Raw genomic sequence first — 71183 nt, forward strand, 5'->3', positions numbered from 1 at the left:
CCCAGTCTCCCATTAAGAAACCCTCAGTCCCAGTCCTAGCCCCACATTCCCAGTAGCCCATTCCCAGTCTCCCATTCCCAGTCTCCCATTAAAAGACCACCATTCCCAGTTCTAGCCCCCCATTCCCAGTAGCCCATTCCCAGTCTCCCTGCCCCCCATTCCCAGTCCTAGTCCCACATTCCCAGTAGCCCATTCCCAGTCTGCTCTGCCCCCATTCCCAGTCTCTCAGCCCCCATTCCCAGTCTCCCAGCCCCCCAGTCCCAGTCCTAGCCCCCCATTCCCAGTCTCCCATTAAAAGACACCCAGTCCTAGCCCCACATTTCCAGTAGCCCATTCCCAGTCTCCCAGTTTCCAATTAAAGACCCCCATTCCCAGTTTCCCATTCCCAGTCTCCCAGTCCCCCATTCCGAGTCCTAGCCCCACATTCCCAGTAGCCCATTCCCAGTCTGCTCTGCCCCCATTCCCAGTCCCAGCCCCACATTCCCAGTCCTAGCCCCACATTCCCAGTCTCCCATTAAAAGACACCCAGTCCTAGCCCCACATTTCCAGTAGCCCATTCCCAGTCTCCCAGTTTCCCATTAAGGACCCCCATTCCCAGTTTCCCATTCCCAGTCTCCCAGTCCCCCATTCCCAGTCTGTCTGCCCCCCATTCCCAGTAGCCCATTCCCAGTCTGCTCTGCCCCCAATTCCCAGTCCTAGCCCCACATTCCCAGTTCCAGCCCCCTATTCCCAGTCTCCCAGTCCCACACTCCCAGTCTCCCATTAAAAGACCCCCATTCCCAGTATCCCTGCCCCCCATTCCCAGTCTCCCATTAAAAGACCCCCAGTCCTAGCCCCATATTCCCAGTCCGGTCTGCCCCCCATTCCCAGTCTCCCATTAAAAGACCCCCAGTCCCAGCCCCATATTCCCAGTCCGGTCTGCCCCCCATTCCCAGTCTCCCATTAAAAGACCCCCAGTCCTAGCCCCATATTCCCAGTCCGGTCAGCCCCACACTCCCAATCTCCCATTAAAAGACCCCCAGTCCTAGCCCCATATTCCCAGTCCGGTCTGCCCTCCATTCCCAGTCTCCCATTAAAAGACCCCCACTCCTAGCCCCATATTCCCAGTCCGGTCTGCCCCACACTCCCAGTCTCCCATTAAAAGACCCCCATTCCCAGTCCTAGCCCATCATTCCCAGTCCCCCAGCCCCACATTCCCAGTGCCCCATTAAAAGACCCCCATTCCTAGCCCTCCATTCCCAGTTCCAGCCCCCCATTCCCAGTCTCCCAGCCCCACATTCCCAGTCTCCCATTAAAAGACCCCCATTCCCAGTCCTAGCCCCACATTCCCAGTCTCCCAGCCCCACATTCCCAGTCCTAGCCCCACATTCCCAGTCTCCCAGTATCCCATTCCCAGTCTCCCTGCCCCCCATTCCCAGTATCCCATTCCCAGCCCCACACTCCCAGTCTCGCATTAAAAGACCCCCAGTCCCAGCCCCACATTCCCAGTTCCGGTCCCCTATTCCCAGTTTCCCTGCCTCACATTCCCAGTCCCAGCCCCCCATTCCCAGTCTCCCATTAAAAGACCCCCATTCCCAGTCTTCTCTGCCCCACATTTCCAGTCTCCCAGCCCCCCAGCCCCACATTCCCAGTCCCTCAGTCCCAGTCTCCCAGCCCCCCAGTCCCAGCCCCACATTCCCAGCCCCACATTCCCAGTCTCCCAGCCCCCCATTCCCAGTCCTTGCCCCCCATTCCCAGTCTCCCAGTCCCAGTCTCCCAGCCCCTCATTCCCAGTCTCCCATTAAAAGACCCCCATTCCCAGTAGCCCATTCCCAGTCTGCTCTGCCCCCCATTCCCAGTCCCCCATAAAAAGGCCCCCATTCCTAGCCCCCCATTCCCAGTCTGTCTGCCCCCCAGTCCCAGTCCCAGCCCCCCATTCCCAGTCTCCCATTAAAAGGCTGCCAGTCCCAGCCCCATAATCCCAGTCCCAGCCCCATATTCCCAGTCCCAGCCCCACATTCCCAGCCCCCCATTCGCAGTCTCCCTGCCCCCCAGTCCCAGCCCCCCATTAAAAGACCCCCAGTCCCAGTCTCCCAGTCCCACACTCCCAGTCTCCCATTAGACCCCCAGTCCCAGTCTCCCAGCCCCTCATTCCCAGTCTCCCATTAAAAGACCCCCATTCCCAGTAGCCCATTCCCAGTCTGCTCTGCCCCCCATTCCCAGTCCCCCATAAAAAGGCCCCCATTCCTAGCCCCCCATTCCCAGTCTGTCTGCCCCCCAGTCCCAGTCCCAGCCCCCCATTCCCAGTCTCCCATTAAAAGACTCCCAGTCCCAGCCCCATAATCCCAGTCCCAGCCCCATATTCCCAGTCCCAGCCCCACATTCCCAGCCCCCCATTTGCAGTCTCCCTGCCCCCCAGTCCCAGCCCCCCATTAAAAGACCCCCAGTCCCAGTCTCCCAGTCCCACACTCCCAGTCTCCCATTAGACCCCCAGTCCCAGTCTCCCAGTCCCACACTCCCAGCCTCCCATTAAAGACCCCCATTCCCAGTCCGGTCTGCCCCCCATTCCCAGTCTCCCATTAAAAGACCCCCAGTCCTAGCCCCCCATTCCCAGTCCGGTCTGCCCCCCCAATCCTAGCCCCATATTCCCAATCCGGTCTGCCCCCCATTCCCAGTCTCCCATTAAAAGACCCCCAGTCCTAGCCCCCCATTCCCAGTCCGGTCTGCCCCCCCAGTCCTAGCCCCATATTCCCAGTCCGGTCTGCCCCCCATTCCCAGTCTCCCATTAAAAGACCCCCAGTCCTAGCCCCACATTCCCAGTCCGGTCAGCCCCACACTCCCAGTCCCCCATTAAAAGACCCCAATCCCAGTCTGCTCTGCCCCACATTCCCAGTCTGCTCTGCCCCCCATTCAACGACCCCCACTTTCCCAGTCCAAGTCTCCCAGTAAAGACCAGTCCGCTCTGCCCCCTTTTCTCTGACCCCTCTCTCTGCCCCACAGAGACCCGCCCCCCTCGGCCGCCATGCCGGGCTCCGATTCGCCGGCCTCCGACTCGGCCCCGCCCTCTGCCCCCCAAGTGACCGTCAAGACTGAGACCCAGTCCCCCAGCCCCACACTCCCAGTCTCCCAGCCCCACACTCCCAGCCCCCCATTCCCAGTCTCCCATTAAGAGACACTCAGTCCCAGACCTAGCCCCACATTCCCAGTCTCCCAGCCCCCCATTCCCAGTCCCCCAGCCCCACACTCCCAGTCTCCCAGCCCCACACTCCCAGCCCCCTGTTCCCAGTCTCCCATTAAAGACCCCCAGTCCCAGTCCCAGCCCCACATTCCCAGTCCTAGCCCCACATTCCCAGTCCCAGCCCCCCATTCCCAGTCTCCCTGCCCCACATTCCCAGTCCCTGCCCCCATTCCCAGTCTCCCATTAAAAGACCCCCATTCCCAGTCCCAACCCCATATTCCCAGTCCCAGCCCCCCATTCCCAGTCTCCCATTAAAAGACCCCCAGTCCCAGCCCCATATTCCCAGTCCCAGCCCCCCAGTCCCAGTCTCCCATTAAAAGAACCCCAGTCCCAGCTCCATATTCCCAGTCCCAGCCCCCCAGTCCCAGTCTCCCATTAAAAGACCGCCATTCCCAGTCCTAGCCCCACATTCCCAGTCCGGTCTGCCCCCCATTCCCAGTCTCCCATTAAAAGACCCCCAGTCCTAGCCCCACATTCCCAGTTCCAGCCCCCTATTCCCAGTTTCCCTGCCCCCCATTCCCAGCCCCCCATTCCCAGTCTCCCATTAAAAGACCCCCGTTCCCAGTAGCCCATTCCTAGTCCCCCAGCCCCCCATTCCCAGTCCTAGCCCCACATTCCCAGTCTCCCAGCCCCCCAGTCCCAGCCCCACACTCCCAGTCTCCCATTAAAAGCCCCCCATTCCCAGTCCTAGCCCCACATTCCCAGTCTCCCATTAAAACACCCCCATTCCCAGTCTGCTCTGCCCCACACTCCCAGTCCTAGCCCCACATTCCCACTCTCCCCCTTCCCAGTCCGCTCTGCCCCCTTTTTTCTGACCCCTCTCTCTGCCCCACAGAGACCCGCCCCCCTCGGCCGCCATGCCGGCCTATGATTCGCCGGCCTCCGACTCGGCCCCGCCCTCTGCCCCCCAAGTGACCGTCAAGACCGAGACCCAGTCTCCCTGCCCCACACTCCCAGTCTCCCATTAAGAGACCCGCAGTCCCAGTCCTAGCCCCCCATTCCCAGTCCTAGCCCCCCATTCCCAGTCTCCCAGTCCCACACTCCCAGTCTCCCATTCCCAGTCTCCCATTAAAAGACCCACATTCCCAGTCCCAGCCCCACACTCCCAGTCCCCCAGCCCCCCATTCCCAGTAGCCCATTCCCAGTCTCCCAGCCCCCCATTCCCAGTCTCCCATTAAAAGACCCACATTCCCAGTCCCAGCCCCACACTCCCAGTCCCCCAGCCCCCCATTCCCAGTCCCCCAGTCCCCCATTCCCAGTCTCCCAGCCCCCATTCCCAGTCTCCCAGCCCCCCATTCCCAGTCCTAGCCCCACATTCCCAGTCCCCCATTCCCAGTCTCCCAGCCCCCCATTCCCAGTCTCCCATTAAAGACCCCCATTCCCAGTCCCAGCCCCCCATTCCCAGTCTCCCATTAAAAGACCCCCATTCCCAGTCCTAGCCCCACATTCCCAGTAGCCCATTCCCAGTCTGCTCTGCCCCCCATTCCCAGTCTCCCAGCCCCCCATTCCCAGTCTCCCAGCCCCACTCTCCCAGCCCCCCATTGCCAGTCCTAGCCCCCCATTCCCAGTTCCCCATTCCCAGTCTGCTCTGCCCCCCATTCCCAGTCTCCCTGCCCCCCATTCCCAGTCCTAGCCCCACATTCCCATTCCCAGTCTGCTCTGCCCCACATTCCCAGTCTCCCTGCCCCCCATTCCCATTCCCAGTCTGCTCTGCCCCCCAGTCCCAGTCTCCCCACCCCATTCCCAGTCTCCCAGTCCCACACTCCCAATCTCCCATTAAAAGACCCCCATTCCCAGTCCCAGCCCCATATTCCCAGTCCCAGCCCCCCATTCCCAGTCTCCCATTAAAGACCCCCAGTCCTAGCCCCACATTCCCAGTTCCAGCCCCCTATTCCCAGTTTCCCTGCCCCCCATTCCCAGCCCCCCATTCCCAGTCTCCCATTAAAAGACCCCCATTCCCAGTAGCCCATTCCCAGTCCTAGCCCCACATTCCCAGTCTCCCAGCCCCCCAGTCCCAGCCCCACACTCCCAGTCTCCCATTAAAACACACCCATTCCCAGTCTGCTCTGCCCCACACTCCCAGTCCTAGCCCCACATTCCCACTCTCCCCCTTCCCAGTCCGTTCTGCCCCCTTTCTCTGACCCCTCTCTCTGCCCCACAGAGACCCGCCCCCCTCGGCCGCCATGCCGGGCTCCGATTCGCCGGCCTCCGACTCGGCCCCGCCCAGCGAGGAGGCCCCGCCCTCTGCCCCCCAAGTGACCGTCAAGACCGAGACCCCCGACGACTTTGCCTGGCCCCACGGCGGCCCCACGGCGGAGCCCCGCAAAGGGGGCCGTGGGGCAGCCCCCGCCGAGATCTGCGTCGTCCTGGGCGGGGTCCGCAGCCAGCAGACCCTGGGTAAGCTAGGTGCGACCCCTATTTTCCGTGGGGCAGAGCGGGTTGGGGGGCGGGGGAAGAGGTTGGGGGTCAGGGAAACTGGGGGGACCAGTTAGGGGTCAGGTGGCCCTATGGGTTGGGGGTCAGGGGCCCTTTTGGTTGGGCAGGGAAACGGGGGACCCTTTGGTTATGGGTCAGGAGACCCTTTCACTTAGGGGTCAAGGGACCCATTTCTTGGGGGTCAGGGAACCTAAGCTAGGTGGGTGGTGCGACCCCTATTTTGTGTGGGGCAGAGTTGGTTGGGGGTCAGGGGCCCCTTTGGTTAGGGGTCAGGGGCCCCTTTGGTTAGGGGTCAGGGGACCCATTTCTTGGGGGTCAGGAGACCCTTGGTAAGCTAGGTGGGTGGCGCGGCCCCTATTTTGTGTGGGGCAGAGTCGGTTGGGGGTCAGGGCCCCTTTTGGTTAGGGGTCAGGAGGAAAGTGGGGGGTCCGCAGCCAGCAGGCCCTGGGTAAGCTATGGGGTGGCGCGACCCCTATTTTCCGTGGGGCAGAGCGGGTTGGGGGGCAGGGAAAGGTTTGGTTAGGGGTCAGGACCCCTATTTTCCGTGGGGCGGAGCGGGTTGGGGGTCTGGGAAGAGGTTGGGGGTCGGGGAAAGGTGTGGTTGGGGGTCGGCGGGCCCTTTGGGTTGGGGGTCAGTGGGAAAGTGGGTAAGCTAGGGGTGGCGCGACCCCTATTTTCCATGGGGCAGTCAGTTGGGGGCAGGGAAAGGTTTGGTTAGGGGTCAGGGGGGCCTTTTTGTTGGGGGTCAGGGGCCCTTTGGGTTTGGGGTCAGGGGGGCCTTTTTGTTGGGTGGGTGGCGCGACCCCTTTTTTCTGTGGGGCAGAGTCAGTTGGGGGGCAGGGAAAGGTTTGGTTGGGGGTCGGCGGGCCCTTTGGGTTGGGGGTCAGGAAGAATGTGGGGGGTCCGCAGCCTGGGTAAGCTAAGGGGTGGCGCGACCCCTATTTTCTGTGGGGCAGAGCAGGTTGGGGGTCGGGGAAGAGGTTGGGGGTCGGGGAAAGGTTGGGTTGGGGGTCGGCGGGCCCTTGGGGTTGGGGGTCAGGGGGGAAGTGGGGGGTCTGCAGCCAGCAGACCCTGGGTAAGCTAAGGGGTGGTGCGACCCCTATTTTCCATGGGGCAGTCAGTTGGGGGGCAGGGAAAGGTTTGGTTAGGGGTCAGGGGGGCCTTTTTGTTGGGGGTCAGGGGCCCTTTGGGTTGGGGGTCAGGGGAGCCTTTTGGTGGGTGGGTGGCGCGCCCCCTTTTTTCTGTGGGGCAGAGGCGGTTGGGGGTCGGGGAAAGGTTGGGTTGGGGGTCGGCGGGCCCTTTGGGTTGGGGGTCAGGGGGAAAGTGGGGGATCTGCAGCCTGGGTAAGCTAGGGGGTTGTGTGACCCCTATTTTCCGTGGGGCAGAGCGGGTTGGGGGGTGGGGAAGAGGTGGGGGTCGGGGAAAGGTTTGCTTAGGGGGCAGGACCCTTTACTTGGGGGTCGGGGACCCTTTGGGTTAGGGGAGCGCTGGGTCAGCTAGGTGGGTGGTGCGACCCCCATTTTCTGTGGGGAGGAGGCGGTTGGGGGTTGGTTATGGGTCAGGGGGGCCCTTTGGGGTCGGGACCCATTGGGTTTGGGGTCAGGGAAACTCAGGGGATTCTTTTGGTGGGTGGGTGGGTGGCGCGACCCCTTTTTTCTGTGGGGCGGAGTGGGTTGGGGGTCAAGGAAAGGTTTGGTTATGGGTCAGGGGGGCCTTTTTGTTCGGGGTCACGGGCCGTTAGGGGTCAGGGGAGCCTTTTGGTGGGTGGGTGGCGCGACCCCTATTTTCCGTGGGGCGGAGGTGGTTGGGGGGCAGGGAAACGTTTGGTTATGGGTCAGGGGCCCTTTTGGTTAGGGGTCGCATGTGGGACCCTTTCAGTTGGGACACTCAGTAAGTTAGGGGGTGGCGTGACCCCTATTTTCCATGGGGCAGAGGCGGTTGGGGGGCAGGGAAACTGGGGGCCTTTGGTGGGTGGGTGGCATGACCCCTTTTTTCTGTGGGGCAGAGGCGGTTGGGGGTCGGGGAAACGTTTGGTTAGGGGTCAGGGGGGCCTTTTGGTGGGTGGCCTGACCCCTTTTTTCTGTGGGGCGGAGTGGGTTGGGGGTCAGGGAATCGTTTGGTTAGGGGTCAGGGGGGCTTTTGGTGAGTGGGTGGCCTGACCCCTTTTTCTGTGGGGCAGCATCGGTTGGGGGTCGGTTATGGGTCAGGGGGACCCTTTGGCTTGGGGGTCCGGAGAGCCTTTGGGTGGGTGGGTGGCGCGACCCCTATTTTCTGTGGGGTGGAGTGGCTTGGGGGTCAAGGAAAGGTTTGGTTATGGGTCAGGGGGGGCTTTGGTTGGGGGTCTAGGGCCCCTTTTCTTGGGGGTCAGGGAAACTGGGGGGGGGGCTTTGGGTTTGGGGTCAGGGGAGCCTTTTGGTTAGGGGTCGCACAAGGGACTCCTTTGTTGGGGGTCAGGGGACCCTTTGGGTTGGGGGTCAGGGGTCCTTTTGGTTAGGGGTCAGGGGCCCCTTTTCTTGGGGGTCAGGGAAACGGGGGGGGCTTTGGGTTATGGGTTAGGGGAGCCTTTTGGTTAGGGGTCAGGGAACCCTTTTGTTGGGGGTCAGGGGTCCTTTTGGTTAGGGGTCAGGGAACCTTTTTGGTTAGGGGTCAGGGAACCCTTTTGTTGGGGGTCAGGGGTCCTTTTGGTTAGGGGGTCGCACTTTGTTGGGGGTCAGGAGACCCTCGGTAAGCTAGGTTGGTGGCATGACCCCTATTTTCTGTGGGGCGGATTTGGTTGGGGGTCAGGGAAACTGGGGGATCCTTTGGCTTGGGGGTCGGAGGACCCTTTTGTTATGGGCCAGGGGACCCTTTTGGTTATGGGTCAGGGGAGCCTTTTGGTTAGGGGTCGCATGAGGACTCCTTTGTTGGGGGTCAGGGGACCTTTTGGGTTGGGGGTCAGGGAAACGGGGGGGACCCTTCTGGTTGGGGGTCAGGAGACCCTCAGTAAGCTAGGTTGGTGGCGTGTCCCCTATTTTCTGTGGGGCGGAGTTGGTTGGGGGTCAAGGAAACGGGGGGCCCTTCTGCTTGGGGGTCAGGGGACCCTTTTGGTTTGGGGTCAGGGAAACTGGGGGGCCCTTGGGGTTAGGGGTCAGGGGACCCTTTGGTTGGGGGTCGCACTTTGTTGGGGGTCAGGAGACCCTCGCTAAGCTAGGTTGGTGGCGTGACCCCTATTTTCTGTGGGGCGGAGTTGGTTGGAGTCAGGGGTCCTTTTGGTTAGGGGTCAGGGGACCCTTTTGTTGGGGGTCTCGCTTCTGGTTTGAATCCGGTTCAAGTCTGGGATTCCGGGTTCAAATAACCAGTTTCTAGGAGGACACTGGTTTGAATCTGGATTCGAATCCGGTTCAAGTCTGGCCTTCTGGGTTCAAATCCCTGATTCTAACAGGAGGGAACTGGAACCCGGTTTGAATCCATTTCGAATCCGGTTTGAATCTGGTTCGAATCCGGTTGAAGTCTGGGGTTCTGGGTTCAAATCCCTGATTCTAACAGGAGGGAACTGGAACCCGGTTTGAATCCGGTTCAAGTCCGGGTTCAGAACTCTGGTCTTAGCAGCAGGACGCCGGTTCTTGTCCGGGGTTCAAATCCAAAACTGGAACCCGGTTTGAATCCGGTTTCAATCCAGTTTGACTCTGGTTTGAACCCGGTTTGAATCTGGTTTGAGTCCCGCTCTGCTTCTCTTCCAGGCTCCTACGAGTGCGGGATCTGCGGCAAAAAGTACTACAACAGGAGGGAACTGGAATCCGGTTCGAATCCGGTTCCAGTCTGGGCTTCTGGGTTCAAATCCCTGATTCTAACAGGAGGGAACTGGAACCCGGTTCGAATCCGGTTTGAATCCGGTTTGAGTCTGGGGTTCTGGGTTCAAATCCCAGATTCTAACACGAGGGAACTGGAACCCAGTTCTAATCTGGTTTGAGTCTGGTTTGAGTCTGGTTTGACTCCAGTTTGAATCCGCTTCAAGTCTGGGCTTCTGGGTTCAAATCCCGGATTCTAACAGGAGGGAACTGGACCCCGGTTTGAATCCGGTTCGAATGTGGTTTGAATCCGGTTCAAATCTGGTTTGAATCCGCTTCAAGTCTGGGCTTCTGGGTTCAAATCCCGGATTCTAACAGGAGGGAACTGGACCCCGGTTTGAATCCGGTTCGAATGTGGTTTGAATCCGGTTCAAATCTGGTTTGAATCCGCTTCAAGTCTGGGCTTCTGGATTCAGATCCCGGATTCTAACAGGAGGGAACTGGAACCCAGTTCGTATCCAGTTCGAATCCGGTTTGAATCTGGTTTGACTCCGGTTTGAATCCGGTTCCAGTCTGGGCTTCTGGTTTCAAATCCCTGATTCTAACAGGAGGGAACTGGAATCCGGTTTGAATCCGGTTCGAATGTGGTTTGAATCTGGTTTGAATCCGGTTCAAATCTGGTTTGAATCCGGTTCCAGTCTGGGCTTCTGGGTTCAAATCCCGGCTTCTAACAGGAGGGAACTGGACCCCGGTTTGAATCCGGTTTGAATCTGGTTTGACTCCGGTTTGAATCTGGTATGAGTCCGGTTTGAATCCGCTTCAAGTCTGGGCTTCTGGGTTCAAATCCCTGATTCTAACAGGAGGGAACTGGAATCCGGTTTGAATCTGGTTTGACTCCGGTTCAAGTCTGGCCTTCTGGGTTCAAATCCCTGATCCTAACAGGAGGGAACTGGAACCTGGTTCGAATCCGGTTTGAATCCGGTTCAAGTCTGCGGTTCTGGGTTCAAATCCCTGATTTGAACAGGAGGGAACTGGAATCCGGTTTGAATCCGGTTCAAGTCTGGGCTTCTGGGTTCAAATCCCTGATTCTAACAGGAGGGAACTGGAATCCGGTTTGAATCCGGTTCAAGTCCGGGTTCAGAACTCTGGTCTTAGCAGCAGAACGCCGGTTCTTGTCTGGGGTTCAAATCCAAAACTGGAACCCGGTTTGAATCCGGTTTGAATCTGGTTTCAATCCAGTTCCAATCCGGTTTGAGTCCCGCTCTGCTTCTCTTCCAGGCTCCTACGAGTGCGGGATCTGCGGCAAAAAGTACTACAACAGGAGGGAACTGGAATCCGGTTCAAACCTGGTTCAAGTCTGGGCTTCTGGGTTCAAATCCCTGATTCTAACAGGGAACTGGAATCCGGTTTGAATCCGGTTCAAATCTGGTTTGAATCCGGTTCAAGTCTGGGCTTCTGGGTTCAAATCCCGGATTCTAACAGGAGGGAACTGGAACCCGGGTTGAATCCAGTTCGAATGTGGTTTGAATCTGGTTTCAATCCGGTTTGAATCCGGTTCAAGTCTGGCCTTCTGGGTTCAAATCCCTGATCCTAACAGGAGGGAACTGGAACCCGGTTTGAATCTGGTTCGAATGTGGTTTGAATCTGGTTTGAATCTGGTTCAAATCCGTTTTGAATCCGCTTCAAGTCTGGGGTTCTGGGTTCAAATCCCAGATTCTAACAGGAGGGACCTGGAACCCGGTTTGAATCCGGTTCGAATGTGGTTTGAATCCGGTTCGAATCCGGTTTGAATCTGCTTCAAGTCTGGGGTTCTGGGCTCAAATCCCTGATTCTAACAGGAGGGAACTGGAATCCGGTTTGAATCTGGTTTGAATCCTCTTCAAGTCTGGGGTTCTGGGCTCAAATCCCTGATTCTAACAGGAGGGACCTGGAACCCGGTTTGAATCCGGTTCGAATGTGGTTTGAATCCGGTTCGAATCCGGTTTGAATCTGCTTCAAGTCTGGGCTTCTGGGTTCAAATCCCAGATTCTAACAGGAGGAAACTGGAACCCAGTTCTAATCCGGTTTGAGTCTGGTTTGACTCCAGTTTGAATCCGGTTTCAATCCGGTTTGACTCCGGTTTGACTCCCGCTCCGCTTCTCTTCCAGGCTCCTACGAGTGCGGGATCTGCGGCAAGAAGTACAAGTACTACAACTGCTTCCAGACCCACGTCCGGGCGCACCGAGGTAACGGGTTCGAGTCCCGGACCCGGGTTCAAATCGAATTGGTTTTCCGTTATTATTATTATTACTAATCATTCTTATTATTATTTTATTAGGTTTTTTGTTATGGCTTTTTATTAGGTTTTTTAATTTTATTATTATGTTTTTATTTTATTTATTATTATTATTATTATTATTATTATCATCATTGTTTTTTATTAATCGCTCATCAGTTTATTATTATTGCTTTTTATTAGGTTTTTTATTTTATTATAGTATTATTAATCATTATTCTTATTATTTTATTCAGTTTTTGGTTTTGTGTTATGGCTTTTCATTAGGTTTTTTATTTTATTATTAGGTTTTTATTTTAATTATTATTATTATGTTTTTGTTTTATTTATTTATTTTTATTCTCATTATTGTTCTCATTCTGTTTTTTTATTAATCGCTCATCGGTTTAATTTTATTCCTTTTTATTAGGTTTTTTATTTTATATTATTATTATTATTATTATTATGTTTATATTTTATTTATTTATTATTATTCTCATTATTGGTCTCATTCGGTTTTTTATTAATTGCTCATCGGTTTATTCTTCTTTATTCTGTAGTTCTTCCTTTTTTCATTTTTGCTCTCGTTCATGATGATTAATATTCGTTATTCCTTTTGTCATTGATTACTATTAATATTGCTTATTGTTATATTGTTAGCAAGCATAATAATTTAATAATTTGTTTTATTATTCATGTTTCTATTCCGTTTCCATTCAATTTATTTCATTATGTGTTATTATTATTATTATCATCATTATCATTATCATATTATTATTATTATTATTATTATTATTATTATTATTATTGTGTTGTTATTACTATTGCTATCATTATTAATTATTTTTACTGTTGCCTTTTCGTCTGATACGTACGATCTACCATTCTCATTATCAATTAAAATATTGATTGTAATATTGATTATTAATTATTTATTATTATTAATTATTATTTGATTATTAATTGATTGATTATGGATTATTAAGGATATCGATTAATTGGCTCCCCCTCTTTCTAGACACGGAAGTGGCGTCGGGTGAAGGGGTTTCCCAAGGCAGTAAGTATTGATTAAGTATTGATTAAGTCTTAACCAAGTATTAATTAAGTATCGATTAAGTAATTATCAAGTATTAATTAAGTATTAATTGGGGACCCCAGGGGCTCATCTAGACAGACCCGGAATCTCGAACCCGCTACCCCTGACTCTGGGATCTCTATGAATTGGCGATTAGTGCTATTATTAGGACTATTAATTACTATTAATGAGGAATAAGAATCATGAATATTATTAATGAGGAATATTCAATGCTCCTAATGATGTGTATTACTATTGTTAATGAGGAATATGTATTCTTAATTAGGAATATTCAATACTATTAATGATGTGTATTATTAATGAGGAATATGTATTATTAATTAGGAATATTCAATACTATTAATGATGTGTATTATTAATGAAGAATATGTATTATTAATTAGGAATATTCAATACTTGATGTGTATTATTATTAATGAGGAATATGTATTATTAATTAGGAATTTTCAATACTCTTCAGGATGTGTGTTATTAATGAGGAATATGTATTAATTAGGAATATTCAATACTAACGATGTGTGTTATTATTGATGAGTTATATGTATTATTAATTAGGAATAATCAATACTCCTAATGATGTGTATTATTAATGAGGAATGTGTATTATTAATTAGGAATATTCAATACTATTAATGGTGTGTGTTATTAATGAGGAATATGTATTATTAATATTCATCAATCTTAATAAGTTTTAGTTAAATATTATTAATATTTAATAGTTAAATATTAGTTAAATATTATTAATAAATATTTAGTTGAATATTATTAATATTAGTATTGGCATTCAATTTAGTAATATTTATTATTATAAGTAACAATAAAATTATTATTATTATTATTATTATTATTACCACCACTGGATCTCTCGGAGGGGGGATCTCCTGGGAATTGTTGTTATTATTACTAATATTACTAATGACTAATATTATCTATGAGGAATATTAGTAGTAGTAGCTATGTTAGCATGATTAAGATTTCTTATTAATTAAAGAAATATTAATATTATTAATCTTAATCTTAATAAGTTTTAGCTAATTAAATCTTATTAATATTAGTATTGATTTTTGTAATATTAATTATGATTTTAAGTATAACATGCATAATTATATAATAATAATAATATTATATAATATATGTATAATTATTCTAATTAATAATTATTATTCAAAATAATTATTAATAAATATTAAATATTATTAAATATTAATAATAATAAATATTTGTAGTTTGTTACAATAATTATAAATCATGATTGTTTATAATATTTATAATTTAGAAGAAGCAGTAATAATTATTTATGATTATTATTATTATTATTACTACTACTACTACTACTACTATTATTATTACCGGATCTCTTTTGGGGGGGATCTCCTGGGAATCCGCCCAATCTCTCTCTCTCTCTCCCCTGATCCCGCCAGACAACTTCCGCTACACCTGCGACATTTGCGGGAAGAAGTACAAATACTACAGTTGCTTTCAGGAGCACCGCGATCTCCACGCGGTCGACGGTGAGTAGATCGCCAGGGATCCACCAGATCCCCAGATCCCCGCTCCGGATCCTCCCTGCCTCCTGTTTCTCTCCGGCGTTTTCCCGGAGAAGCGATCGCAGGAAATGATTTATTAGGACAGATTCGGATCCCGAGGGGATCCTGCGGAACTCCCGGGGACTGGATCCCGAGTCCAATCGCTCCCGTGATCCCTTTTCTCGGGATCGGGAAATTCAATTTTGGGGGGGGGGAGTTTCCCAGCGGCGGGGAAAACCGGGATCTGGAGGACGGGCTGGGATCCAATCGAATGGGTTGGGATCTGGAACACCGGGAGGATCTGTGCGGACGTGACGGGATCCGTTCAAATGAGTCGGTTCCGGATCACCAGGAGGATCCAGACGCGTGTTCCAGGATCCGGAGCGCTGGGAGGATCTGTTCGGACGGGCCGGGATCCGGAGCGCCGGAAGGATCTGTTTCAATGGGTCAGGATCCGGAAAGCCAGGAGGATCCGTGGAAAGGCTGGGATCCAGAACGCCAGGAGGGTCTGGGCGGACGGGTCGGGATCCGGAGCTCTGGGAGGATCCAGGCAGACGGTCCAGGATCCATTTGAACTGGTTGGGATCCGTAATGCTGGGAGGATCCAGCCATACGGTCTAGGATCCATTCGAACTGGTTGGGATCCAGAATACCAGGAGGATCCGGGATCCATTCGAACGGGTTGGGATCCGTAATGCTGGGAGGATCCAGCCATACGGGCCAGGATCCCTTTTAACGGGTTGGGATCCAGAATACGGGGAGGACCCGGCCAGACAGCCCAGGATCCGTTCGAACGGGTTGGGATCCAGAATGCCGGGAGGATCCGGGTGGACAGGCTGGGATCCGGAGCGCCGGGAGGATCCAGGCGGACGGGCCAGGATCCGTTTGAACGGGTCGGGATCCAGAATACCAGGAGGATCCGGCCAGACGGTCGGTCCAGGATCCATTCGAACGGGTTGGGATCCGCAATGCTGGGAGGATCCAGCCAGGCGGTCCAGGATCCGTTCGAACGGGTTGGGATCCGGAACGCCGGGAGGATCTGTGCCGGGATCCGTTCAAATGAGTCGGTTCCGGAAGGGCGGGAGGATCCGTGCGGACAGGCCGGGATCCGGGGGAACCTGGGAAGGGCGGCCGGCGTTCCGGAGATCCGGGGATCCCCGAGATCCGGAACGACCCTCCCTGCTCTTCTCTTCCAGATCCCTATGACCAGGCCATGGTCGCCAAAGACGAGGTCAAGGAAGAGGATCCGGAACCCTTCCAGAAGATCGGTCCAAGTACGAGGTTCCGGGGATCCACCTTGAGGGATCCGCCGGCTTTCCGGACCGGCAGGATCCCTCCGGGAATCTGTTCGAGGATAAGGGGGGACGCGGGTTCGAGGGGCGGGATCAGGGAGGGCGGGGGATCTGGAGGGCGGGACTCGATCCCGGGATCTGGCGGGGTTGTGGGAAAGGAGGGAATGGAGATCCGTCTGTGTTGGATAATAATAATAATAATAATAATAATAATAATAATAATAATAATAATAATAGATATAAAATATATAATAGAAATTAGAAATAGATGCTAATAATAATAATAATAATAGAAGATATAAAATATGTAAGAGATTAAAAATTAATAATAATAATAAGAGATATAAAATATATGAGATTAATAATAATAATAATAATAATAATAGATATTAAAAATAATGAAAATAAAATAATAGATTGTAATAAGACATATTAATAACACTATAGGAAATAATAATAAATAATAGATATAAAATATATAATAGAGATTAAAACCAATAAATAGTAAAAATAATAGTAATAAGAGATATTGAAAATAATAATGGATATAAAATAATAGATCGTAATAAGACATATTAATAATACTAAGAAATAATAATAATAATAGTAATGACGGTGATGATATTAATAATAACCGATATAAAATATATAATAGAGATTAAAAATAAGTAATAATAATAATATAGTAATAATAATAAAAGATATTAAATATATAATAGAGATTAAAAATGATAAATATTAGAAATAATAGTAATAATAGATATTAAAAATAATAATGGATATAAAATAATAGATCGTAATAAGACATTAATAACTCTATAAGAAATATTATTATTATTATTATTATTGGATAGTAATAATAAAAGAGAATAATGATAGCATGAATAGATACTAATAATTGATATTAAATATAATAATCATAGATATTTTAAAAAATCAATATTAATAACGATTGATGTTAATAATTGATATGAACAACGGTTGCTATTGAGATTAATAATGATTGATATTATTATTAACTGATGTTTTGGTGATAATTGACGGTAATAATTCATAATAATAATAATAATAATAATAATAGACGGTAATAATTGATAATTATGATGATGATAATTAATAGTAATAGTAATAGTAATAATAATAGATATAAAATATATAATAGAGATTAAAAATAAATAATAATAATAGTTGACGGTAATAATAATAATAGTAATAGTAATAAAGACTCTGATTTGGGGGATCCCTGGGGATCCGGCTGGATCTCCTTTGGGGATCCCCGAGATCTCACTCGAATCCAGAGTGAGACCCTAAGAATCCGGTTTCAAATCCGGTGCAAGACCCCAGGAATCTGGGTTCGAATGTGGGGCAAGACCCCCAGAATCCAGATTCAAATCGGGGTCAAAACCCCAGGAATCCGGTTTCAAATCTGGTGCAAAACCCCAGGAATCTGGGTTCAAATCCAGAATGAGACCCCAAGAATCCGGGTTCGAATCCCAGTCAAGACACGCATAAATCTGGGTTCGAATCTGGTGCAAAACCGCCCAGAATCCCGGTTCAAATCCAGTACAAGACCCCACAAATCCGGGTTTGAATCTGGTCCATAAACCTGGGTTTAAATCTAGGACGACACCCCAGGAATCCGGGTTCAAATCTGCTCCAAAACCCCAAGAATCCGGGTTCGAATCTGCTCCCAATCCCCATGAATCCGGGTTTGAATCCGGCAAAAGAGACCCAGTTCATCCCAGTTTGATCCAGTTTGGGAAGGGACTCGGGTTCCAGGATTCCTGGGGTTCGAATCTGCCTCAGGATCCCTGGAATCCCAGTTTGAACCCGGGGCAAGCCCCCAAGAATCCGGTTTCAAACCCAGTACAAGACCCCCATTAATCTGCGTTGGAATCCATGACATAACTTCATGACTCCGGATTCGAATTGGGTTCAAATCCGCAAGAATCCAGGTTCGAATCTGGGAAATCCGGTTCGAAGAATCCGGTTTGAAGCCAGGAAGGGTTCGGGGATTCCTGGGGGTCCGGATGAATCCGGGTTCAAATCCAGTACAAAACCCCAAGAATCCCAGTTCGAATCCCCGAGAATCCGGGTTCAAATGTGTGAAAAGAGACCCAGTTTGGGAAGGGACTCCGATTCGGGGGATCCCTGGGGATCCGGCTGGATCTCCTTTAGGGATCCTCGAGATCTCACTCGAATCCAGAGTGAGACCCTAAGAATCCCGTTTCAAATCCGATGCAAGACCCCAGGAATCCGGGTTTGAATCTAGAGCAAAAACACCAGGAATCCGTTTTCAAATCTGGTGCAAAACCCCAGGAATCCGGGTTCAAATCTGGTGCAAAACCCCAAGAATCTGGATTCCAATCTGGTGCAAAACCCCATGAATCTGGGTTCAAATCCAGTACGAAACCCCAAGAATCCTGGTTCAAATGTGCGAAAAGAGGCCCCCTTGGATCCAGTTTGGGAAGGGACTCCGATTGGGGGGATCCCTGGGGATCCGGCGGGATCTCACTCCTCTTTTCTCCCCCCAGAAACCGGCAGCTACACGTGCGAATTCTGCGGCAAGCAATACAAATACTACACGCCCTACCAGGAGCACGTCGCTCTTCACGCGCCGATCAGTGAGTAATCCGGATTCGCACCCGGGGCCGGCGGGCGGGATTTCCCCCCGGGGATCTGGGGGGCGGGATCCGAAGAATCCGGGTTCGAATCCAGATTGAATCCAGATTGAGACCCAGTGAATCTGGGAAGAGACCCCAGGAATCCAGATTGAGTCCAGATTGAGACCCAATGAATCAGTGAGTAAACCGATTTCGCACCCGGGACCGGCGGGCGGGATTCCCCCCTGGGGATCTGGGGGGCGGGATCCCAAGAATCCGGGTTCAAATCCAGATTGAATCCAGATTGAGACCCAGTGAATCTGGGTTGAAATATGGGAAGAGACCACAGTAATCCAGATTGAGTCCAGATTGAGACCCAATGAATCAATCAGTGAGTAAACCAGATTCCCCCCTGGGGGCGCGGCTGGATCCCCACTCCTCTTTCCTCGAACCCGGGGCGAGATCCCAAGGGCAAAACCTTGGGGATCCGGGTTCGAATCTGGAGTGAAACCCTGGGGTTCTGGGTTCAAATTTGGGGAGTGACCCGAAGAATCCGGGTTCGAATCCGGGGCAAAACCCTGAGGATCTGGGTTCAAACCCAGGGAATCCGGGTTCGAATCTGGAAAGAGACACCAGGAATCCAGATTGAATCCAGATTGAATCCAGATTGAGACCCGGTGAATCCGGGTTCGAATCTGGGAAGAGAGCCCAGGAATCCGGGTTTGAATCCGGGGCAAAGCCCTGGGGATCTGGGTTCAGTGAGTAGAATCCGGGTTCGAATCCAGTGCAAGACCCCAAGAATCTGGGTTGGAATCCAGTTTGAGACCCAATGAATCTGGGTTCCAATCTGGGAAAAGATCCCAGGAATCCGGGTTCAAATTTGGGGAAAGATATCAGGAATCTGGATTCGAATTCGGGGCAAGGAATCTCAGTTCGAACCCAAGGAATTCGGGTTCAAATCTGGAGCAAAGACTCCGGGATTCTGGGTTCAAATCTGGGGAGAGACACCAGGAATCCCCGTTTGGAGCCAGGGAATCCGGGTTCAAATCTGGTGCAAAACCCCAGCGCAAACCCCCAAGAATCTGGGTTCGAATCTGGCGCAAACCCCCAAGAATCTGGGTTCGAATCTGGTGCAAAAGCCCAGCGCAAAACCCCAAGAATCCGGGTTTGAATCTGGTGCAAACCCCCAAGAATCCGGGTTCGAATCTGGTGCGAAACCCCAAGAATCTGGGTTCAAATCTGGTGCAAAACCCCAAGAATCTGAGTTCAAATCCGGGTTCAAATCTGAGGCAAAAACCCCAAGAATCCGGGTTCGAATCCGGTGCCAGACCCCAAGAATCCGGGTTAAAACCCCAAGAATTCAGGTTCAAATCCAGATCAAGACCCCATGAATCCAGTTTCCAAATCTAGTACTGGACCCAAGAATCTGGATTTAAATCCAATGCAAAACCCCAAGAATCTGGGTTCAAATCTGGGAAGAGACCCCAAGAATCCGGGTTCAAATTTGGGGCAAAACCCCAAGAATCTGGGTTCAAACCTTTCGCAAAACCCCAAGAATCCAGTTTGACTCCGGATTTGAACCCGGATCCGCTCTGGTGTCTTCCAGAATATTCCCGCTCGCCGCTCCTGGTGGCCGTCAAGACCCAAGGAATCCAGGTTTAAATCTGGTGCAAAACCCCAAGAATCCGGGTTCGAATCTGGTGCAAAAACCCAGCAAAAAACCCCAAGAATCCGGGTTCAAATCTGGGGAGACACACCAGGAATCCCAGTTTGGAGCCAGGGAATCCGGGTTCAAATCCAGATTGAATCCAGATTGAGACCCAATGAATCTGAGTTCGAATCTGCTGAGAGACCCCAAGAATCCGGGTTTGAATCTGGTGCAAAACCCCAAGAATCCGGGTTCAAACCTTTCGCAAAACCCCAAGAATCCGGGTTCAAACCTTTCGCAAAACCCCAAGAATCCGGGTTCAAATCTGGAGCAAAACCCCAAGAATCCGGGTTCAAATCTGGCAAGAGACATCAGCAATCCCAGTTTGGAGCCAGGGAATCCGGGTTCAAATCTGGGTTCGAATCCAGATTGAATCCAGATTGAGACCCAATGAATCTGAGTTCGAATCTGGAAAGAGACCTCAAGAATCTGGATTTAAATCCGGTGCAGAACCCCAGGAATCCAGGTTCAAATTTGGAGCAAAACCCCAGGAATCCCGGTTCGAACCCAGAACGAAACCCCAGGAATCCGGGTTCAAATCTGGAAAGAGACCCCAAGAATCCGGTTCGACTCCGGATTTGAACCCGGATCCGGTCTGGTGTCTTCCAGAATATTCCTGCTCGCCGCTCCTGGTTGCCGTCAAGACCCCAGGAATCCGGGTTCAAATCTGGGGCAAAACCCCAAGAATCCGGGTTCGAATCTGGTGCAAAAGCCCAGCGCAAAACCCCAAGAATCCGGGTTCGAATCTGGTGCAAAAACCCCAAGAATCTGGGTTCGAATCTGGTGCAAAAACCCAGCGCAAAACCCCAAGAATCTGGGTTCGAATCTGGTGCAAAACCCCAAGAATCCGGGTTCGAATCTGGTGCAAATGCCCAGAGCAAAACCCCAAGAATCCGGGTTCGAATCTGGTGCAAAACCCCAAGAATCCGGGTTCGAATCTGGTGCAAAAACCCAGCACAAAACCCCAAGAATCTGGATTCGAATCTGGTGCAAAACCCCAAGAATCCGGGTTCGAATCTGGTGCAAAAACCCAGCGCAAAACCCCAAGAATCCGGGTTTGAATCTGGTGCAAATGCCCAGAGCAAAACCCCAAGAATCCGGGTTTGAATCTGGTGCAAACCCCCAAGAATCCGGGTTCGAATCTGGTGCAAAAACCCAGTGCAAAACGCCAAGAATCCGGGCTCAAATCTGGGGAAAGACACCAGGAATCCCCGTTTGGAGCCAGGGAATCCGGGTTCAAATCTGGTGCAAGACCCCAAGAATCTGGGTTGGAATCCAGTTTGAGACCCAATGAATCGGGGTTCCAATCTGGGAAGAGACCCCAAGAATCCGGGTTCAAATCTGGTGCAATACCACAAGAATCCAGGTTCATATCCAGGTTCGAACCCAGCACAAAACCCCAAGAATCCGGGTTCAAATCTGGAAAGAGACACCAAGAATCCGGGATCGAATCTGATGTAGGGAATCCGGGTTCAAATCTGGTGCAAACCCCCAAGAATCCGGTTAGACTCCGGATTTGAACCCGGATCCGCTCTGGTGTCTTCCATAATATTCCCGCTCGCCGCTCCTGGTGGCCATCAAGACCCCAGGAATCCGGGTTTGAATCTGGTGCAAAACCCCAGGAATCTGGGTTCGAATCCAGATTGAATCCAGATTGAGACCCAATGAATCCGGGTTCCAATCTGGGAAGAGACACCAGGAATCTGGGTTCAAATCCAGAATGAGACCCTAAGAATCTGGATTCAAATCTGGTGCAAAACCCCAGGAATCCGGGCTCAAATCTGGGTTCAAATCTGCTGAGAGACCCCAGGAATCTGGGTTCGAATCTGGTGCAAAACCCCAGGAATCCAGGTTCGAACCCAGAACGAAACCCCAGGAATCCAGGTTCAAATCTGGAAAAAGACCCCAAGAATCCGGGTTCAAATCTGGTGCAAAACCCCATGAATTCAGGTTCAAACCCAGGACAAAACCCCAAGAATCCGGGTTCAAATCTGGGGAGAGACCCCAAGAATCCGGGTTCGAATCTGGTGCAAAACCCCAGGAATCTGGGTTCGAATCCTGATTGAATCCAGATTGAGACCCAATGAATCGGGGAAGAGACACCAGGAATCCGGGTTCGAATCTGGTGCAAAACCCCAAGAATCCAGGTTCATACCGAGACCAAACCCCCAAGAATCCGGGTTCGAATCTGGTGCAAAACCCCAAGAATCCAGGTTCAAACCCCAAGAATCCAGGTTCGAATCCAGATCAAGACCCCATGAATCCAGTTTCCAAATCTAGGACGGGACCCAAGAATCTGGATTTAAATCCAGTGCAAAACACCAAGAATCTGGATTCAAATCTGGTGCAAAACCCCAAGAATCCGGGTTCAAATCTGGAAAGAGACACCAGGAATCCCAAGAATCCGGGTTTGACCCCAAGAATCTGGATTCAAATCCGGTGCAAAACCCCAAGAATCCGGGTTCAAACCTTTCGCCAAACCCCTAGAATCCGGTTTGACTCCGGATTTGAACCCGGATCCGCTCTGGTGTCTTCCAGAATATTCCCGCTCGCCGCTCCTGGTGGCCGTCAAGACCCCATACCGAGACCAAAACCCCAAGAATCCGGGTTCAAATCTGAGGCAAAACCCCAAGAATCCGGGTTCAAACCCAGGGAATCTGGGTTCAAATCCAGAATGAGACCCCAAGAATCCGGGTTCAAATCTGGTGCAAAACCCCAGGAATCCAGGTTCAAATCTGGGAAGAGACCCCAAGAATCCGGATTCAAATCTGGTGCAAGACCCCAAGAATCTGGGTTGGAATCCAGTTTGAGACCCAATGAATCCGGGTTCAAACCTTTCGCAAAACCCCAAGAATCCGGCTTCAAACCTTTCGCCAAACCCCAATAATCCGGTTTGACTCCGGATTTGAACCCGGATCCTCTCTGGTGTTTTCCAGAATATTCCCGCTTGCCGCTCCTGGTTGCCGTCAAGACCCCAGAATCCAGGTTCAAATCCGGGTTCAAATCTGGTGCAAAACCCCAAGAATCCGGGTTCAAATCCGGGGCAAAACCCCAAGAATCCAGATTCAAATCTGGAGCAAAACCCCAAGAATCTGGGTTGGAATCCAGTTTGAGACCCAGTGAATCCGGGGGGGAAGAGACACTAGGAATCCGGTTCCAATCTGGGAAGAGGCACTAGGAATCCGGGTTCAAATCTGGTGCAAAAACCCAGCGCAAAACCCCAAGAATCCGGGTTCAAATCTGGGAAGAGACCCCAAGAATCCGGTTTGACTCCGGTTTGACTCCGGATCCGCTCTGGTCTCTTCCAGAATATTCCCGCTCGCCGCTCCTGGTGGCCGTCAAGTCGCACGCCGGGAGGAAGGCGCCGTCGCCGTCAATCATCCGCTGCTCCGCCCTCTTGCACCGCGCGCCGTCGGGCGCCTCCCAGATCCAGATGTTCCGGGCGCCCAATTCGGGATCTCCGGGGAGCAAGGCCACCACAGGTAGGGGGCGAAGGGATCACCTGGGGATCCTGGGGGGTTGGGGATGGAGGGATCCTGAAGTCCCCCTCCCCAGGATCCCTCTTCCCTAAGATCCCTCTTCCTGAATTCCCAGGATTCCTCTTCCCCAGGATCCCTTTTCCTGAATCGACAGAATTCCTCTTCCCCAGATTCCTCTTCCCAGATTCCTCTTCCCAAATCCCCAGGATCCCTCTTCCCCAGGATTCCTCTTGATTCCTCTTCCTGAATCCCCAGGATCTCTCTTCCCCAGGATCCCTCTTCCCCAGGATTCCTCTTCCCAAATCCCCAGGATCTCTCTTCCCCAGGATTCCTCTTCCCCAGGATCCCAAATCCCCAGGATTCCTCTTCCTGAATCCCCAGGATTTCTCTTCCCAGGATCCCTCTTCCCCGGATTCGTCTTCCCCAGGATTCCTTCTCCCAAATCCCCAGGATCCCTCTTGCCCAGGATCCCTCTTCCCCAGGATTCCTCTTCCTGAATCCGCAGGATTCCTCTTCCCTAGGATCCCTCTTCCCTGGGATTCCTCTTCTCAAATCCCCAGGATTTTTCTTCCCCAGGATCCCTCTTCTTGAATCCACAGGATTTCTATTTTCCAGGATTCCTCTTCCCTAGGATCCCTCTTCCCCAGGATTACTCTTCCTGAATCCACAGAATTTCTACTTCCCAGATTCCTCTTCCCAAATCCCTAGGATTCCTCTTCCCAGGATCCCTCTTCCCCAGGATCCCTCTTCCCCAGGATTCCTCTTCCCAAATCCCCTGGATTCCTCTTCCCCAGGATTCCTCTTCCCCAGATTCTTGTTGACTAAATTCCTCTTCCCAAATCCCCAGGATTCCTCTTCCCCAGATCCCTCTTCCCTAAATTATTCCCACATCCCCAGGATCCCTCTTCCCAAATCTCCAGGATCCCTCTTCCCAAATCTCCAGGATCCCTCTTCCCAAATCCCCAGGATCCTATGGCAGGATCATCCAGCCTGACCCCCAAACCGGATCCCTCTCCCCACAGAAAGCGTCTTCAGCCGGAGGGTGGAGAGCAAGTTGCAGAACAACTACGACGAAACCAACTCCAGCTCCCAGAACTCCAGCGGTAAGTGGATCCGGGATCTCGAACCCGCAACCGGGATCTCGAACCCAGGATCTCAAGCCCCGCCTCCCCTCCCGTCCATGGGAGAGGCACCCTTGGCAGGAATCTCGCCTCTCGAACCCGCAACCTGGGATCTCAAACCCCCAACCTGGGATCTCAAACCTGGAACCCAGGACCTCAATCCCCCAACCCAGCACCTTGATCCCGGGATCTTGAACCCAGGACCTTTATCCCACAACCTGGGATCTTGAACCCACAACCCAGATCTCAAACCCACAACCTTGAACCCGGGATCTTGAACCCTAGATCTCGAACTTGCAAGCTGGGATCTCGAACCCGGGATCTCAAACCCACAACCTGGGATCTTGAACCCACAACCTGGGATCTCAAACTCGCAACCTGGGATCTCAAACCCAGGATCTCGAACCCGCAACCTGGGATCTTGAACCCGCAACCTGGGATCTTGAACCCGGGATCTTGAACCCACAACCTGGGATCTCGAACCCGGCCCCTCAAGCCCCGCCCCCTTCCCCTCCCGGCCAATCAGAGCGGGATCCCAGCCGGGAATCTCTCGAACCCGCAACCTCTCTCCCCTCAGAGCCCTACACTTGCGGCGCCTGCGGGATCCAGTTCCCACAACCTGGGATCTCGAACCCACAACCTGGGATCTCGAACCCAGGATCTCAAGCCCCGCCCCCCCTCCCCTCCCGTCCAATGGGAGAGGGACCCTGGGCAGGAATCTCGCCTCTTGAACCTGCAACCTGGGATCTCGAACCCACAACCTGGGATCTCAAACCCGGGATCTCAAACCCGCAACCCGGGATCTCAAACCCGCAACCTGGGATCTCAAACCCGGGATCTCAAACCCGGGATCTCAAACCCACAACCTGGGATCTCGAACCCACAACCTGGGACCTCAAACCTGGGATCTCAAACCCACAACCTGGGATCTCGAACCTGGGATCTCGAACCCGCAACCCGGGATCTCGAACCCGGGACCTCCAACCATTCAGCTTGTATGGGAATCCTGGGGTTTGTCCCTTGAACTCGCAACCCGGGACCTTGAACCCGGGACATTGAACCTGCAACCCGGGACCTCGATCCCACAACCTGGGATTTTGGACCCAGGGCCTCGAACCCGGGATCCCAACCCACAACCGGGATCTCGAACCCGCAACCCTGAGCCCCCTAACTGGGAAGATTGGGTTTCGATGGGTCGTGATCTCCCCCGCCCAAGCTGGCTGGGAACAACCTTGAACCCGCAACCTGGGATCTCGAACCCGGGACCTCACACCCACAGCTTGGGAACTTGAACCCAGGGCCTTGAACCTGCAACCTGGGGTCTCGATCCCACAACCTGGGATCTTGGACCCAGGGCCTTGAACCCGGGACCTCACACCCACAACTTGGGAACTTGAACCCGGAACCTCGAACCCACAACCCGGGACCTCGAACCCGGCACCTCAAGCCCCGCCTCCCCTCCCCTCCCATCCAATGGGAGAGGGACCCTAGGAATCTCGCCTCTCGAACCCGCAACCCAGGACCTTGATCCCACAACCTAGGACCTCAAACCCGGGACCTTGAACCCAGCACCTCGAATCTGGGATCCCAACCCACCACCTGGGATTTCAAACTCGCAACCTGGGATTTTGAACCCACAAAGCAGGACCTCAAACCTGGGATCTCAAACCTGAGACCTTGAATGCACAAGCCGAGATCTCGAACCCAGGATCTCAAGCCCCACCTCCCCTCCCGTCCAATGGGAGAGGGACCCTGGGCAGGAATCTCGCCTCTCGAACCCGCAACCCGGGATCTCGAACCCGCATCCTGGGACCTCGAACCCCCCCAACCTGGGATCTCAAACCCAAGATCTCAAACCCCCAACCTGGGATCTCGAACCCAGGATCTCGAACCCACAACCCGGGATCTCGATCGCACAACCTGGGATCTTGGACCCAGGGCCTTGAACCCGGGACCTCAAACCCGCATCGCAGACCTGCAACCTGGGATCTTGAACCCGGGATCTCAAACCCCCAACCTGGGATCTCAAACCCGGGATCTCAAACCCACAACCTGGGACCTCAAACCCACAACCTGAGATCTCAAACCTGGGATCTCGAACCCCCAACCTGGGATCTCAAACCCCCCACAACTTGGGAACTCGAACCCGGGATCTCGAATCTGGGATCCCAACCCACCACCTGGGATCTCAAACCCCCAACCTGGGATCTCAAACCCGGGATTTCGAACCCACAGCCTGGGATCTCAAACCCGGGATCTCAAACCCACAACCTGGGATCTCGAACCCGGGATCTCAAACCCGGGATCCCAACCCACAACCTGGGATCTCGATCCCACAACCTGGGATCTCAAACCCGCCCCCTCAAGCCCCGCCTCCTTCCCCTCTCCCGGCCAATCGGAGGGGGATCCCGGCCGGGAATCTCTCGAACCCGCAACCTCTCTCTCCCCTCAGAGCCCTACACCTGCGGCGCCTGCGGGATCCAGTTCCAGTTCTACAACAATCTACTGGAGCACATGCAGTCGCACGCAGGTGAGCACTCCTCCGTTTTCCCTTTCTCGTTCCTTTCTTTCTCTCTCTCTATCTCTCCCTCTCCTTCCTTCTTTCCCCCCTTCTCTCTCTCCCTCTCTATCTCTCTTTCTCCCTTCTTCCTTCCTTCCTTCCTTCCTTCTTTCCTTCCCTCTCTATCTCTTCTTTCTTTTTCTTCCTTCCTTCCTTCCTTCCTTCTCTCTCTCTCTCTCTTTCTCTTTTTCTCTCCTCCCTTCCTTCCTTCTCTCTCTCTCTCTTTCTCCTTCCTTCCTTCTCTCTCTCCCTCTTTCTTTCTCTCTCCTTCCTTCCTTTCTTTTTCTCTCTCCCTCTCTCTATCTCTTTCTCCTTCCTTCCCTCCTTCTCTCTTTCTTCTCCTTCCTTCCTTCCACCTCTCCCTCTCTCTTTCTTTCTCTCTCCTTCCTTCCTTCCTTCCTTCCCTCCTTCCTTCCTTCTGTCTCCCTCTCTCTCTCTCCTTCCTTCCTTCTCTCTCTCTCCCCTTCCTTCTCTCTGTCTCTCTTTCTCTTTCTCCTTCCTTCCTTCCTTCCTTCTCTCTCCCTCCCTCTCTTTTTTTTTTCTCCTCCCTTCCTTCCTTCTCTCTCTCTCTCTCTCTCTCTCTCTCTCTTTCTCCTTCCTTCCCTCCTTCTCTCTTTCTTCTCCTTCCTTCCTTCCACCTCTCTCTCTCTCTCTCTCTCTTTCTCCTTCCTTCCTCCCTCCCTCTCTCTTTTCCTCTCTTCCTCTTTCCTTCTCTCTCTTTCCCTCTTTTTTCTTTCTCTCTTTCCCTCTTTCATTCTTTCCCTCTTTCTTTCTTTCCTTCTCTCTTTTCTTCTCTCTCCCTCTCCCTCCTTCCTTCCTTCCTTCTCCCTCTTTCCCTCTCTCTCTTTCCCTCTCTCTTTCTTTCCCTCTTTCTTTCCTCCCTTCTCTCCCTCCTTCCTCACTGTCTCGCTCCCTCCTTCCAGCCGACAACGAAAACAGCCTGGCTTCCCCTCCGCCTCGCTCTCCGCCCCCCGCCCTGCCGGAAGAGAAGTGGAAGCCGCCGCCCACCCAGGACGCCGCAGCCAATAGCGGTAAGCCGCCGCCGCTGCATCATGGGAAGCGGAGTCCAAAAAGCCCACTGCATCATGGGAGTTGGAGTCCATAAAAATTCAATGGGCCTGTTAGCTAAGGATCATGACAGTTGGAGTCCCAAAAGGAATCAGGCCTGGTAGCAAAGGATCATGGGAGTTGGAGTTCTAAAAGGAATTGGTTCTGTTAGCTAACGGGACTCCAACTCCCATGATCCTTAGCTAACAGAACCAATTCCTTTTAGAACTACAACTCCCATGATCCTTAGCTAACAACCAATTCCTTTTAGAACTACAACTCCCATGATCCTTAGCTAACAGAACCAATTCCTTTTAGAACTACCGGAACCCACTGCATCATGGGAGTTGGAGTCCTGTTAGCCAAGGATCATGGGAGTTGGAGTCCTAAAACCCCACTGCATCATGGGAGTTGGAGTCCATCAAATCCATTGGGCCAGTGAGCAAAGGATCATGGGAGTTGGAGTCCCAAAAGGAATCAGGCCTGGTAGCTGAGGATCATGGGAGTTGGAGTTCTAAAAGGAATCAGGCCTGTTAGCTGAGGATCATGGGAGTTGGAGTCCCAAAAGGAATCAGGCCTGGTAGCAAAGGATCATGGGAGTTGGAGTCCCGGAACCCACTGACTCATGGGAGTTGGAGTCCCAAAGCCTACTGGCCCTGTTAGCTAAGGATCATGGGAGTTGGAGTACAAAAGCCCACTGAGTCATGGGAGTTGGAGTCCAAAAACCAATCAGCAAAGGATCATGTGAGTTGGAGTCCCCAAACCCCACTGGCTCATGGGAGTTGGAGTCCCAAAAGGAATAAATCAGGCCTGGTAGCTGAGGATCATGGGAGTTGGAGTCTGAAAGCCCAGTGGCTCATGGGAAGTGTAGTACCAACATCCATTGGATCATGGAAGTTGGAGTTCTAAAAGGAATTGGTTCTGTTAGCAAAGGATCATGGGAGTTGGAGTCCTCTTAGCTAAGGATGATGGGAGTTGGAGTCCTGTTAGCTAAGGATCATTGGAGTTGGAGCCCTGTTAGCTGAGGATCATGGGAGTTGGAGTTCTAAAAGGAATCGGTTCTGTTAGCTAAGGATCATGGGAGTTGGAGTCCCAAACCCACTGCATCATGGGAGTTGGAGTCCATAAAAATCCATTGGGCCAGTTAGCAAAGGATCATGGGAGTTGGAGTTCTAAAAGGAATCGGTTCTGTTCGCTAAGGATCATGGGAGTTGGAGTCCTGTTAGCTAAGGATCATGGGAGTTGGAGTCCTGCTAGCTAAGGATCATGGGAGTTGGAGTCCCGGAACCCACTGCATCATGGGAGTTGGAGTCCAAAAATTAACTGCTCCCATTGGCAAAGGATCATGGGAGTTGGAGTTCTAAAAGGAATTGGTTCTGTTAGCTAAGGATCATGGGAGTTGGAGTTCCAAAACATCCATCTCTGTTATCAAAGGATCATGGGAGTTAGCTAAGGATCATGGGAGTTGGAGTCCCAAAAAGAATCAGGCCTCTTAGCAAAGGATCATGGGAGTTGGGGGTCCCGGAACCCACTGCATCATGGGAGTTGGAGTCCTGTTAGCAAAGGATCATGGGACTTGTAGTTCTAAGAGGAATTGGTTCTGTTAGCTAAGGATCATGGGAGTTGGAGTCCTGTTAGCTAAGGATCATGGGAGTTGGAGTCCCAAAAGTAGGAAAAGATCATGGGAGTTGGAGTCCCAGAAGGAATCAGGCCTGTTAGCTAAGGATGATGGGAGTTGGAGTCCTGTTAGCTAAGGATCATGGGAGTTGGAGTCCAAAAAGGAATGGGTTCTGTTAGCAAAGGATCATGGGAGTTGTAGTTCTAAAAGGAATTGGTTCTGTTAGCTGAGGATCATGGGAGTTGGAGTCCCAAAAGGAATCAGGCCTGGTAGCAAAGGATCATGGGAGTTGGAGTCCCAAAAGGAATTAGGCCTGTTAGCAAAGGATCATGGGAGCTGGAGTCCTGTCAGCTAAGGATCATGGGAGTTGGAGTCCAAAAAATACACTGGGCCTGTTAGCTAAGGATCATGGAAGTTGGAGTCCAGAAATTAACTGTTCCCATTAGCAAAGGATCATGGGAGTTGGAGTTCGAAAAGGAATTGGTTCTGTTAGCTAAGGATCATGGGAGGTGGAGTCCAAGAATCCACTGCATCATGGGAGTTGGAGTCCAAAAATCCACTGGGCTGATTGGTTTTTGGGACTCCAACTCCCATGATCCTTTGCTAACAGGGCTGGATGTTTTGGGACTCCAAATCCCAGGATCCTTTGCTAATAGAGCTGGATGTTATGGATCATGGGAGTTGGAGTCCCCAAATCCCACTGACTCATGGGAGTTGGAGTCCTAAAACCAATGGGTTCTGATAGCTAAGGATCATGGGATTTGGAGTTCTAAAAGGAATCAGGCCTGGTAGCTAAGGATCATGGGAGTTGGAGTCCAACAATTAACTGCCCCCATTAGCAAAGGATCATGGGAGTTGGAGTTTTAAAAGGAAATGGTTCTGTTAGCAAAGGATCATGGGAGTTGGAGTCCGCAAACCTCACTGGCTCATGGGAGTTGGAGTCCTAAAATTAAGTGCTCTTAGCTAAGGATCATGGGATTTTGAGTCGCAAAGCCCATAGGCTCATGGGAGTTGGAGTCCCCAAACCCCGCAGTCTCATGGGAACTGTAGTCCCCAAACCCCCTGTCTCATGGGAGTTGGAGTCCTAAAACTCCACTGCATCATGGGAGTTGGAGTCCTGTTAGCTAAGATCATGGGAGTTGGGAGTCCCAAAAGGAATCAGGACTGTTAGCTAAGGATGATGGGAGTTGGAGTCCCCAAACCCCACTGGCTCATGGGAGTTGTAGTCCCCTAACCCACTGGCTCATGGGAATTGTAGTATCAAAACCATTCAGCTCTGTTAGCAAAGACTCATGGGAACTGTAGTCCCCAAAACCCACTCCCCCTATTACCTAAGTCTCATGGGAACTGTAGTCCCAAAACCCCAGTCTCCCGGGAGTTCTAGTTTCTTAACCCACTGGCCCTCTTACCTATGTCTCATGGGAGTTGTAGTCCCCAAACCCACTGCCTCATGGGAACTGTAGTCCCCAAACCCACTCCCCCTATTACCTAAGTCTCATGGGAGTCGTAGTCCCAAAACCCCACTGTCTTCTGGGAGTTATAGTTTCTGGCTCATGGGAGTTATAGTTTCCTAACCCACTGACCCTCTTACCTAAGCATCATGGGAGTTATAGTCCCCAAACCCACTCCCTCATGGGAACTGTAGTCCCAAAACCCACCATCTCCCAGGAATTATAATTTCCTAACCTAAGGATCATGGGAGTTGTAGTCCCCAAACCCACTCCCCCTATTACCTAAGTCTCATGGGAGTTGTAGTCCCCAAACCCACTGCCTCATGGGAACTGTAGTCCCCAAACTCCACTGCCTTATGGGAGTTATAGCTTCTGGCTCATGGGAGTTATAGTTTCCTAACCCACTGACCCTCTTACCTAAGTCTCATGGGAACTGTAGTCCCCAAACCCACTGCCTCATGGGAAGGATAGTCCCAAAACCCCACTGCCTTATGGGAGTTCTAGTTTCCCAACCCACTGACCCTACTAGCTAAGACTCATGGGAGTTCTAGTCCCCAAACCCCACTAGTTCATGGGAACTGTAGTCCCCAAACCCCACTGGCTCATGGGAACTGTAGTCCCCAAACCCACTGCCTCATGGGAGTTATAGTCCCCAAAACCCACTGCCTCATGGGAGTTATAGTCCCCAAACCCACTGCCTCATGGGAGTTATAGTCCCCAAACCCACTGCCTCATGGGAATTATAGTCCCCAAACCCACTGCCTCATGGGAGTTATAGTCCCCAAACCCACTGCCTCATGGGAGTTATAGTCCCCAAACCCACTGCCTCATGGGAGTTGTAGTCCCCAAACCCACTGCCTCATGGGAAGGATAGTCCCCAAACCCACTGCCTCATGGGAATTGTAGTCCCCAAACCCAGTCTCATGGGAGTTATAGTTTCCTAACCCACATGGGGGTTGTAGTCCTAAACCCCACTGGCTCATGGGAATTGTAGTCCCAAAACCCCACTGCCTCATGGGAACGACAGTCCCCTCACCTCCCCTAAGCAAAGCATCCTGGGAGTTGTAGTCCCCAAACCCCACCTTCTCCCGGGAGTTATAGTTTCCCAACCCACTGACCTTAAGCTAAGTCTCATGGGAGTTGTAGTCCACAAACCCCACCATCTCCTGGGAGTTATAGTTTCCTAACCTAAGGATCATGGGAGTTGTAGTCCCCAAACCCACTGCCTCATGGGAATTATAGTCCCCAAACCCACTGCCTCATGGGAATTATAGTCCCCAAACCCACTGCCTCATGGGAATTATAGTCCCCAAACCCACTGTCTCATGGGAATTATAGTCCCCAAACCCACTGTCTCATGGGAATGATAGTCCCCAAACCCACTGACTCATGGGAATTATAGTTTCCTAACCCACTGGCTCTATTCCCTAAGTCTCATGGGAGTTGTAGTCCCCAAACCCACTGCCTCATGGGAACTGTAGTCCCCAAACCCAGTCTCTCCTGGCCCTATTCCCTAAGTCTCATGGGAGTTGTAGTCCCCAAACCCCACTGCCTGATGGGAACTGTAGTCCGCAAACCCACAGCCTCATGGGAATTATAGTCCCCAAACCCACCATCTCCTGGGAGTTATAGTTTCCTAACCTAAGGATCATGGGAGTTGTAGTCCCCAAACCCACTGCCTCATGGGAACGATAGTCCCGGGAGTTATAGTTTCCCAACCCACTGACCCAAAGCTAAGGCTCATGGGAGTTGTAGTCCCCAAACCCACTGCCTCATGTGAACTGTAGTCCCCAAACCCACTGGCTCATGGGAACTGGAGTTATAGTTTCCTAACCCACTGAGCCTATTAGCTAAGACTCATGGGAGTTGTAGTCCCCAAACCCACTGCCTCATGGGAACTGTAGTCCCCAAACCTACTTGTCCTAAGCTAAGGATCATGGGAGTTGTAGTCCCCAACCCCACTGCCTCATGGGAACGGTAGTCCCGGGAGTTCTAGTTTCCTAACCCACTGACCCTCTTACCTAAGTCTCATGGGAGTTGTAGTCCCCAAACCCACTGCCTCATGGGAGTTATAGTCCCCAAACCCACTGCATCCTGTGAATTATAGTTTCCTCACCCACTGCCTCATGGGAATTATAGTTCCTTAACCCTCTCCTTTCCTCTTCCAGCGCCCCACCTCCCGGACAAGGAGCGCCAGGCGCTGGCCGAGCGCCTCCTCCGCCTGGCCTGCGCCGAACCCGCCGCCCTCGCCCTCCTCGCCAACCCCGACTTCCAGGCGCTGGCGCAGTCCCTCGTCGACAGCGGCGCGCGCCACGGCGCCTACGCCCTCCCAGAATCCCTCGGGAACCTCAGCGCCATGGCGCTGCAACAACTCCCGCGCATGTACAACCAAGCGAAGGTCAAAGTCACCTGCGCCCTCGGCGCCGCGCGCGGCATCGGCGTCACCTGCCACGCGCACCCGGCCGGCGGCCATGTTCTCTGCGCGCACCGCGTCGAAGGCGCGCGCCTGCGCAGCTACGTCCTGGCCGTGCGCGGCGCCGGCGCTTTGGAACCCGTCCATCTTTGGGCGCAGAACGTCCTCTCGGAGTTCGTGGCGCCCGAGACGCGCGCGGCGTACGTGACGGATGGCGCGGCGCCCGGGTTCGGGAAGAGCGGGCTGAGTCTGAGATGCGCGGGCTGCGCGCTCAACGCCGCCGTCGCCGGCGTGCTCAGCCAGAGGGCGCTGCAGGCGCGCGGCATGGCGGAGGTGGCCGAGCTGTTGGCAACCTGCGCCGAGATGGTTGGGAACCGTAGCGCCGAAAACGGCGCAGGAGCGACGCCGCCGTGTTGGGATTCGCCGGCGGATGCGCTGCTGGCGGCACACGAACGGCAGGAAGGTGGCAACCTGGGCAGTCGCGGCGCCGTCAATCCGGCCGAATGGCAGGAAGGTGGCAACCTTGGGAGTTACGGCGCAGGAGCGGCGGCGCACGAACGGCGAGAAGGTGGCAACCTGGGGAGTTACGGCGCAGGAGCGGCGGCGCATGAACGGCGGGAAGCAGGTGGCAACCTTGGGAGTCGTAGCGCCACCAATCCAACTGGGAGTTATAGCAGCGAACGGGAGGAAGTTGGCAACCTCAGGAGTCACGGCGGCGCCAATCTAACTGGGAGTTATAGCGGCGAACGGGAGGAAGTTGGCAACCTTGGGAGCCGCGGCGCCGCCAATGCGGCCGACTGGGAGGAAGGTGGCAACCTGGGGAGTCATAGCGGCGCCGCCAATCCAACTGAACGGCAGGACGTTGGCAACCTGGGGAGTCGTAGCGCCCGGCCGGAAGTTGGCAACCTCCGGAGTCGCGGCGCCGCCAATCCGGCCCGGAGTTATAGCGCCGAGCGGGAGGAAGTTGGCAACCTGGGCAGCCGCGGCGCCAACCCGGAGGAGCGGCAGGACGTTGGCAACCCGGGGAGTCGTAGCGGCGGCGCCAACCCAACGTACGGCGCCGAGCGGCGGGAAGTTGGCAACCCGGGGAGTCGCGGCGCCGCCAATCCAGCCAGGAGTTATAGCGCCAAAGTCGGGAGCGGAGGAGCGGAGGAGCGGCGTGAACTTGGCGCCCTGGGGGCGGAGGAGCGCAGGGACGGCGCCCACCTGAACCGCGCGCTGCTGGGTAACTTGGCCGCCTTACTGGCGCCCATTAAGCAGGCGGTTTCCGAACTGGGCGCCGAAGGCCGTCCGACGCTCCATCTGGTGTTGCCAACTTACCTGCGTCTGGAGAAGCTCTTCACCGCCAAGGCGGGCGACGCGGGCGCCGTCAGCAAGCTCTGCCACCTCTTCCTGGAGGCCCTGAAGGAGAACTTCAAGCTGCACCCCGCCCACAAGGCGGCCATGTTGCTGGACCCGCGCCAGAAGCTGCGGCCGGCGCCAACTTACCAGCACGAGGAGATCGTCGCCTGCGCTTGCCAACTGATGGAGATGGCGGAAGAGCCGGAGCTCGAACCCGGCGCCAAGAAGAGGCGGCCGGCGCCGGGCGCCGAAGAAGTCTATGCGTATCTCCGAGAGGCGGCGGCGCCAACTGATCTGGTTCAGTATTGGGCCGGCGCCGCGTCGCACCCGCGTCTGGCGCGGTTGGCGCTGTGGCTGCTGGCCGTGCCGGCGGTGGGCGCCGGCGCCGGGTGCGCGCGGCTGTGCGCAGAGGCGCTGGGGCAGAGGAGGAGGTTGGCAATCGGGGCGGAGGAGGCCAAGAAGCTGCTGTTCCTGAAGGCGAACTTGGGGTGAATTGGGAGCGAATTGGGGCGAATTGGGAGGAGTTTGAATGGGGAGGGTGGGAGTTGTAGCGCAGGGTGTGGGGTGTATATAAGTGTATAGGGGGAATGGGAGGGAGGGAGGTGAATTGGGGGCGAACTCGAATTCAGTTCAGAACTTGAACTCGAACTTGGGTCTGAATTCAGGGTGGAAGCCGAACCTGGGGCCGGACTTGAACTCCGAACTGGGACTGGGACTCGAACCTGGGTCTGAACTCGGGGCTGGAGGGGAAGTCGGACTGAATTGGGGGCCGAACTTGGGGCCGAACTTGAACTCCGATCCGAACTGGGAGCGGAACTCGAAGCAGAACTCAAACTTGGGTCTGAACTCGGGGCTGGAGCGGAAGTCAGACTGAATTGGGGGCTGAATTCGGGTTGAACTTGAATTTGGGGTTCAGCTCAGGGAGGGAGGGGTGAGATGAATTGGGGCTGAACTCGAATTCAGTTCAGAACTTGAACCCGAAGCAGAGGTCGAACTTGGGGCTGAACTCGGGGCTGGAGCGGAAGTGAATTGGGGGCTGAACTCGAACTCAGGACTGCATTGGGGGCTGAATTGGGGTTGAACTCGAATTTGGGGTTCAACACAGGGAGGGAGGGGGTGAACTCGAATTCAGTTCAGAACTTGAATTCGAAGCCGAAGTCGAACTTGGGTCTGAACTCGGGGCTGGAGCGGAACTCAGACTGAATTGGGGGCTGAACTCGAACTCAGGACTGCATTGGGGGCTGAATTTGGGTTGAACTCAAATTTGGGGTTCAACTTAGGGGGTGAGGAGATGAATTGGGGTCGAACTCGAATTCAGGGGGGAAGCCGAAGCTGGGGCCGAACTTGAACTCCGATCCGAACTCGAATTCAGGGGGGGAGCTGAACTGGGACGGGGGCTCGAAGCAGAAGTCAAATGCAGACTCCGATCCGAACTGGGAGCGGAACTCGAATTTGAACTCCGATCCAAACTGGGACCGGAACTTGAACTCCGATCCGAACTGGGACCGGAACTCAAACCAGAGCTCAAACTCGAATTGGGTCTGAACTCGGGGCTGGAGCGGAAGTCAGACTGAATTGGGGGGTGAACTCAGGGTTGAACTCGAATTTGGGGTTCAACTCAGGGAGGGAGGGGGTGAAGAGATGAATTGGAGCCGAACTCTAATTCAGGGGGGAAGCCAAACTTGAAGTCCGATCCGAACTGGGAACGCAACTCGAACCAGAATTCAAAGTTGAACTTGGGTCTGAACTCGGGGCTGGAGCAGAGTTTGGGGTTCAGCTCAGGGCTGAACTCAAATTTGAGTTCAACGCGGAGTTCAGCCCCCAATTCAGCTCTGAGTTGGGGTTCAGCCCCAAGCTGAACCAGAATTGTGGGCCGAACTTGAGTTCGGACTCGGGGCTGAACCCGAACTCAGGCTGAATTTGGGGCTGAACTCGGGGTTGAACTCGAAGTCAGGACTGGAACGGGAGTCAGACCCAAATTTGGGGTTCAGCTCAGGGAGGGAGGGGGCGAGATGAATTGGGGTCGAACTTGAATTCAGGGCGGAAGGCGGACTTGAAATCCGAACCGGGAGTGGAACTCGAACCAGAACTCGAACTTGGGTCTGAACTCGGGGCTGGAGCGGAAGTCTGACTGAATTGGGGGCTGAACTAGAAGTCAGGGGGGAAGGCGAACTTGAAACCCGATCCGAACTGGGAGCGGGACTCGAAGCAGAATTCAAACTCGAACTTGAACCCCGATCCGAACTGGGAGCGGGACTCGAACCATAACTGAAACTCAAACTTGGGTCTGAACTTGGGACCGAAACGGAACTCAGACCCGAATTTGGGGTTCAGCTCAGGGAGGGAGGGGGTGAGGAGATGAATTGGGGTTGAACTTGAATTCAGGGTGGAACGCCGTTCCGAACTGGGAGTGGAACTCGAACCAGAACTCAAACTCAAACTCCGATCCGAACTGGGAGCGGGACTCGAACCAGAACCCGAACTCGGGTCTGGAGCGGAGCTGGGAGCTGAACCAGAATTGTGGGCCGAACTTGAGTTTGGCCTCAAACTCGGGGCTGAACCCGAACTCAGACTGAATTGGAGTTTGGACTTGGGGGCTGAACTCGGGGTTGAACTCAGACCCGAATTTGGGGTTGAGCTCAGGGCTGAACTCATGTTTAGTTCAGATCTGAGTTCAGCTCCGAGCTGAACCAGAATTGTGGGCCGAACTTGAGTTCGGACTCAAACTCGGGGCTGAACCCGAACTCAGACTGAATTGGGGTTGTACTTGAATTCAGGGTTGAACCCGAACTTGAACTCCGATCCGAACTGGGACTGGAACTCGAACCAGAACTCAAACTCGAACTTGGGTCTGAACTCAGGACCGAAACGGAACTCGGACCCGAATTTGGGGTTCAACGCAAGTTTAGTTCAGATCGGAGTTCATTTCTGAGTTGGGGTTCAGCCCCGAGCTGAACCAGAATTGTGGGCCGAACTTGAGTTCGGACTCAAATTTGGGGCTGAACCCGAACTCAGACTGAATTGGGGGCTGAACTCTGGGTTGAACTCAGGACTGGAACGGAACTCAGACCCGAATTTGGGGTTCAACTCAGGGCTGAACTCAAGTTCAGTTCAGATCTGAGTTCAGCTCTGAGTTGGGGTTCAGCCCCGAGTTTCGGTTTGACTTCTGTTTCAGTCCGAGTTCAGGTCTGAGTTTGGGTCTGAATTCTAGTTCAGCCCCGAGTTCAGCTCCGCGTTCGGGTCTGAATTCTAGTTCGGCTCCGAGTTCAGCTCCGCGTTCGGGTCTGAATTCTAGTTCGGCTCCGAGTTCAGCTCCGCGTTCGGGTCTGAATTCTAGTTCGGCCCTGAGTTCAGCTCCGAGTTTGGGTCTGAATTCTAGTTCGGCCCCGAGTTCAGCTCCGCGTTTGGGTCTGAATTGTAGTTCGGCTCCGAGTTTGGGTCCGAATTCTAGTTCAGCCCCGAGTTCAGCTCCGAGTTTGTGTCTGAATTCTAGTTCGGCTCTGAGTTTGGGTCTGAATTCTAGTTCAGCCCGAGTTCAGCTCCGAGTTCGGATCTGAATTCTAGTTCAGCTCCGCGTTCGGGTCTGAATTCTAGTTCGGCCCTGAGTTCAGCTCCGCGTTCAGGTCTGAATTCTAGTTCGGCCCCGAGTTCAGCTCCGCGTTCGAGTCTGAATTCTAGTTCGGCCCGAGTTCAGCTCCGCGTTCGGGTCTGAATTCTAGTTCAGCTCTGAGTTTGGGTCTGAATTGTAGTTCGGCCCCGAGTTCAGCTCCGAGTTCGGGTCTGAATTGTAGTTCGGCCCCGAGTTCAGCTCCGCGTTCGGGTCTGAATTGTAGTTCGGCCCTGAGTTCAGGTCCAGGCCGAAGTTCAGCCCCGAGTTCCGGTTTGAGTTCCATTTTGGCCCTGAGTTCAAGTTCAGGTCCGAATTCAGGTCTGAATTGGGAACTGTAGCGCATTTTCTGGGATCTGTAGCGCATTGAATTGGGAGTTGAATTGGGTGTATATAGGTGTATAAAGGGGAGATATGGGGGGAGGGAGGGGAGGGAATTGAACCCGGGGCCGGAGAGGAACTTGGAATTGAATTGGGGCTGAACTCAAATTCGGATCTCAACTCAATCTTGGGGTTGAAACCGAATTCGAACTCGAATCTGAATTCAAATTCGGGGCTGGGCCAGACTTGAACCCGGGGCCGAAGCAGAACTTGGAACTGAATTGCGGCTGAACTCGGATCTGAACTCAAATTCAGGGGTTGGGCCGGACTTGAACCCACGGCCGAAGCAGAACTCGGATTTGAACTGAAACAGGAACTTGAACCCAAAGTTGGGGCTGAATTCAAACCCGGATTCGGGACCAAACTCGGACCTGAACTTGGGCGGAATTCGAACCCGAACTTGGGGCTGCACTCAAACTCAGGGCTGAACCCGAATTCAGATTTGAATTTGGACCTGAACTCGAACCCAAATTCGGGACCGAACTTGAACCCAGTCCTGAACTCGGATCTGAACTCAAACTCGGGGTTGAACCCGGATTTGGGACTGAACTCAAACCAGAACTCGAACCCAAACTCAGATCTGAACTCAAAACTCTGGGTTGAACCCAAATTCAAGACCGAACTTGAACTCAGACCTGAAATTGAATCTGAACTCAAACTCGGGTTAGAATCCGAATTGAGGACTTAATTCCAACTCAGACCTGAACTCGAACTTGGGGCCGAACCAGAATTCATACCTGAGCTCAAATCTGAACTCAAACTCAGACCAGACTTGAACCTGGGGCCGAAGCAGAACTCAATTCGGATCCGGAGCGGAACTGAGAGGTGAACTGGGAGCTGAATTTGAATTCGGGGCGAGAGGGAGGGGAGGGGGCTTGAATTTGGGACCGAACTCGAACTCAGACCTGAACTCGAACCCGAACTTGGGGCTGAACTCGAACTTGGGATTGAACCCGAATTCTGGGCCGAAGCAGAACTGGGAACTGAATTGGGGCTGAACTCAAACTCGGATCTGAACTCTACCTTGGGGTTGAAAGCGAATTTGGGACTGAATTTGGATCTGAACTCCAATTCGGAGGGTGGGCCAGACTTGAACCCGGGGCCAAGCGGAACTCAATTCGGATCCGGAGCGGAACTGAGAGGTGAACTGGGAGCTGAACTTGAATTCGGGGCGTGAGGGAGGGGAGGGGGGCCGGACTTGAACCCGGGGCGGAAGTTGAACTCGGGGCTGAACTCGAACTCAGGGTTGAAGCCGAACTTGGAGCCAAACTTGAACTCAAACCCAAACTCGGACCTGAATTCAGACCGGAACCCGAAGCCAAATATGGGGTTGAACCCAAATTCGGGGCTGGAGCAGAACTTGGAACTGAATTGGGGCTGAACTCGGATGTGAACTTAAATTCAGGGGTGGGTCAGACTTGAACCCGGGGCCGAAGCAGAACTCTTTCTGAATTCAATCTGAATTCAATCTCCTTCTGAATTCAATCTGAATTCAAACGCGGACTCTAACCGGAACTCAAACCTGAACTTGGATCTGAACTCAAACGGGAACTTGAACCCAAACTTGGGCCGGAAGTCGAACTCGGGGTTGAACCCGGATTCGGGACCAAACTCGGACCTGAACTTGGGCGGAATTTGAACCCGAACTTGGGGCTGAACTCAAACTCAGGGCTGAACCCGAATTCAGATTTGAATTCGGACCTGATCTCGGAGCCAAATTTGGGACCGAACTTGAACCCAGACCTGAACTCGGATCTGAACTCAAACTCGGGGTTGAACCCGGATTTGGGACTGAACTCAAACCAGAACTCGAACCCAAACTCAGATCTGAACTCAAACTCGGGGTTGAACACAAACTTGGGGCTGAAGTCGAACTCGGGGTTGAACCCGGATTCGGGACCAAACTCGGACCTGAACTTGGGCAGAATTCGAACCCGAACTTGGGGCTGAACTCAAACTCAGGGCTGAACCCGAATTCAGATTTGAATTCGGACCTGAACTTGAACCCAAATTCGGGACCGAACTTTAACCCAGACCTGAACTTGAATCTGAACTCAAACTCAGGGCTGAACTCGAATTCAGATTTGAATTTGGACCTGAACTCGAACCCAAATTCGGGACCGAACTTGAACTCGGATCTGAACTCAAACTCTGGGTTAAACCCGGATTTGGGACTGAACTCAAACCAAAACTCGAACCCAAACTCAGATCTGAACTCAAACTCGGGGTTGAACTCGAACTCAGACCCGAACTCGAACTTGGGGCCCAAACGGAACTCCTACCCGAACTTGCACCTGAACTTGAACCCGGGGCTGACCGAAACCCGAATCCAAACTCAGGTATGAACTCGAACTCAGAACCACACTTGAACTCAAAGCCAAACTGAACTCAGTTCAAGCTGGGGTTGAACCCGAATTCAGGACCTAATTTGAACTCAGAGCCAAACTCTGATCTGAACTCGGGGTTGAACTCAAATTCAGGAGCGAACCGGAACTCAGGCCCGAACTGGGGTCGAATTTGAACTCAGACCTGAACTTGGGCCCGAATTTGAACTCAGACCTGAACTGGGACCTGAACTCGGGTCCGAATTTGAACTCAGACCTGAACTGGGACCTGAACTCGGGTCTGAATTTGAACTCAGACCTGAACTGGGGGCCGAACTAGAATTAAGACCTGAACTCGGGGCCGAATTTGAACTCAGACCTGAACTGGGGTCCGAATTTGAATGCAGACCTGAACTCGGGTCCGAATTTAAACGCAGACCTGAACCAGGACCTGAACTTGGGGCTGAACTAGAATTCAGACCTGAACTCTGGTCCGAATTTGAACTCAGACCTGAACTGGGACCTGAACTCTCGGCCGAACTAGAATTCACACCTGAACTCAGGATCTGAATTTGAACTCAGACCTGAACTGGGACCTGAACTTGGGTCCGAACTAGAATTCAGACCTGAACTCAGGTCCGATTTGAACTCAGACCTGAACTGAGACCTGAACTCTTGGCTGAACTAGAATTCGGACCTGAATTCGGGTCAGAATTTGAACTCAGACCTGAACTAGGACCTGAACTCGGGTCCAAATTTGAACTCAGACCTGAACTGGGACCTGAACTCTCGGCCGAACTGGAATTCAGACCCAAACTGGGACCTGTACTCGGGGCCGAACTAGAATTCAGACCTGAACTGGGACCTGAACTCTCGCCCAAACTAGAATTGGGACCTGAACTCGGGTCCGAATTTGAACTCAGACCTGAACTCAGGGCCAAACTAGAATTCAGACCTGAACTTGGGTCCGAATTTGAACTCAGACCTGAACTAGGACCTGAACTCGGGTCCGAATTTGAACTCAGACCTGAACTGGGACCTGAACTCGGGTCCGAATGAGAATTCAGACCTGAACTCAGGTCCGATTTGAACTCAGACCTGAACTCTTGGCCGAACTAGAATTTGGACCTGAATTCGGGTCAGAATTTGAACTCAGACCTGAACTGGGACCTGAACTCGGGGCTGAACTAGAATTCAGACCTGAACTCTTGGCCGAACTAGAATTCAGACCTGAACTCGGGTCTGAATTTGAACTCAGACCTGAACTGGGACCTGAACTCTCAGCCGAACTAGAATTCAGACCCGAACTGGGACCTGAACTCGGGGCCAAACCCCAACCCAAACTGGCAGCTGAACTCTGAACTTGAACTGAAACTTTGAACTCAAACTCTGAACTCGAGTTCCTCCAGGCAGCTTGGCCCCGCCCCACTTCCTGTCTCGGGGTCAGGAAGGGGCGGAGCTTCCTTGGCCCCGCTTCCTGTCAAGATTGAAATCTCGGCCATGAATCATATTTGAATGACCTTTTGGACTACAATTCCCATCATGCCTCGCCATTGGCCCTGCTAGCTAAGGATCATGGGAGTTGGAGTCCGAAAGCCCAGTGGCTCATGGGAATTGGAGTAGCAACATCCACTGGATCATGGGAGTTGGAGTCTGAAAGCCCAGTGGCTCATGGGAATTGGAGTACCAGGATCCACTGGATCATGGGAATTGGAGTCCCTAAACCAATCAGCCCTGTTAGCTAAGGATCATGGGAGTTGGAGTCCGAAAGCCCAGGGGCTCATGGGAATTGTAGTACCAGAATCCACTGGCTCATGGGAGTTGGAGTCCCAAAACACACTGGCTCATGGGAATTGTAGTACCAAGATCCACTGGATCATGGGAGTTGGAGTCCGAAAGCCCAGTGGCTCATGGGAATTGTAGTACCAACATCCACTGGATCATGGGAGTTGGAGTCCTAAAAGGAATCAGCCCTGTTAGCAAAGGATCATGGGATTCGGAGTCCGAAAGCCCAGTGGCTCATGGGAATTGTAGTACCAGAATTCACTGGATCATGGGAGTTGGAGTCGCAAAGCCCAGTGGCTCATGGGAATTGTAGTACCAACCACTGGATCATGGGAGTTGGAGTCCTGAAGCCCCACTGGCTCATGGGAATTGTAGTACCAAGATCCACTGGATCATGGGAGTTGGAGTCCCCAAACCAATCAGCCCTGTTAGCTAAGGATCTTGGGAGTTGGAGTCCAAAGATTAAGTGCTCTTAGCTAAGGATCATGGGATTTTGAGTCCCACTGGCTCATGGGAGTTGGAGTCCCCCAACCAATCAGCCCTGTTAGCTAAGGATCATGGGAGTTGGAGTCCCAAAACCCTGTGGTCCCTAGCTAAGGCTCATGGGAGTTGGAGTCTGTTAGCTAAGGATCATGGGAGTTGGAGTCCGAAAGCCCAGTGCCTCATGGGAATTGTAGTAGCAACATCCACTGGATCATGGGAGTTGGAGTCCCCAAACCAATCAGCTCTGTTAGCTAAGGATCATGGGAGTTGGAGTCCCAAAATTAACTGCTCTTAGCTTAGGATCATGGGAGTTGGAGTCCCACTGGCTCATGGGAGTTGGAGTCCCCAAACCCACTGGCCCTGTTAGCTAAAGATCATGGGATTTTGAGTCACAAAGACCACTGGCGCATGGGAGATGGAGTCCCAAAAGGAATCGGGCCTGGTAGCTGAGGATCATGGGAGTTGGAGTCCAAAAGCCCAGTGGCTCATGGGAATTGTAGTACCAACTTCCACTGGATCATGGGAGTTGGAGTCCTAAAAGGAATCAGCCCTGTTAGCTAAGGATCATGGGAGTTGGGGTACAAAAGCCCATTGACTCATGGGAGTTGGAGTCCCAAAAGGATTCAGGCCTGGTAGCTGAGGATCATGGGAGTTGGAATCCCCAAACCCCATTGGCTCATGGGAGCCACTGCATCATGGGAGCTGGAGTCCCCAAACCCACTGGCCCTGTTAGCAAAGGATCATGGGAGTTGGAGTCCTAAAATGAATGGGTTCTGTTAGCTAAGGATCATGGGAGTTGGAGTCCCCAAAACATCCAGCCCTGTTAGCTAAGAATCATGGGAGTTGGAGTCCCAAAGCCCAGTGGCTCATGGGAATTGTAGTACCAACATCCACTGGCTCATGGGAGTTGGAGTCCCCAAACCAATCAGCCCTGATAGCTAAGGATCATGGGAGTTGGAGTCGCAAAGCCCAGTGGCTCATGGGAATTGTAGTCCAAAAATCCACTGGGCCTGTTAACTAAGGATCATGGGAGTTGGAGTCCCAAAACCATGTGGTCCCTAGCTAAGGATCATGGGAGTTGGAGTCCCAAAACATCCAGATAATTAAGATAATTATGATAATAATTTTGGGAGAAATGGGAATGAACCAAATTCCAGGGCGGATTATTCCCAGATGATGATGATGATGATGATTATTATTATTATTTGGTCCAACACCCTTTTATTCCATTTATTCCGCTTTTCCGGGACTCCGAAAGGGAGAAAATAATGAAATTATAAAATCGTCGCCCAAGTGCAAATTTTCTGTTCTTCCCCCAAAAATGAATAAAATGATTAAAATAATAAAATGATTAAAAGAAAATCGCCGCCCCGAGTGCAAATTTTCTGTTCTTACCCCGAAAAATAATAAAATTATAAATATTATAAAATAAAAATAATAAGTAATAAAATTAGAAAATTGCGAATCTTCTGTTTTTACCCCGAAAAAGAATAAAATATTATGAATATATTAAAATAAAAATAATGATTAATAAAATAATGAAATCGCCGCCCCGGGTTTGAATTTTCTGTTCTTGTCCCGAAAAAGAATAAAATTATAAATATAATAAAATAAAAATAAGAAGTAATAAAATAAGAAAATCTTACCCCGTAAAATAATAAAATAAGAAGTAATAAAATCGCCGCCCCGGATTCGAATTCTCTGTTCTTACCCCGAGAAATAATAAAATTATAAATGTAATAAAATAAAAATAATAAAATCGCCGCCCCGGGTTCGAATTTTCTGTTCTTACCCCGAGAAATAATAAAATTATAAATATAATAAAATTAAAATAATTAAATCGCCGCCCCGGGTTCGAATTTTCTGTTCTTACCCCAAAAAATAATAAAATAGTATAAATATAATAAAATTAAAATAATAAAATTGCCGCCCCGAGTGCAAATTTTCTGTTCTTACCCTGAAAAAGAATAAAATATGAATATAATAAAATAAGAAGTAATAATAAAATCGCTGCCCCGGGTTTGAATTCTCTGTTCTTACCCCGAGAAATAATAAAATTATAAATATAATAAAATAAGTAATAAAATAAGAAAATCGCTGCCCCGGGTTCGAATTTTCTGTTCCTACCCCGAAAAATAATAAAATATTATGAATGTAATAAAATAAAAATAAGAAGTAATAAAATAAGATAATCTTACCCCATAAAATAATAAAATTATAATAAAACAATAAGTAATAAAATTGCCGCCCCGGGTTCGAATTCTCTGTTCTTACCCCCAGAAATAATAAAATTATAAATATAATAAAAATAATAAAATCGCCGCCCCGGGTTCGAATTTTCTGTTCTTACCCTGAGAAATAATAAAATTATAAATATAATAAAATAAAAATAATAAAATCGCCACCCCGGGTTCGAATTTTCTGTTCTTACCCCGAACAATAATAAAATTATAATAAAATAAGAAGTAATAAAATAATAAAATTATAATTAAATTTAAAATAATAAAATCGCCGCCCCGGGTTCGAATTTTCTGTTCTTACCCCGAAAAATAGTAAAATTATAATAAAATAATAAGTAATAAAATAATAAAATCGCCGCCCCAGGTTCGAATCTTCTGTTCTTACCCCGAGAAATAATAAAATTATAAATATAATAAAATAAGAAAAACCGCCGCCCCGGGTTCGGATTTCCCGGGTCTTTGGAGGGACGAAATTGCCGCGAAAATGGGCTTTAAATCAGAATATATACTGGGCGGGTGGGAGGGGAAGGGAGGAAAAAAATCCATATTTTTGCGCCGTTTTTTCTACTGCCGAAGGGATATTTTTCTGCGAATCCTCCTGAGTTTGGGTCTTAATTTCTACTTTTCTAGCAACACACTATTTTTATATGAATATTGATTCCACGGGGTTTTCGTCGCGAAGGGAGGGCGGGAAAAATCAGAATATTGTCCTGTATTTAAGCCGGAGAAAATGGAAAATATTATCTACTGTCACGCTTGCTGTGTGTGAATAAAATGAGACTCGAACCCGTCTCCTGTGTCTAATTTCGCCTCGTTTATTGCTGTTCTTATTCTTATTATTTCTAATATTATAATATAATTATATGTTTATATAAATTATATATATAATTTTATAATATAATATAATACTATAATATAATATAATACTAATATTATAGTATTATATTATAATATAATATAATACTAATATTATAGTATTATAATATAATATAATACTAATATTATAATATTATTACTAATAATAATTATTATTAGTAGTATCCCTCGGAGGGCCTTCAATATATCTAGATAGATATCTATATATATATCTATACATATCTCTCTCTCTCTCTCCCTATATATATATATATTTCTAATATATCTAGATATATTAGAAATATAGATAGATTAGAAATAGATAGATAGATAGATAGATAGATAGATAGATATGTCCATAGATCCATAAGAAATATATAGATACCTACCTACCGACCTACATATATACATATATACTTGATACATAGATACATCTACAGATTGATTGATTGATTGATTGATATAGATAGATTAGAAATAGATAGATAGATAGATACTAGATAGATACATATGTCCATAGATCGATAAGAAATGTATAGATACCTACCTACCTACATATATACTAGACAGAGATAGAGATAGATAGATAGATAGATAGATAAGAAATATATAGATACCTACATATATAATAGATAGATAGATAGATAGATAGATACACCTATAGATAGATAGAGAGATAGATAATAAATACATAGATACATACCTACATACATATATACCAGATAGATAGATACGTCAATAGATTGATAGATAAGAAATATATACATATATACTACATAGATATGTCTATAGATCGATCGATAGATTGATAGATACATAAGAAATACATAGATACATACCTACATACATATATACCAGATAGATGATAGATAGATAGATAGATAGATAGATATAGATATAGATAGATTAGAAATATATACATACATACATACAAACATACATACTAGATAGATAGATATGTCCATAGATCGATAAGAAATTTATAGATACCTACCTACCTACATACATATATACTAGCCAGAGAGAGAGAGAGATAGATAAGAAATATATAGCTAGCTACAGACATATATACATACATACATACCAGAGAGATAGCTCTATAGATAGATAGAAACATAATAAACCTACCTATATATATAAGATAGATACGTCAATAGATATAGATAGATAATCAATAGATCGATAGATACATAAGAAATGTATAAATACCTACCTACATATATACCAGATAGATACTTCGATAGATAGATAGATAGATAAGAAATATATAGATACCTGCCTACCTACATATATACTAGAGATAGATAGATGATAGATAGATAGATAGATAGATAGATAGATAATCTATAGATGATAGATAGATAGATAGATAGATAGATAGATAAGAAATATATACATATATACTACATAGATAGATATGTCTATAGAGCGGTAGATCGATTGATAGATACACAAGAAATGTATAGATACATACCTACCTACCTACCTACCTACCTACATATATATAGTAGATAGATGATTGATAGATAGATAGCGATAGATAGATTAGAAATATATAGATAGATACATACCTACCGACCTACATATATACATATATACTTGATAAATAGATACATCTATTGATTGATATAGATAGATTAGAAACATATAGATACATACATACATACTAGATAGATAGATAGATAGATATGTCCATAGATCGATAAGAAATGTATAGATACCTACCTACCTACATACATATATACTGGACAGAGATAGATAGATAGATAGATAAGAAATATATACATATATACTACATAGATAGATATGTCTATAGAGCGATCGATAGATTGATAGATACATACATAAGAAATGTATAGATACATACATACATACATACATACATATACACCAGATAGATACGTCTATAGATAGATGATAGATAGATAGATAGATAGATAAGAAATATATAGATACCTGCCAACCTACATATATACTAGATAGATAGATCTATAGATAGATACATAGATAGAGAGATAGAGAGATAAGAAATACATAGATATATACTACATAGATAGATATGTCTATAGATTGATAGATAGATTGATTGATTGATTGATAGATACATAAGAAATGTATAGATAGATACCTACCTACCTACATATATATATATATATATATATATATACACAAGATAGATACGTAGATAGATAGATAGATAAGAAATATATAGATACCTGCATACATATATACTAGATGATAGATAGATAGATAGATAGATAGATAATATATACATATATACTACGTAGATAGATATGTCTATAGATCAATAGATAGATAATAAATGTATAGATACATACATACCTACATACATACATATACACCAGATAGATACGTCTATAGATAGATGGATAGATAGATAAAAAATATATAGATACCTACCTACCTACATATATACTAGATAGATAGATAAATAAATAGGGATAGATAGATGATAGATAGATAGATAGATAGATAGATAAATAGATAGATACATCTATAGATAGATACATACAACTTTAGATAGATAGATAAGAAATTATATAGATACCTACCTACATATATAATAGATAGATAGATAGATAAGAAATATATACATATATACTACATAGATAAGTCGATAGATCGATAGATTGATAGATACATAAGAAATGTATAGATACATAAATACCTACCTACATACATACATATACACCAGATAGATAGATAGATAGATAGATAAGAAATATATAGATACCTGCCTACCTACATATATACTAGATGATAGATAGATAGATAGGTAGATAGATGATAGATAGATATAGATGATAGATAGATAGATAGATAGATAGATAGATAGATAGATAGATATACATAGATACCTACCTCCGTACATATGCACCAGATAGATACATCTATATAGATAAGAAATATATAGATACCTGCGTACCTACATAAATACTAGATAGATAGATAGATAGATAGATAAGAAATTATATAGATACCTACATATATAATAGATAGATAGATAGATACACCTATAGATAGATAGAGAGATAGATAATAAATACATAGATACATACCTACATACATATATACCAGATAGATAGATACGTCAATAGATTGATAGATAAGAAATATATACATATATACTACATAGATATGTCTATAGATCGATCGATAGATTGATAGATACATAAGAAATATATAGATACCTACCTACCTACATATATACTAGATAGATAGATAGATAGATAGATAGATATAGATTAGAAATATAGATAGATTAGAAATATATACATACATACATACATACATACTAGATAGATAGATATGTCCATAGATCGATAAGAAATTTATAGATACCTACCTACCTACATACATATATACTAGCCAGAGAGAGAGAGAGAGAGATAAGAAATATATAGCTAGCTACAGACATATATACATACATACATACCAGAGAGATAGCTCTATAGATAGATAGAAACATAATAAACCTACCTATATATATAAGATAGATACGTCAATAGATATAGATAGATAATCAATAGATCGATAGATACATAAGAAATGTATAAATACCTACCTACATATATACCAGATAGATACTTCGATAGATAGATAGATAAGAAATATATAGATACCTGCCTACCTACATATATACTAGAGATAGATAGATGATAGATAGATAGATAGATAGATAATCTATAGATGATAGATAGATAGATAAGAAATATATACATATATACTACATAGATAGATATGTCTATAGAGCGGTAGATCGATTGATAGATACACAAGAAATGTATAGATACATACCTACCTACCTACCTACCTACCTACCTACATATATATAGTAGATAGATGATTGATAGATAGATAGCGATAGATAGATTAGAAATATATAGATAGATACATACCTACCGACCTACATATATACATATATACTTGATAAATAGATAGATAGATAGATAGATAGATATGTCCATAGATCGATAAGAAATGTATAGATACCTACCTACCTACATACATATATACTGGACAGAGATAGATAGATAGATAAGAAATATATACATATATACTACATAGATAGATATGTCTATAGAGCGATCGATAGATTGATAGATACATACATAAGAAATGTATAGATACATACATACATACATATACACCAGATAGATACGTCTATAGATAGATGATAGATAGATAGATAAGAAATATATAGATACCTGCCAACCTACATATATACTAGATAGATAGATCTATAGATAGATACATAGATAGAGAGATAGAGAGATAAGAAATACATAGATATATACTACATAGATAGATATGTCTATAGATTGATAGATAGATTGATTGATTGATAGATACATAAGAAATGTATAGATAGATACCTACCTACCTACATATATATATATATACACAAGATAGATAGATAGATAGATAGATAGATAGATAGATAAGAAATATATAGATACCTGCATACATATATACTAGATGATAGATAGATAGATAGATAGGAAATATATACATATATACTACGTAGATAGATATGTCTATAGATCAATAGATAGATAATAAATGTATAGATACATACATACCTACATACATACATATACACCAGATAGATACGTCTATAGATAGATGGATAGATAGATAAAAAATATATAGATACCTACCTACCTACATATATACTAGATAGATAGATAAATAAATAGGGATAGATAGATAGATAGATAGATAGATAGATACATCTATAGATAGATACATACAACTTTAGATAGATAGATAAGAAATTATATAGATACCTACCTACATATATAATAGATAGATAGATAAGAAATATATACATATATACTACATAGATAAGTCGATAGATCGATAGATTGATAGATACATAAGAAATGTATAGATACATAAATACCTACCTCCATACATACATATACACCAGATAGATAGATAGATAGATAGATAAGAAATATATAGATACCTGCCTACCTACATATATACTAGATGATAGATAGATAGATAGGTAGATAGATGATAGATAGATATAGATGATAGATGATAGATAGATAGATAGATAGATAGATATACATAGATACCTACCTCCGTACATATGCACCAGATAGATACATCTATAGATAGATAAGAAATATATAGATACCTGCGTACCTACATAAATACTAGATAGATAGATAGATAGATAGATAAGAAATTATATAGATACCTACCTACGTATATACTAGATAGATAGATAGATAGATAGATACGTCTATAGATACATAAAAAATATATACATACATATATACTAGATAGATAGATACGTCTATAGATTGATAGATAGATAATAAATAAATATATAGATACCTACCTACATGTATATAGATAGATATGTCAATAGATAGATAATAAATTATATAGTTCCCTGCCTACATATATACTAGATAGATAGATAGATACATCAATAGATAGATAGATAGATACGTAAGAAATACATAGATACATATCTACATACATATATACCAGATAGATAGATAGATAGATAATAAATATATACATATATACTACATAGATAGATGTCTATAGATTGATAGATACATAAGAAATGAAAGAACCTACATACATATACACCAGATAGATACGTCTATAGATAGATAGATAAGAAATATATAGATACCTGCCTACCTACATATATACTAGATAGATAGATAGATAGATACATCTATAGATAGATTGATACGTCAATAGATAGATAGATAGATTGATAGATAGATAAGAAATAAATAGATAAATACCTACCTACATATACACCAGATAGATACGTCTATAGATAGATAGATAAGAAATATATAGATACCTGCCTACCTACATATATACTAGATAGATAGATAGATAGATAGATACATCTATAGATAGATTGATACGTCAATAGATAGATAGATTGATAGATAGATAAGAAATAAATAGATAAATACCTACCTACATATACACCAGATAGATACGTCTATAGATAGATAGATAAGGAATATATAGATACCTGCGTACCTACTAGATAGATAGATAGATAGATACTCGATAGATAGATAGATAGATAGATGGATAAGAAATCTATAGATAGATACATATATACCAGATAGATACATACATCGATAGATAGATAAGAAATATATAGATACCTGCCGACCTACATATATACTACCTAGATAGATATGTCTATAGATTGATAGATAGATTGATAGATACATAAGAAATGTATAGATACATACATACATATATACTAGATAGCTAGCTAGATCAATAGATAAGAAATATATAGATACCTGCCGACCTACATATATACTAGATAGATAGAGATAGATAGATAGATAGATAGATAGATAGATAGATAAGAAATATATACATATATACTACATAGATAGATATGTCGATTGATTGATTGATTGATTGATTGATACATAAGAAATGTATAGATACATACATACCTACCTACCTACATACATATATATACACCAGATAGATATGTCGATAGACAGATAGATAGATAGATAGATAGATAAGAAATACATAGATAACTGCCTACCTACATATATACTAGATAGATAGATAGATCGATAGATAGATAGATAGATAGATAGATGATTGATTGATTGATAGATAGATGATTGATTGATTGATAGATAGATAGATAATAAATATATAGATACCTGCCTACCTACATATATACTAGATAGATAGATAGATAGATAATCTATAGATAGATAGATAGATAAGAAATATATACATATATACTACATAGATAGATATGTCTATAGATCAATAGATAGATTGATAGATACATAAGAAATGTATAGATAGATACCTACCTACCTACCTACATATACACCAGATAGATACGTCGATAGATAGATAGATAGATAGATAAGGAATATATAGATACCTGCCTACCTACATATATACTAGATAGATAAATAAATAAATAGGGATAGATAGATAGATAGATAAATAGATAAAAAATACATAGATACATACCTACGTACATATATACCAGATAGATACGTCGATAGATAAGTAATACATAGATACCTACATACTTACCTACATACATATATACCAGATAGATAGATATGTAGACAGATAGATGATTGATTGATAGATAGATAGATAGATAGATAAGAAATATATACATATATACTACATAGATCGATATGTCTATAGACGGCTGCCCCCTCTTCTGCCCCCTTTCCAAGATGGCCGCCCGGGACTCCTACGTCCGGGACGACACCCTCTTCATCAAGGCCATCGTCGACCTAACCGGACTCTGAATCGGCGCGTCTACACGGGGGGCGGCTACTCCGCTTTGGCTCCCGATTCCCGGCGGTGCCCCAAAGTGGAGTCAGTCTGGAGTCACTCCGGTTTCACGCCATTTTCCCCATTTTTCCAACAAAAAAACCCAAACTGGACTCAATCCGGACTCTGAATCCAGACTCTGAATCCGGTGGCATGTCTACACCAGGGGCGGCTACTCCACTTTCGCTCCCGGTTCCGGGTGGAGTCAGTCGGAAGCCCCAAAGTGGACTCAATCCGCTTTGCTGCGTTTCTGGAGTCTGGAGCCCAAAGTGGAGTCAGTGTGGAATCACTCCGGTTTCGGAGCTTTCCCCCGGATTTCAAACAATAAAACCCCAAACTGGAGTCAATCCTCTTTGCCGCGTTTCCCCTTTCCGGGAAAAGAAGGCCCAAAGTGGAGTCAGTCTGGAGTCACTCCGGTTTCACCCCATTTTCCCCCTTTTTCCAACAAAAAAACCCCAAACTGGACTCAATCCGGTTTGCCGTGTTTCCCCTTTCCGGGAAACGAAACCCCAAAGTGGAGTCAGTCTGTGGCCCCAAAGTGGACTCAATCCGCTTTGCTGTGTTTCTGGAGTCTGGACCCCCAAAGTGGAGTCAGTCTGTGGCCCCAAAGTGGACTCAATCCGGTTTGCTGCATTTCTGGAGCCCCAAAGAGTCAGTCTGGAGTCACTCCGCTTTCGCCCCATTTCCCCCCTTTTTCCAACAATAAAAAACCCAAACTGGAGTCAATCCAGACGGGGCCTCTACCTGGGGGGTGGCTACTCCACTTTCGCTCCCGCTCCCGGTTCCCGGTGGAGTCAGTCCTCCTCCTCTTTCCAGCGTCCAATCGGCGCGCTCAACGTGGCCAGCGGCTGCCCCCTCTTCTGCCCCCTTTCCAAGATGGCCGCCCGGGACTCCTACGTCCGGGACGACACCTTCTTCATCAAGGCCATCGTCGACCTGACCGGACTCTGAATCGGCGCGTCTACACGGGGGGCGGCTACTCCGCTTTGGCTCCCCATTCCCGGCGAAGCCCCAAACTGGACTTAATCTGCTTTGCTGCGTTTCCTCTTTCCGGAAAACGAAGGCTCAAAGTGGAGTCAGTCTGGAGCCCAAAGTGGAGTCAGTCTGAAGGCCCAAAGTGGAGTCAGTCTGGAGTCACTCCGGTTTTGGACCTTTTCCCCGGATTTAAATAAAAAAAACAACCCCAAACTGGAGTCAATCCGCTTTGCCCCGTTTCCCCTTTCCGGGAAAAGAAGCCCCAAAGTGGAGTCGGTCGGAAGCCCCAAAGTGGAGTCGGTCGGAAGCCCCAAAGTGGAGTCAATCTGGAGCCCCAAAGTGGAGTCAATCCCAAACTGGACTCAATCTGGTTTGCTGCATTTCCACTTTCCGGGAAACGAAGGCTCAAAGCGGAGTCAGTCTGAAGCCCCAAAGTGGAGTCAGTCTGGAGCCCCAAAGTGGAGTCAGTCTGGAGTCACTCCGGTTTTGGACCATTTCCCCGGATTTAAATAAAAAAAACCCCAAACTGGAGTCAATCCGCGTTGCCGCGTTTCCCCTTTCCAGGAAACGAAGCCCCAAAGCAGAGTCAGTCTGGAGCCCCAAAGTGCAGTCAGTCTGAAGGCCCAAAGTGGAGTCAGTCTGGAGTCACTCCAGTTTCGGACCTTTCCCCCGGATTTAAATAAAAAAAAACCCCAAACTGGAGTCAATCTGCTTTGCCGCGTTTTCCCTTTCCGGAAAAAAAGGCCCAAAGTGGAGTCAGCCTGGAGTCACTCCCCTTTCGCCCCATTTCCCCCCTTTTTCCAACAAAAAAACCCAAACTGGACTCAATCCGGACTCTGAATCCGGTGGCGCGTCTACACCAGGGGCGGCTGCTCCGCTTTTGCTCCCGGTTCCTGGTGGAGTCAGTCAGAAGCCCCAAACTGGACTCAATCCACTTTTTCCCAGATTTAAATCCAAAAAAAGCCCAAACTGGAGTCAATCCGGTTTGCCGTGTTTCCCCTTTCTGGGAAAAGAAGCCCCAAAGTGGAGTCAGTCTGTGGCCCCAAAGTGGACTCAATCTGGTTTGCTGCGTTTCTGGAGTCTGGAGCCCTAAGTGGAGTCAGTCTGGAGTCACTCCGCTTACGCCCCATTTCCCCCGTTTTTCCAACAAAAAAAAAACCAAACTGGAGTCAATCCGGACTCTGAATCCGGCGGCACGTCTTCCTGGGGGGCGGCTACTCCGCTTTCGCTCCCGGTTCCCGGTTCCCGGTGGAGTCAGTCGGAAGCCCCAAAGTGGAGTCAGTCGGAAGCCCCAAAGTGGACTCAATCTGCTTTGCTGCATTTCCACTTTCCGGGAAACGAAGTCTCAAAGTGGAGTCAGTCTGGAGCCCAAAGTGGAGTCAGTCTGAAGCCCCAAAGTGGAGTCAGTCTGAGGCCCCAAAGTGGAGTCAGCCTGATTTCTGTTGTCTAGAAAAATGAAAAGCCAAAAGTGGAGTCAGTCGGAAGCCCCAAAGTGGAGTCAGTCTGATTTCCGTTGTCTAAAAAGCTGAAAGTGGAGTGAATCCGCTTTCTGGGAAAGCTGGTTGAAAATCCCGAGAAACTGGGCTGAATCTGGTTTAGCGCCTTCCCGGTTTTCTGCAAAGCTGATTGAAAACCAACCCTGAAATCGGAGTCAATCTGCTTTCCGTTTCCTAGAAAGCTGGTCTGTGATAAGCCCTGAAAGTGGAGTGAATCCGCTTTCCGTTTCCTAGAAAGCTGATATAAAATCCTGAAACTGGAGTCAGCCTGTAGCCCCAAACTGGACTCAATCTGCTTTGCTGCATTTCCACTTTCTGGGAAACGAAGGCTCAAAGTGGAGTCAGTCTGGAGCCCCAAAGTGGAGTCAGTCTGGAGTCACTCCAGTTTCGGACCTTTCCCCCGGATTTAAATAAAAAAAAAACCCAAACTGGAGTCAATCCGCCTTGCCGCGTTTCCCCTTTCCGGGAAAAGAAGGCCCAAAGTGGAGTCAGTCTGGAGTCATTCCGCTTTCGCCCCATTTCCCCCCCTTTTTCCAACAATAAAAAACCCAAACTGGACACAATCCAGACTCTGAATCCGGCGGCGCATCTACACCAGGGGTGGCTACTCCGCTTTCGCTCCCGGTTCCGGGTGGAGTCAGTCGGAAGCCCCAAAGTGGAGTCAATCTGGTTTGCTGCATTTCTGGAGTCCCAAAGTGGAGTCAGTCTGGAGTCGTTCCTCTTCCGCCCCATTTCCCCCCTTTTTCCAACAATAAAAAACCCAAACTGGACTCTGAATCCAGACTCTGAATCCGGCGGCACGACTACACCAGGGGCGGCTACTCTGCTTTCGCTCCGGGTTCCCGGTGGAGTCAATAGGAAGCCCCAAACTGGACTCAATCCACTTTTTCCCGGATTGAAATCCAAAAAAAGCCGAAACTGGAGTCAATCCGCTTTGCCCCGTTTCCCCTTTCCGGGAAAAGAAGCCCCAAAGTGGAGTCAGTCTGAAACTCCAAAGTGGAGTCACTCTGAAGCCCCAAAGTGGAGTCAATCTGGAGCCCCAAAGTGGAGTCAATCCCAAACTGGACTCAATCTGGTTTGCTGCGTTTCCCCTTTCTGGGAAACAAAGCCCTAAAGTGGAGTCAGTCTGGAGCCCCAAAGCGGAGTCAGTCGGAAGCCCCAAAGTGGACTCAATCCGCTTTGCTGTGTTTCTGGGGTCTGGAGCCCAAAGTGGAGTCAGTCTGTAGTCACTCCACTTTCGCCCCATATTCCCCGTTTTTCCAACAATAAAAAACCCAAACTGGACTCAATCTGGACTCTGAATCCGGCGGCGCGTCTACACCAGGGGCGGCTACTCCGCTTTCGCTCCTGGTTCCGGGTGGAGTCAGTCTGGAGCCCCAAAGTGGAGTCAGTCTGAAGCTCCAAAGTGGAGTCACTCTGAAGCCCCAAAGTGGAGTCAATCTGGAGCCCCAAAGTGGAGTCAATCCCAAACTGGACTCAATCTGGTTTGCTGTGTTTCCCCTTTCCGGGAAACCAAGCCCCAAAGTGGAGTCAGTCTGTGGCCCCAAACTGGACTCAATCCAGTTTGCTGCATTTCTGGAGTCTGGAGCTCAAAGTGGAGTCAGTCTGTGGCCCCAAAGTGGACTCAATCCGGTTTCCTGCGTTTCTGGAGTCTGGAGCCCAAAGTGGAGTCAGTCTGGAGTCACTCCGGTTTCACCCCATTTCCCCCCTTTTTCCAACCCAAAAACCCCAAACTGGACTCAATCTGGACTCTGAATCCAGACTCTGAATCCGGTGGCACGTCTACATGGGGGGCGGCTACTCCGCTTTCGCTCCCAGTTCCCGGTGGAGTCAGTCGTAAGCCCCAAACTGGACTCAATCCAGTTTGCTGCGTTTCTGGAATCTGGAGCCCAAAGTGGAGTCAGTCTGGAGTCACTCCACTTTTGCCCCATTTCCCCCCTTTTTCCAATAAAAAACCCCAAACTGGACTCAATCCGGACTCTGAATCCGGCGGCGCGTCTACATGGGGGGCAGCTACTCCGCTTTTGCTCCCGGTTCTGGGTGGAGTCAGTAGGAAGCCCCAAACTGGACTCAATCCCCTTTTTCCCGGATTTAAATCCCAAAAAAGCCCAAACTGGAGTCAATCCGTTTTGCCGCGTTTCCCCTTTCCGGGAAATGAAGGCCCAAAATGGAGTCAGTCTGAAGCCCCAAAGTGGAGTCACTCTGAATCCCCAAAGTGGAGTCACTCTGAAGCTCCAAACTGGAGTCACTCTGAAGCCCCAAAGTGGAGTCAATCTGGAGCCCCAAAGTGGAGTCAATCCCAAACTGGACTCAATCTGGTTTGCTGCGTTTCCCCTTTCCGGGAAACGAAGCCCCAAAGTGGAGTCAGTCTGGAGTCACTCCGCTTTCGCCCCATTTCCCCCCTTTTTCCAACAAAAAAACCCCAAACTGGACTCAATCTGGTTTGCCGTGTTTCCCCTTTCCGGGAAACGAAGCCCCAAAGTGGAGTCGGTCTGAAGCCCCAAATCAGAGTCAGTCTGAAGCTCCAAAGTGGAGTCACTCTGAAGGCTCAAAGTGGAGTCAATCTGGAGCCCCAAAGTGGAGTCAATCCCAAACTGGACTCAATCTGGTTTGCTGCGTTTCCCCTTTCCGGGAAACCAAGCCCCAAAGTGGAGTCAGTCTGTGGCCCCAAAGTGGACTCAATCCTGTTTGCTGTGTTTCTGGAGTCTGGGGCCCAAAGTGGAGTCAGTCTGGAGTCACTCTGCTTCTGCCCCATTTCCCCCCTTTTTCCAACCCCAAAACCCCAAACTGGACTCAATCCGGACTCTGAATCCGGCGGCGCGTCTACACCAGGGGCGGCTACTCTGCTTTCGCTCCCGGTTCTGGGTGGAGTCAGTCTGGAGCCCCAAAGTGGAGTCAGTCGGAAGCCCCAAAGTGGAGTCAATCTGTAGCCCCAAACTGGACTCTCAATCTGCTTTGCTGCATTTCCACTTTCCAGGAAACGAAGGCTCAAAGTGGAGTCAGTCTGAAGGCCCAAAGTGGAGTCAGTCTGGAGTCACTCCGGTTTCGGACCATTTTCCCGGATTTAAAAAACAAACAAACCCCAAACTGGAGTCAATCCGCTTTGCCGCGTTTCCCCTTTCCGGGAAATTAAGCCCCAAAGTGGAGCCAGTCTAGAGTCACTCCGGTTTCGGACCTTTTTCCTGGATTTCAAACGAAAAAACCCCAAACCGGAGTCAATCCAGTTTGCCGCGTTTCCCCTTTCCAGGAAACGGAGCCCCAAAGTGGAGTCAGTCTGAAGCCCCAAAGTGGACTCAATCCGGTTTGCTGCGTTTCTGGAGTCTGGAGCCCCAAAGTGGAGTGAGTCTGTGGCCCCAAACTGGACTCAATCCGGTTTGCTGCGTTTCTGGAGTCTGGAGCCCAAAGTGGAGTCAGTCTGGAGTCACTCCGCTTCCGCCCCATTTCCCCCCTTTTTCCAACAATAAAAAACCCAAACTGGACTCAATCCGGACTCTGAATCCGGCGGCGCGTCTACACCAGGTTTCTCTACTCCGCTTTCGATCCGGATTCGGAACCTGGACACTTTTGGGGTGGAATAAATTCGTTTTTCGATGGATTTTCTCGTTCGTTCTTCATTGGAGGGTTGGAAAGCGGCGGCCAATGGGAAGGGACTTCCTGTTTCCTCTTCCTCACTCTCTTCCTGTTCCTTCCTTCCTCCCTTTCCCCTTTCTCCATTGTTTCCTTCCTTCTCTCCCCCTCTCTCTTTCCTTCCTTCCTTCCTTCCTTCCTTCTTTCCTTCCTTCCTCCCTTTCCCCTTCCTTTCCTTCCTTCCTTCCTTCTCTCTCCCCTTTTCCTTCCTTCTTTCCTTGCTTCCTTTTCTTCCTTCCTTCCTCCCTTTCCCCTTTCTCCATTCTTTCCTTCCTTCCTTTCCTTCCTTCCTTCTCTCTCACTCTCTTTCTCCCTCCCTCCCTCCCTCCTTCTTTCTCCTTCTCTCTCCTTCCTTCCTTCCTTCCTTCCTTCCTTCCTTCTCTACCTCTCTCTCCCTCCTCCCTTCCTCCCTTTCTCCATTCTTTCCTTCCTTCCTTCATTCCTTCTTTCCTTCCTTCCTTCTCTCTCCCTCTCTCTTTCCCTCCTTCCTTCCTTCTCTCTCTCCCTTTCCTTCCTTCCAAGGAAAGAATGAAGGAAAGGGGAGAAAGGGAGGGGGAGGGAAGGAAGGAAAGCAAGAGAGAGAAGGAGGGAAGGAAAGAAAGGAAGGGAAGAAAGGGAGAGGGAAGGAAGGAAGGAAGGAAGGAGAGGGAGGAAGAGAAGGAAGGAAGGAAGGAAGGGGAGAGAGAGGGAAGGAAGGAAGGAGAGAGAAAGAGGGAGAGAGGGAAGGAAGAGATAGAAAGAGAGAGAAGGGCAGAGACAGAGGGAAGGAAGGAAGGAAAGGAGAGAGAGAGGGAGAGAGAGAGAAGGAAGGAAGGAAAGAAGGAAGGAAGGGGAGAGAGAGAAGGAAGGAAGGGGAGAGAGAGGGGGAGACAGAGAAGGAAGGAAGGAAGGAAGGGGAGAGAGAGGGAAGGAAGGAAGGAGAGAGAAAGAGGGAGAGAGAGAAGGGAGAAAGAGAGGGAGGGAGAGAAGGAAGGAAGGAAGGAAGGAGAGAGAAAGGGAGAGAGAGAAGGAAGGAAGGAAGGAAGGAAGGAAGGAAGGAAGAGATAGAAAGAGAGAGAAGGGCAGACACAGAGGGAAGGAAGGAAGGAAAGGAGAGATAGAGGTAGAGAGAGAGGGAAGGAAGGAAGGAAGTAAGGAAGGGAGAGAGATGGAGAGAGAGAGAGAGAAAAGAGCTGAGAGAGAGAAGGAAGAAGGGAGGGAGAGAAGGAAGGAAGGAGAAAGAGAGGGAGAGAGAAAAGGAAGGAAGGAAGGGAAGGAGAAAGAGGGAGGGAGGGAGAGAAGGGCAGAGAGAGAGAAAGAAGGAAGGAAGGAAGGAAGGGAGGAAGGAAGGGGAGAGAGAGGGAAGGAAGGAAGGAGAGAGAAAGGGAGAGAGAGAAGGAAGGAAGGAAGAGATAGAAAGAGAGAAGGGCAGACACAGAGGGAAGGAAGGAAGGAAAGGAGAGAGAGAGGGAGAGAGAGAGAAGGAAGGAAGGAAAGAAGGAAGGAAAGGAGAGAGATGGAGAGAGAGAGAGAGAAGGAAGAAGGGAGGGAGAGAAGGAAGGAAGGAGAAAGAGAGGGGGAGAGAAAAGGAAGGAAGGAAGGAAGGAAGGGAGATAGAGGGAGAAGGAAGGAAGGAAGGGAAGGAGAAAGAGAGAGGGAGGGAGAGAAGGGCAGAGAGAGAGAAAGAAGGAAGGAAGGAGGGAGAAAGAGAGAAAGAAGGAGAGAGAGATGGAAGGAAGGAAGGAGAGGGAGAGAGAGAGAAGAGCAAAGAGAGGGAAGGAAGGAGAAACAGAGAGGGAGAGAGAGAAGGAAGGAAGGAAGGAAGGGAAAGAGAAAGAGAGATGGAGAGTGAGAGAGAGAAGGAAGGAAGGAGAGAGAAAGAGTGAGAGGGAGAGAGAAGGAAGGAAGGAGGGAGGGAGGGGGAGAGAGAAGGAAGGAAAGAGGAAGGGAGGGAGAGAGAGAAGGAAGGAGGAAGAGAGAGAGGGAGAGAAAAGGAACGAGGGAAGGAGGAAGAGAGCGGGAGAGAGAAGGAAGGAGGAAAGGAAGGAGGGAGAGAGAGAAGGAAGGAAGGAAGGAAGGAAGGAGAGAGGGAGAGAGAAGGAAGGAAGGAGGAAGGAAAGAGGGAGGGAGAGAGAAAGAAGGAAGGAGGAAAGGAAGGGGGGAGAGAGAGAGAGAAGGAAGGAAGGAAGGAAGGAAGGAAGGAAGGAAGGAAGGAGAGAGGGAGAGAGAAGGAAGGAAGGAAGGAAGGAAGGAAAGAAGGAGGAGGGAGGGAGAGAGAGAGAAAGAAGGAAGGAAGGAAGGAAGGAAAGAAGGAGGGAGGGAGGGAGAGAGAAAGAAGGAAGGAAGGAAGGAGTGAGAAAGAGTGAGAGAGAAGGAAGGAAGGAAGGAGGGAGGGAGGGAGAGAGAGAAGGAAGGAAGGAAAGAGGAAGGGAGGGAGGGAGAGAGAGAAGGAAGGAGGAAGAGAGAGAGGGAGAGAAAAGGAAGGAGGAAAGGAAGGAGGGAGAGAGAGAAGGAAGGAAGGAAGGAAGGAAGGAGAGAGGGAGAGAGAAGGAAGGAAGGAGGAAGGAAAGAGGGAGGGAGAGAGAAAGAAGGAAGGAGGAAAGGAAGGGGGGAGAGAGAGAGAGAGAAGGAAGGAAGGAAGGAAGGAAGGAAGGAAGGAAGGAAGGAGAGAGGGAGAGAGAAGGAAGGAAGGAAGGAAGGAAGGAAAGAAGGAGGGAGGGAGAGAGAGAGAAAGAAGGAAGGAAGGAAAAGAGTGAGAGAGAAGGAAGGAAGGAAGGAGGGAGGGAGGGAGAGAGAGAAGGAAGGAAGGAAAGAGGAAGGGAGGGAGGGAGAGAGAGAAGGAAGGAGGAAGAGAGAGAGGGAGAGAAAAGGAAGGAGGAAAGGAAGGAGGGAGAGAGAGAAGGAAGGAAGGAAGGAAGGAAGGAGAGAGGGAGAGAGAAGGAAGGAAGGAGGAAGGAAAGAGGGCGGGAGGAGAGAAGAAGGAAGGAGGAAAGGAAGGAAGGAAGGAAGGAAGGAGAGAGGGAGAGAGAAGGAAGGAAGGAAGGAAGGAAGGAAGGAAGGAAGGAAAGAAGGAGGGAGGGAGGGAGGGAGGGAGGGAGGGAGGGAGGGAGAAAGAAGGAAGGAAGGAAGGAAAAGGAAGGAAGGAAGGAAGGAAGGAAGAAGAGAGAAAGAGAGGAGGGAGGGAGGGAGGAGGGAAGGAAGGAAGGAAGGAAGGAAAGAAGGAGGGAGGGAGGGAGGGAGGGAGAAAGGAAGGAAGGAAGGAAAAGGAAGGAAGGAAGGAAGGAAGGAAGAAGAGAGAAAGAGAGGGAGGGAGGGAGGGAGGGAGGGAAGGAAGGAAGGAAGGAAGGAAAGAAGGAGGGAGGGAGGGAGGGAGGGAGAAAGAAGGAAGGAAGGAAGGAAAAGGAAGGAAGGAAGGAAGGAAGGAAGAAGAGAGAAAGAGAGGGAGGGAGGGAGGGAAGGAAGGAAGACAAGCGACAGGAGCACAGCTGCAACGTTTTGCCATTTTTCTCCCTTTTTGCAAGAAAAGCAGCAGAATTCCCAGTTTCCCTCCTTGCAAGAAAATTTTGCAAAATTCCTCGCTTTTTGCAAGAAAATGCAACAGGGGCACAAATGCAACATTTTGCAAAAGGGGTTAATTCTGCACATTTGCAACTTCCTTGCTTTTTGCAAGAAAAGCGACAGGAATTCCAGGTTCCCTTTTTGCAAGAAAAATTAGCAAAATCCCTCACTTTTTGCAAAAATTTTTGCAAAATTCCTCGCTTTTTGCAAGAAAAAATTGCAAGATTCCTCGCTTTTTGCAAGAAGAGCAGCTGGAATTCCAGTTTCCCTTTTTGCAAGAAAATTTGCAAAATTTCTCGCTTTTTGCAAGAAAAGCAACACGGACAGAGCTGCAACTTTTTGCAGAATTCCTCGCTTTTTGCAAGGAAATGCAACACAGAGCTGCAACTTTTTGCAAAATTCCTCGCTTTTTGCAAGGAAATGCAACACAGAGCTGCAACTTTTTGCAAGATTCCTTGCTTTTTGCAAGGAAATGCAACACAGAGCTGCAACTTTTTGCAAAATTCCTCGCTTTTTGCAAGAAAAGCAACACAGAGCTGCAACTTTTTGCAAAATTCCTCGCTTTTTGCAAGGAAATGCAACAGGGATCCGATGCAACGTTTTGCAAAAGGGGTGAATTCTGCACCTTTGCAGGAATTCCCGTTTCCCTTTTTGCATTCAAAGCAATTCCACTTGCAATCTCTTCGCTCCCCCTGCAGGCCGCTCTGTGCAAAACTCCCAGCAGCCCTTGCGGCCGGAGCAAAGGATTCTGGGAGTTGCAGTCTTGCAAACCTCCTCGCTTTTTGCAAGAAAAGCAGCAGGAATAAATGCAACCTTTTGCAAACTGGGTTCCTTCTGCATTTTTATTTTATTTTATTTATTTTATTGTATTGTATTTTATTGTATTTTATTTTATTTTATTTTATTTTATTAAATAAATGCAACCTTTTGCAAACTGGGTTCCTTCTGCATTTTTATTTTATTTTATTTATTTTATTGTATTTTATTTTATTTTATTTTATTTTATTTTATTTTATTAAATAAATGCAACCTTTTGCAAACTGGGTTCCTTCTGCATTTTTATTTTATTTTATTTATTTTATTGTATTGTATTTTATTGTATTTTATTTTATTTTATTAAATAAATGCAACCTTTGGCAAACTGGGTTCCTTCTGCATTTTTATTTTATTTTATTTTATTTATTTTATTGTATTTTATTTTATTTTATTTTATTAAATAAATGCAACCTTTTGCAAACTGGGTTCTTTCTGCATATTTATTTTATTTTATTTCATTTCATCTCATTTCATTTTATTAAATCAATGCAACCTTTGGCAAACTGGGTTCCTTCTGCATATTTATTTTATTTTAATTTATTTTATAAAATGAATGCAACCTTTTGCAAACTGAGTTCCTTCTGCACATTTATTTTATTTTATTTTATAAAATCAATGCAACCTTTTGCAAACTGGGTTCCCTTTTTGCAAGAAAAGCAACAGGTATTCTTTGCAATAAAAATAATAAATTTATTTTTTATTTTTTTATTATTATTATAATTAATATATTTATTTATTTATTTATTTTAATACTATGTTATAATATTATATTATGTTATAATGTAGTATTATATATAATATAGTATAATAAATTTATTGCAACATTTTGCAAACAGGATTCCGCCTTTGCAACCTCTTTTTGCAAGAAAATCGACAGAAATTCCGTTTGCAATCCCTTAGCTCCCCCTGCTGGCCGCTCTGTGCAAACCTCCCAGCAGCCCTTGCGGCCGCAGCAAAGGATTCTGGGAGTTGTAGTCTTGCAAAGGGGCTTCCTGCTTTGCAAACCGGCTGCATTTCTGGGTGCAAATGGCAGGAATTGGGATCGTCCGCTTGGTGCAAAAGGAAGGAGAGGATTATCTCTGTTTTTGCAGCCAAAGCGACGGATCGCTCCGTTTCCAGTGAGTTTGCAAGAAAAAGCAAAGTTTGCAATCAGAAATAATTGCTAATTATCGTTACACGTAATTATTGCTAATTATTTTTACATGTTGCACGTAAATATTGCGAATTATTGCGAATTATTGTTACATTTTGCACGTAAATATTGCGAATTATTGCGATTTATTGCGAATTCTTGCGAATTATTGTTACATGTCCGCACGTAATTGTTGCTAATGATTGTTACATGTTGCATGTAATTGTTGCTAATTATTGCTAATTATTGTTACATGTTGCGGGTAATTATTGCTAATTATTGTTACGTGTTGCACGTAAATATTGCGAATTATTGCTGATTATTGTTACATGTTGCACATAACTATTGCTAATTGTTGTTATTTATTTATTGTGAATTATGAGTCTTTATTGCTAATTATTGTTACATGTCTGCACGTAATTATTGCTGATTATTGTTACACGTTGCACATAATTATTGCTAATTATTGCTACATGTCCGCACGTAGTTATTGCTAATTATTGTTACATCATCATCATCATCATCATCATCATCATAATAATAATATTGTAATTGGAAACCATTGCACAGAATTTTATTTTCCGCATTTGCAAACTTTCTGCTGCTTGCAATCAGAAGCGGAGTTTGCAACTGGAGATTATTGCAGCCACTTTTGCAAATAATTTTATTTCCCACTGTTTGCATTAAGAAGCAACAAGATTGCAAATCGTTTTATCCTCTGTTTTTGCAAACTTTCTGCTGTTTGCATTAAGAAGCGGCAGTTGCAATGGGAGATTGTTTGCAATAATTGTAATAAAATTGCATCCGGGAAGCTTTTTATTGCAAATAGCAGAACGTTTGCAAATGCAAAAAATAGCTTTTAATGCAACAATGGCTGCAAGAATCTCCCATTGCAAACTCCGCTTCTTAATGCAAACAGCAGAAAGTTTTGCAAATGCGGAAAATAAAATTCTGTGCAATGATTTCCAACTGCAAGTGTCGCTTCTTGATGCAAAGAGCAGAAAGTTTGCAAATGCGGAAAATAAAATGATTTGCAATCGGGACTGCAATTGCCAACAAAGTGTGGAAATGCAGAAAAAAGGGTTGCTTAATAATAATAATAATAATAATAATGCGCAGAATGAAATTCTGTGAGGCGGCATTTTCAATTGCAAGCGTTGCTTTTTATTGCAATTATTGCAAATAATCTCCCATTGCAAAGGCCGCTTCTTGATGCAAAGAGCAGAAAGTTTGCAAATGCAGAAAATAGCATTTAATGCAACAATGGCTGCAATAATCTCTAGTTGCAAACTCCGCTTCTTAATGCAAAGAGCAGAAAGTTTGCAAATGCAGAGGATAAAACGATTGGCGATCTTGTTGCTTCTTGATGCAAACAGCGGGAAACGTGCAAAAGTTTGCAAATGCGGAAAATAGCATTTAATGCAAGAATGGCTGCAATAATCTCCCATTGCAACTATCGCTTCTTGATGCAAATAATCATTGCACAGAATTTTATTTTCCACGTTTGCAAACTTTCCGCTGCTTGCAATCAGAAGCGGAGTTTGCAATGGGAGATTATTGCAGCCACTGTTGCAAATAATTTTATTTTCCGCTTTTGCACGTTTCCCGCTGTTTGCATTAAGAAGCAACAATATTGCAAATCGTTTTATCCTCTGCTTTGGCAAACTTTCCGCTGTTTGCATTAAGAAGCGACAGTTGCAATGGGAGATTCTTGCAGCCATTCTTGCATTAAATGATATTTTCTGCATCTGCAAACTTTCTGCTCTTTGCATTAAGAAGCGACAGTTGCGGTTGGAAATCATTGCACAGAATTTTATTTTCCGCATTTGCAAGCTTTCTGCTGCTTGCATTCAGAAGCGACAGTTGCAATGGGAGATTATTGCAGCCATTCTTGCATTAAATGCTATTTTTTGCATTTGCAAACTTTCTGCTGTTTGCATTAAGAATCAAGACTTGTAATTGGTTGCTTCTTAATGCAAACAGCGGGAAATGTGCAAATAAAATTACAATTATTTATGTGCAAATAAAATGATGTGCAAATAAAAATAAAATTATTTGCAACAATGGCTGCAAGAATCTCCCATTGCAACTGTCACTTCTTGATGCAAACAGCGGAAAGTTTGCAAAAGCAGAGGATAAACCTATTGGCAATGTTGTTGCTTCTTAATGCAAACAGCGGAAAATAAAATTATTTGCAACAGTGGCTGCAATAATTATTTGCAAACTTTCTGCTGTTTGCATTAAGAAGCGGAGTTTGCAATTGGAAATTATTACAGCCATTGTTGCATTAAATGCTATTTTCTGCATTTGCACGTTTCCCGCTGTTTGCATCAAGAAGCAGCAATATTGCAAACCGTTTTATCCTCTGCTTTTGCAAACTTTCCGCTGTTTGCATTCAGAAGCGGCGTTTGCAATGGGAGATTATTGCAGCCACTGTTGCATTAAATGCTATTTTCTGCATTTGCAATCTTTCTGCTGTTTGCATTCAGAAGCAACCAATTACAAGTCTTGATTCTGAATGCAAGCAGCAGAAATGCGGAAAATAAACTTCTGTGCAAGAGTGTCTGCAATAAGTTCCAATTGCAACTTCCAATTGCGCTTGCAATAAAAAGCAACGGTTGCAATGGGAGATTATTGCAGTTCCCATTGCCAATAATTTTATTCTGCACATTTGCAAACTTTCTGCTCTTTGCATTAAGAAGCGACAGTTGCAGTTGGAAATCATTGCACAGAATTTTATTTTCCGCATTTGCAAACTTTCTGCTGCTTGCAATAAGAAGCGGAGTTTGCAATGGGAGATTATTGCAGCCACTCTTGCAAATAATTTTATTTCCCGCTGTTTGCATTAAGAAGCAGCAATCTTGCAAATCGTTTTATCCTCTGCTTTTGCAAACTTTGCACTGTCTGCATTAAGAAGTGGCAGTTGCAATGGGAGATTGTTTGCAATAATTGTAATAAAATTGCATCCGGGAAGCTTTTTATTGCAAACAGCAGAACGTTTGCAAATGCAAAAAATAGCATTTAATGCAACAGTGGCTGCAATAATCTCCCATTGCAAACTCCGCTTCTTAATGCAAACAGCGGAAAGTTTGCAAATGCGGAAAATAAAATTCTGTGCAATGATTTACAACTGCAACTGTCGCTTCTTAATGCAAGCAGCAGAAAGTTTGCAAATGCGGAAAATAGCATTTAATGCAAGAATGGCTGCAATAATCTCCCATTGGAACTGTTGCTTCTTGATGCAAACAGTGGAAATAATAATAATAATAATAATGATGATGATGATGATGATGATGTTATGGGAAATCATTGCACAGAATTTTATTTTCCGCTTTTGCACGTTTCCCGCTGTTTGCATCAAGAAGCAACAAGATTGCAAATGGTTTTATCCTCTGCATTTGCAAACTTTCCACTGTTTGCATTAAGAAGCGACACTTGCAATGGGAGATTATTGCAGCCATTGTTGCATTAAATGCTATTTTCTGCATTTGCAAACTTTCCGCTGTTTGCATTAAGAAGCGACAATATTGCAAATAGTTTTATTCTCTGCTTTTGCAAACTTTTGCATTAAGAAGCGACAGTTGCAATCAGAAATTTTATCCTCTGCTTTTGCAAACTTTCCGCTGTTTGCATTAAGAAGCGAAGTTTGCAATTGGAGATTATTGCAGCCATTGTTGCATTAAATGCTATTTTCCGCATTTGCAAACCTTCTGCTGTTTGCATTCAGAAGCGACCGTTGCAATGGGAGATTATTTGCAATAATTGCAATACAAAGCAACACTTGCAATCGAAAATTCCGCCTCACAGAATTGTATTCTGCGTATTATTATTATTATTATTATTATTGACACTTGCAGTTGGAAATCATTGCACAGAATTTTATTCTCCGCATTTGCAAGCTTTCTGCTCTTTGCATTAAGAAGCGGAGTTTGCAATGGGAGATTCTTGCAGCCACTGTTGCAAATAATTTTATTTTCCGCATTTGCAAACTTTCTGCTGTCTGCATTAAGAAGCGACACTTGCAATGGGAGATTATTTGCAATAATTGCAATAAAAAGCAACACTTGCAATCGCTTCGTAATGCAAACAGCATTTTATTTTCCACGTTTGCAAACTTTCTGCTGCTTGCATTCAGAAGCAACCAATTACAAGTCTTGATTCTGAATGCAAGCAGCAGAAATGCGGAAAATAAAATTCTGTGCAAGAGTGTCTGCAATAAGTTCCAATTGCAACTTCCAATTGCGCTTGCAATAAAAAGCAACGGTTGCAATGGGAGATTATTGCAGGTCCCATTGCCAATCATTTTATTCTGCACATTTGCAAACTTTCTGCTGCTTGCATCAAGAAGCGACACTTGCAGTTGGAAATCGTTGCACAGAATTTTATTTTCCGCATTTGCAAGCTTTCTGCTGTTTGCATTAAGAAGCGGAGTTTGCAATGGGAGATTCTTGCAGCCATTCTTGCATTAAATGCTATTTTTTGCATTTGCAAACTTTCTGCTGTTTGCATTAAGAATCAAGACTTGTAATTGGTTGCTTCTTAATGCAAACAGCGGGAAATGTGCAAATAAAATTAAAATTATTTATGTGCAAATAAAAATATGTGCAAATAAAAATAAAATTATTTGCAACTGTCACTTCTTGATGCAAACAGCACAAAGTTTGCAAAAGCAGCGGATAAAACTATTGGCAATCTTGTTGCTTCTTGATGCAAACAGTGGAAAATAAAATTATTTCCAACAGTGGCTGCAATAATCTCCCATTGCAAACTCTGCTTCTGATTGCAAACAGCGGAAAGTTTGCAAATGTGGAAAATAAAATTATTTGTAATCGGGACTGCAATTGCCAACAAAGTCTGGAAATGCAGAAAAAAAGAATTTTATTTTCCGCATTTGCAAACTTTCTGCTGTTTGCATTAAGAAGAGGCAGTTGCAATGAGAGATTATTGCAGCTACTCTTGCAAATAATTTTATTTTCCGCTGTTTGCATCAAGAAGCAACAATATTGCAAATAGTTTTATCCTCTGCTTTTGCAAACTTTCCGCTGTTTGCATTAATTTGCAATCAGAAATTATGGCAGCATTGAATTTGCAAACTGCAAATTGGAAATCTTCCCACATTTTGCAAGGAAAAGCAACCCTTTTTTCCCTACATCTTCTTCTTGCAAACTGCAAATTCAAAGCAGAGGATAATAATAATAGTAATAGTAATAATAATAATAATAATATGCAGAATAAAATTATGTGAGGCGGCATTTTCGATTGCAAGTGTTGCTTTTTATTGCAATTATTGCAAATAATCTCCCATTGCAACTGTCGCTTCTTAATGCAAAGAGCAGAAAGTTTGCAAATGCAGAAAATAGCATTTAATGCAACAATGGCTGCAAGAATCTCCCATTGCAACTGTCGCTTCTTAATGCATTATTATTATTATTATTATTATTATTTCCCCTCTAATTCGCCAATCGCAGGAAACCCCTTGGATTAAATTGCACCGATTTGGAATTTTGGAATAAATATTGGGTCAATATTGGGCCAGATGATGATGATGATAATAATAATAATAATAATAATAATAATAATGTGCAGAATAAAATTCTGTGAGGCGGCATTTTCAATTGCAAGTGTTGCTTTTATTGCAATCAT

The 71183-nt window shown here is 47.4% G+C and overlaps 2 protein-coding genes and 4 long non-coding RNA genes across 7 annotated transcripts; 4 read left to right on the forward strand and 2 right to left on the reverse strand.

Annotated features, from left to right (window-relative positions):
- Positions 1 to 5381: 5381 nt before the first annotated feature.
- Positions 5382 to 35421, forward strand: LOC310669931 (zinc finger protein 618-like; the record flags this gene model as incomplete). The annotated part of the gene is made up of 11 exons (XM_083424396.1): positions 5382 to 5614; positions 11568 to 11645; positions 12693 to 12731; positions 14192 to 14281; positions 15493 to 15570; positions 18123 to 18212; positions 23208 to 23381; positions 24401 to 24481; positions 26952 to 27029; positions 27983 to 28090; positions 33344 to 35421. Exons 1-11 carry the CDS (start codon positions 5401 to 5403, stop codon positions 35419 to 35421), a joined length of 3108 nt encoding a protein of 1035 aa, XP_083280522.1. The 5' UTR covers positions 5382 to 5400.
- LOC310669162 lies at positions 24790 to 26058 on the reverse strand. Its single transcript, XR_014507056.1, has 4 exons — positions 25906 to 26058; positions 25345 to 25463; positions 25119 to 25260; positions 24790 to 24968 (listed from the first exon to the last, which is right to left on the reverse strand). It is a non-coding gene; the product is annotated as an uncharacterized lncRNA (long non-coding RNA).
- Positions 28627 to 30526, forward strand: LOC310669161. Its single transcript, XR_014507055.1, has 4 exons — positions 28627 to 28686; positions 29552 to 29759; positions 29810 to 30065; positions 30492 to 30526. It is a non-coding gene; the product is annotated as an uncharacterized lncRNA (long non-coding RNA).
- A 3875-nt stretch (positions 35422 to 39296) lies between the features above and the next one.
- Positions 39297 to 41126, reverse strand: LOC310669160. 2 transcript variants are annotated; one of them, XR_014507054.1, is made up of 4 exons: positions 40721 to 41125; positions 40536 to 40672; positions 39811 to 39929; positions 39297 to 39323 (listed from the first exon to the last, which is right to left on the reverse strand). It is a non-coding gene; the product is annotated as an uncharacterized lncRNA (long non-coding RNA). The 2 variants fall into 2 exon arrangements; XR_014507053.1 differs by having other exon boundaries at positions 40536 to 41126.
- A 2296-nt stretch (positions 41127 to 43422) lies between these two features.
- On the forward strand, positions 43423 to 44272 carry LOC310669159. Its single transcript, XR_014507052.1, has 3 exons — positions 43423 to 43492; positions 43636 to 43897; positions 44218 to 44272. It is a non-coding gene; the product is annotated as an uncharacterized lncRNA (long non-coding RNA).
- A 9816-nt stretch (positions 44273 to 54088) lies between these two features.
- Positions 54089 to 60010, forward strand: LOC310669404 (uncharacterized protein). The gene is made up of 6 exons (XM_083423248.1): positions 54089 to 54212; positions 54342 to 54527; positions 55676 to 55763; positions 58175 to 58252; positions 58317 to 58461; positions 59134 to 60010. The coding sequence occupies exons 1-6, from the start codon at positions 54111 to 54113 to the stop codon at positions 59582 to 59584; spliced, it is 1050 nt and encodes a 349-aa protein (XP_083279374.1). The 5' UTR covers positions 54089 to 54110; the 3' UTR covers positions 59585 to 60010.
- Positions 60011 to 71183: the final 11173 nt, after the last annotated feature.

Source organism: Podarcis tiliguerta (genome assembly GCF_965153285.1).
Source record: "Podarcis tiliguerta genome assembly, chromosome: Z".
Lineage (NCBI taxonomy): Eukaryota > Metazoa > Chordata > Lepidosauria > Squamata > Lacertidae > Podarcis > Podarcis tiliguerta.

Bases quoted from the DNA above. Each gene is read 5' to 3' on its own strand.
- LOC310669404 (XM_083423248.1), top strand. From the start codon at position 54,111: ATGTCTACACCAGGGGCGGCTACTCCACTTTCGCTCCCGGTTCCGGGT. The intron at 55,764-58,174 runs GGACTCTGAATC...TGGACTCAATCT, and splicing joins ACCCAAACTGGACTCAATCC to GGACTCTGAATCCAGACTCT. The intron at 58,462-59,133 runs GTTCTGGGTGGA...GTGTTTCTGGAG, and splicing joins CTACTCCGCTTTTGCTCCCG to TCTGGGGCCCAAAGTGGAGT.